This window comes from Leucoraja erinacea, chromosome 42 (genome assembly GCF_028641065.1).
Source record: "Leucoraja erinacea ecotype New England chromosome 42, Leri_hhj_1, whole genome shotgun sequence".
NCBI classification, from domain to species: Eukaryota; Metazoa; Chordata; class Chondrichthyes; order Rajiformes; family Rajidae; genus Leucoraja; species Leucoraja erinaceus.
This window is the reverse complement of record NC_073418.1, coordinates 315737-387825: the sequence shown is the minus strand read 5'-3', so window position 1 is coordinate 387825 and position 72089 is coordinate 315737. Positions and strand designations below refer to the sequence as shown.

General features: G+C 43.1%; 4 long non-coding RNA genes across 4 annotated transcripts; all 4 read left to right on the top strand.

Moving 5' to 3' along the window:
* The first annotated feature begins 26079 nt into the window (after positions 1–26079).
* On the top strand, positions 26080–27844 carry LOC129714827 (uncharacterized). The gene is made up of 3 exons (XR_008726405.1): positions 26080–26097; positions 27196–27210; positions 27821–27844. It is a non-coding gene; the product is annotated as an uncharacterized LOC129714827 (long non-coding RNA).
* Positions 27845–38613: 10769 nt separating this feature from the next.
* LOC129714852 (uncharacterized) lies at positions 38614–42563 on the top strand. Its single transcript, XR_008726423.1, has 3 exons — positions 38614–38641; positions 41067–41102; positions 42537–42563. It is a non-coding gene; the product is annotated as an uncharacterized LOC129714852 (long non-coding RNA).
* An 867-nt stretch (positions 42564–43430) lies between these two features.
* Positions 43431–47432, top strand: LOC129714849 (uncharacterized). The gene is made up of 4 exons (XR_008726420.1): positions 43431–43468; positions 43757–43774; positions 44614–44649; positions 46482–47432. It is a non-coding gene; the product is annotated as an uncharacterized LOC129714849 (long non-coding RNA).
* Positions 47433–49263: 1831 nt separating this feature from the next.
* Positions 49264–52797, top strand: LOC129714816 (uncharacterized). Its single transcript, XR_008726403.1, has 4 exons — positions 49264–49301; positions 50795–50821; positions 52433–52468; positions 52780–52797. It is a non-coding gene; the product is annotated as an uncharacterized LOC129714816 (long non-coding RNA).
* Positions 52798–72089: the final 19292 nt, after the last annotated feature.

The following is a 72089-nucleotide window of genomic DNA, read 5'->3' as shown; positions in this document are numbered from 1 at the left end:
ACATTCAGAGGAATTTAGAAGGATGAGTGGGTATCCTATATAAATATGTTAAAAATTACACCAGAGAGTGGTGGCGGTGTGGAATGAGCTCCCAGTGGAAGTGGTGGAGGCAGGTTCATTGGTATAATTTAAAAATAAATTGGATAGGCATATGGATGAGAAGGGAATGGAGGGTTATGGTACGAGTGCAGGCAGGTGGGACTAAGGGGGAAAAAATGTGTTCGGCATGGACTTGCAGGGCCGAGATGGCCTGTTTCCGTGCTGTAATTGTTATATGGTTATATGGTTAAAATCTTCAGGGATTGGACAGGCTAGATGCAGGAAAATTATTCCCGATGATGGGGGAGTCCAGAATCCTGGGGATCACAGATACGAATAAATGGCAGGCCTTTAAGGATTGAGATGTGGAAAGACTTGTAAACCCAGAGAGTTGTGAATCTGTGGAACTATCTGCACGGAAGGCAGTGGACGTCAATTCACTGGATGTTTTCAAGGGACAGTTTGATATCGCTCTCAAGACTAACGGGATCAAGGGACATGGGGAGAAAGCGGGTACTGATTTTGGATGATCAGCCATGATCATATTGAATGGCGGTGCTGTCTGGAAGGGCCGAATGGCCTACTCATGCACCTGTTTTCTACGTTTCTACCGTCTCATTGTTTCTAGGTATGCGATGTAATATGAACTTTCAATTACTTTGAATTTAAGCAAGTCTGCAGGTCGGAAGTTTGTGATTAGATAATAACCATATAACCATATAACAATTACAGCACGGAAAGGGGCCATCTCGACCCTTCTAGTCCGTGCCGAACACATAATCTCCCCTAGTCCCATATACCTGCGCTCAGACCATAACCCTCCATTCCCTTCCCATCCATATAACTATCCAATTTATTTTTAAATGATAAAAACGAACCTGCCTCCACCACCTTCACTGGAAGCTCATTCCACACAGCTACCACTCTCTGAGTAAAGAAGTTCCCCCTCATGTTACCCCTAAACTTCAGTCCCTTAATTCTCATGTCATGTCCCTTTGTTTGAATCTTCCCTACTCTCAGTGGGAAAAGCTTTTCCACGTCAACTCTGTTCAGTGGGAAACGCTTTTCCACGTCAACTCTGTTATACTAATTAATCTCATTAATACTAATGTTAATTTATACTACTGATTTGAATTATATTATCTATATTCGAACATTAGCGTTATTGAAAAGATTCTTGAGTTCCATATCAAATTTGAAGGGAAACCTGCTTTCAATCACGCTTACTGCCGGTGCATATCAATGTGATTTGGCTGGACCAGAAGGAGGAGGCCAGTGGACTGATCCACCAGACTCGGTCTAGGTGAGTGTGGCTATACAGAGTACACTCGCAGGGGATCTCTCCAGTGGCCTGGTCGCAAAGCTGATTAATATGGTTTGATGACCAAGTTATCACATCTTCTGAACATTTCTGTTATTATAATTGACTGTTTAGTTCTTGAAATTTACAATTAGGTTTGTATGTAATGATGTGCATGCACATGCTAAGCATTGTATTCTATTTATACATTTTAAAATCTTGCAGATTCTAAAGTCAAAGAGGCCCAAACGGGTAAATTGCTACATTAATTTTAATTCTGTTTAGTTTAAGCATGTTAACTCATCCCTTCCCACCAAAACCATCCCCTCCCCAGGTACCTTCCCGTGCAACCACAGAAAATACAACACCTATCGTTATACCTCCTCCCTCGACTCTGTCCAGGGACAGCAACAGACCTTTCAGGTTAGGCAGCGGTTCACTTGTGCGTCCTCTAAACTCATTTACTGTATCCGTTTTCAAGATGTGGACTCTTATACATAGCCGAGACCAAACGCAGAGTGGCCGATCATTTCGAGGAACACCTTTGCTCAGTCCACGTGAACCAACCTGATCTCCCTTGCACATTCGGCCCACCGAGTCCGCGCCGACCAGCGATCCCCGTACATTAAGAATATCCTGCACACACATTAATTTACACTTAAACCAAGCCACTAATTCGACAAACTTGTACGGCTTTGGAGTGTGAGAGAAATCCGAAGATCTCGTAGAAAACCCACGCGCTTACGGGGAGAACGTACATATTCCGTACAGTTACAGAGAGTCGATAGACATAACCCATAGATGGGACCGAACCCGGGACTTCGGGTCTAAAAGAACCGTAGGCAGCAACTCTGCTGCTGCGGCACCGTTCCGCCCGGTGAGTTTGGAGTGTAACACAGCCGCTTCCTGAAAGACGGGTGGAATTAAATCAGGTAATCGGTTTAAAACCGAGACAAGATACGTGATAAAATAGGGGGTGAAAAACATTTACCTGTTGGAAGGAGAATGCCTGAGTATACATATTTAATATCGAGAAGGTTGTTACAGCTTTTGTTTGAGGTAAGTTATGTGGCAAGACAAAAGTTGCAGGTGTTTGCCGGAGGTTGCAGGACGTTGCAGGAAATGGACGCAGGCAGGGGGACTGACAAAAACCTCCGGAAACGCACGGAAATCTTGGGGGTAGGGGGGGTCTCCCAAATCGCCTCAAGGCCAGCATATTTAGATTATCTTTCATATATAATACAAAAAGGTCAACGACTTGACTTTACGCGACTTACTACCTGTATAGTGTTGTCAAATGGCGTATTGCTATATTCAAAGTAACCTAAATGTCTCCGCTGTAATTTCTGTTCCAGAAATGGAGATATTAGAAGCAATTCTCAAAGATGTCGGTAAGGTCGATTATTGATTACGGCTTTACACATTGTGTTTAATTCCATGCGTAAATTAAAACAACGGGTGCATCCGTTTTTGACGGAGCATGTGTCAGTTAAGGCGTCTAGTCGGGTTGCACGGCGGCCCGGACGCGCTCTTAGTGTTGTTACCGGGTAGGTCACTCGCATTCAGAGCCAAGACATCACAGTGCCGCCTTGAAGAAGGCTGCAATGTGGGGTGGGGGTGTTGATCGTCGGCAGTGGTCAGAATGGTTCGGCGGCGCGTTATAGCGTGCAATCGTTCCTCTCTGTCCTCTCTCTCTCGCCCTGCCCCCTTTCTCTCTCTGCCCGATCTCTCTATATGTCCTTTATCTTTCTCTGCCCTCTCTCACTCTCTGTCCCCTCTCTATCTGCCCTCTTTCTCTCTGCCCTCTCTCTCTCTCCTCTCTGCCCTCTCTCTCTGCCCTCTCTCTCTGCCATCGCTCTCCGCCTATTCCATCTCTGCCCTCTCTCCCCTGCCACTCCCTCTCTGCCATCCGTCTCTCGCTCAACCCCTACTCACTCTGCCCCCTCTCTCTCTGTCCCCTCTCTCTCTCTCTCTCTCTCTGCCCCCTCTCTCCCTCTATCTGCCCCATCTGTCTCTATCCCACCCCTCTGCCCTCTCCCTCTCTGCCCTCGCCCTCTCTGTCCTCCCTCTCCCTTCTCCGCTCTCTCTCTCTTCCTCTTCCTCCTCTCCCTGCCCTCTCTACCTTCTATCACCCATCTCATCTCTCTTCCTCTGCCTCTCTCTCCCTCTCTGCCCTCTCGATATGCCTTCTCTTTCTCCATGCCTTGTCTCTCTCTGCCCACTCTCTCGCCTCCCTGTCCCCTTTCTCTCAGCCCTCGCTCTCTCTCTGCACCCTCTCGCTCTCTCTGGCCTCTCTGCCCTCCCTCTCTCTCCCTCCTCTCTCCATCTCCCTATCTCTCTCCCCTCTCTCTCCCTCTGCCTCTCTCTCTCTCCCTCTTTGTCTCACTCTCTGCCTCTCTCCCTCTCCCTCTCTCTCCCTCTCCCTCTCTCTCTCTCTCTCTCTCTCTCTCTCTCCCTCTCTCTCTCTCTCTCTCTCTCTCTCTCTCTCTCTCTCTCTCTCTCTCTCTCTCTCTCTCTCTCTCTCTCTCTCTCTCTCTCTCCCCCTCTCTCTCTCTCTCTCTCTCTCTCTCTCTCTCTCTCTCTCTCTCTCTCTCTCTCTCTCTCTCTCTCTCTCTCTCTCTCTCTCTCTCTCTCTCTCTCTCTCTCTCTCTCTCTCTCTCTCTCTCTCATTAAATTAACATTGTTGCATTTGTTTCCTATAGCCCGCAAAACATGTGCCAAATATATAATGTGGCCCTCGTGATGAAAAGTTTGGAGGCCCGATGATCGTTTGAATAGAAAATGTTAATCCAAAATATCTAAACTTTGCTTTCCTCGTTTGTCAATGTTCTGTTCCTCTAAAATCTCTTGGTCATTGGACCTTACTGGCTCATTTGAAAACATATAGTTTAACAAAATTTCAACAAGTTTACATTATGGTGGACTTTCGCCAAATCGTATTGTTGATGTTCGCATTTGCGCTTATCTTTCCACAGAGGCGCTTCTACGTTTGAAAAATGAAGGTTGATATAAATGATTTCTGTCGCTGGGTTTAGTTTAGTTTATTATCGTCACGTGTACCGAGACACAGTGAAAAAACATGTGTCTGCGTGCTACCCGCTCAAAGAAAGCGCGAAACATGAATTCAATCAAGCCGCCCCCAATGCACAGATAAAGGATAACGGGTCCAACAGTTAGTGTAAAAATAAAGTCCGATATTTTCAAATGGAAGCATAGATCAGGTCATGTGATAGATCTTGAATAAAAATGAATAAGGAACGTTAACGAAAATGTAATGGATACCATTGCTAATTTGGAAACATCTACTATGACCATTTCCTGGTACTTTAGCCCAATTTCGTGTGTCCCTGTCCCACTTAGGAAACCTGAACGGAAACCTCTGGAGACCTTGTGCCCCACCCAAGGTTTCTGTGCGGTTCCCGGAGGTTTTTTGTCAGTCTCCCTACCTGCTTCCACTACCTGCAACCTCCGGCAACCACCTGCAACCTCCGGGAACCGCACGGAAACCTTTGGGGGGGCGCAAAGTCTCCAGAGGTTTCCGTTCAGGTTTCCTAAGTGGGACAGGAAGCATAACTATGCTATATTTCCCAACTGACAATACGCAGGGTATTCGAGAAAAGTCCAAGACTATGACAAGCTGCTGCAGTGGAAATATAACTATATGCGAACTGTTTGCGAGTTTGGATGTAGATAGTGTGCAGTTCCTTAGCATGTCGTGCTGCAGTGTTGTTTTCAGCGTTCCAACCTGTCCTTCGCTTCTGGCTGTGCCATTATTTGCTTTCCCCCACGAGCACATGGCATTCCTCACATACCCAAAGGACGGATTGGGGAGCAGGTTAACTGGATAATCTATATAATGCTTGGTCTATACGGTACTCGGGTGGAGGTCATAAACACGAGAGAGATTAGAGTGATAAAGAGAAAAATGAGGGGTTAAAACTGAGAGGCACCAGTGGCTAGCTGGGTTCAATCGTCTCTGTGTATCTCTAAGAAACATATTAAGAGCAGTTCCCACCTTGGTTCTTGGTTTCCTGGTCCTCCAAAATCCAGAAGCCAGAAAGGGTTATTGGGAAGAAAGAGCTACTTTAAATGGAGTTGCATCTGGTTGGGTAACTATAGTTGGGTGGAGATTATTCCATGCTTTAATTGTGCGGGGGAAGAACGAATTGCTGTACACATCTGTCTTTGTAGCTGGGATCACAAATTGCATCGAATGCCCTCGTCTGCTCCTAATTGGTTTGGGTTTGATGTAGGTCTTGTAATCTATGTCGAGCAGACCATTTAACATTTTGTAAAAACAGGTTAAACGGTGAGCTTCACGTGTGTCTGTCTTGGAGAGGGTTCCTTCCACCCCAGAGAATTCCGAAGTTTGGTGACACTCGCTTCTCTCTCATAGGTGTTAGTAACACATCGAGCTGCCTGTCTTTGGACACGTTCGATGGAAGAAATGTTTTTATTTGTGTATGGGTCCCATGCTGCAACTGCGTAGTCCAAATGAGGTCGAACGAGGGTGAAGTATAACAACACCTGGTTGTTAATGCGGGGCATACAGGATACCTGAAAGAGTTTACTCGTTTTCTCCTTGAAACGTTGAGAATATTAGTTAATGTTAATTGAAGGACATGGACTCTATAAATAATGTGAAATAACGCACGCCAAATAACTGACGTTCAATTCGCCTCCGCTCTGTAATTGTACTTGTTACTGTATTTTGCTGAGAATTCCATATTCCTTATTGTCTTGTGTTTTTCATTCAGAAATGAAAACAATCACCCACAAAGATAGTAAGCGGCAAATTATAAGTACTCACTTTGTGAAAAAGCACACTTAAATATTAAGTCAGTCCACCTTACGTGTTTTTAGATGAAAATACGGAGAGACACAGGACAAGTGAAAAACATTGGACTTGAACCGTTGGATCGCAATGGCAATGGCGAGCGTATACAATGCTTACAATATAAGTAAGCCTAGTTACTCACATGACTAAGCTTATAAAAATAGCAAACTATCAACTCTTGACGGTTTGTTAATAGTATTATTGATCTGCTGTAGAACGTTTTTTTTCTTTCGTTTCATTGCCATTGAATGTTATACTCCCACATTCTCAGCTATATATTACAAATGAATTTCATGTATTATACTTGAATTTCGCCTAATGTTCTCAGCTAAATTAGGACTTTCGCAGGATAATATAACAGGTGGATGTAGATGAAGCATCATCTTCGACAGCGTCTATGTACATGTAAGCCTGACATAGAAACATAGACGGTACACCAAAATGCTGGAGAAACTCAGCGGGTGCAGCAGCATCTATGGAGCGAAGGAAATAGGCAACGTTTCGAGCCGAAACCCTTCTTCAGACTGACGAAACATAGACATGGAGTAGGCGATTCGGCCCTTCGAGCCTGCACCGCCATCCAGTATGTTCATGGCTGATAATCCAACTCAGTATCATGTACCTGCCTTCTCTCCATACCCCCTGATCCCTTTAGCCACAAGGGCCACATCTAACTCCCTCAACTACCTTCCGTGGCAGAGAATTCCAGATTCACCACTCTCTGTGTGAAAAATGTTTTTCTCATCTCGGTCCTAAAGGATTTCCCCCTTATCCTTAAAATGTGACCCCTTGTTCTGGACTTCCCCAACATCGGGAACAATCTTCCCGCATCTAGCCTGTCCAACCTCTTAAGACATTGAGTGGTGGCCTATTGCGGTTTCAGCAGAGCAGATCGATGCATGGTCTTATATTTCTGCCGAGTTTTCGCATCCCCTAAAGAAACTACTGATTTCTCTGCAGTAATTGCAAATACTGATACTGTCTATTTTATACTACAACGAAATCAGCCAGGTCGTTTTGGTAAATATAACAGAGGTTCTCCTACGAATTCCATATCTGCGTTGCGACACTTCTCGTTCAGTGGACTGTGTAGAATACGCTTCTGCTCCTGTGTTTCCTGCGTTTACCTAGTCTATTAAACCTGGGGACTTTATGGTACCCAAAGATTATAGAGCAGAGCAAGATGCGCCACTCTGCGAAAAAAGTGTAGTATGACATGGGTGATTGTTGACGCCAATTTATTCGGTTGCAATTTACACGAATATTAAGAAAAATAACAATAATATGAACTAAATATGTGAAGTGATAGATGCTGTATAAAACACTGTTCCCTACAACACTGATTACACCAAAGATGATAGAGCGGATCAATCTTTGTAACGGATTACACCAAAGATACTAGAGGAGCATTGCCCGCTGCCTCCCTCGGGAGCGCCGGCCGCGGGCAGACGCTTGAGGCTCTCCCGCCGGCAGCCTTCATCTGGTATCGGTGGGGGGGGGGGGGGGCGAGAATCAGTCCTGGATCAACTCAGTATTGGAGGAAACGTCCACATCCCCCAAAGATATTAGAGGAGTCTCTAGTATCTTTGCTCTTCCCTGCGACCTGAAGTAAGAGCAGAGTCTATAACTGTGGAGTCCGTCCCCACTACCAAAGATGTCGCGTTTGGGCATAAACAAATGGCGGGCGTGATTTTCCGTTACGTACTACACGTCAGTCCATTGGATTTCGGAGGAGTGGTCTATCTTGCTCCTCTAGTATCTTTGATGCTACCCGTGACTTCCTTTTTCAATAGTGGCGTCATTATCCCCTTGTAATGTGTCTTCCTCTTTGGGATGAATAAATCCCGCGCCTTCCAGATTAAACACAGAAACTCCTGCTGTTGATGTAACGCTGGCATGCCAGATAGTGTAACCCTTCCAATCAAATGTGGTCTGCTCCCCCCTCCTGCCTCTGTAGTTACCTCTCCTCAACAACAATACAGATACATCCGATTTCAGCTTCTCTCTCTGCAATTGCAGGTTGAATTCTGTCATATTATGATCACTCCCTCCTTTTTCAATTCAATTCAATTCAACTTTAATGTCATCGCACAAATACAAGTATCAGTACAACGAAATGCAGTTTTGCGTCAGTCCGTAGTAGTTGTACATAAAGAGAAAAAAAACAAGATAAAAATAGAAAGAGAGAAGATACAGAATAATCAGGAAATACAGAATAATTAAACAAAGGGGGACGGAGGGACCAGAGAAATCTATCGTCGGGACTCCGAGTTCAGCAGTGTGATTGTGTTGTTATAGAAGCTTTTCCTCATCCTGCTGGTACGTGACCTGAGGCTCCTGTACCGCCTCCCTGATGGGAGGAGGGCAAACAGTCCATGGTTGGGGTGTGAGGGGTCTTTGATGATCTTCCCAGCCCGTCTCAGACACCGTTTTCGGTGGAGGGCATCCATGGCAGGGAGCGGGGCACCGATGATGTGCTGCGCGGTTTTCACCAACCGTTGTAGTGCTTTCCTGTCCGCAGCAGTGCAGCTGCTGTACCATACCGTGAAGCAGGTGGTCAGGATACTCTCTCTATGGTACAGCGGTAAAAGTTGGTCAGGATCTGGGGGGACAGGTGGGCTTAACCTTAAACTCCCTAATCGTTTGGGACAGCAGCTTAATACCACAAATCATACTGTCTAGAAACTATTGTCAAATATTCTCCCTCCTTCACTAATTCACTATAATTCACAGTAATAGACATAAAGCATGTAAACGGGATCTTCGGACAGCATTTCTGCGCCATCTTTACTTTTTACCTGCCTGCATTTGGCACATATCCCTCTGAGTCCACTCAATCCAGGTACCTGTCTAAATGTTTCTTCAATATTGTGATAGTACCTGCCTCAACGACCTCATCCGGCAGCTTGTTCCATAATCGAAACTCTTTTGCCTTTTCAATCTCCCCATTCCCCCCTCGACGTGAACGTATGTCCTCCGGTTGTCGATTCCTCTAATCTTCGCAACAGTCTCTGTGTTCACACGACCTATTCATATCACGATATTGTACACCTCTATACGTTGTTCTTTACCGCTATGACTGTATGGCAATCTGAATTTTACTGTACCTTAATCAGTACATGTGACAATAAACTAACATTGAAACCTTGAAACTTTGAATACACTATGTGTGGACTCATTAAGGGGGAAAAAAATTGTTCGGCATGGACTTGTAGGGCCGAGATGGCCTGTTTCCGTGCTGTAATTGTTATATGGTTATATGGTTAATAATGTCCAGCACAACGCATTTTACAGATCACTGGAAATCGATCGCCTAAAATTGTATTTAATACTGCTGGGAAAGTCAATGATTAAAAACTAATTCACATTTTCTATCGGCAATCCTGCTCTGCCAAAATGTTACATCCACCGCCGACTCGATGCACTCTGGTAAAACGTGGTCTGGTACCTCATTGAAACGTACAAAATGGTGAAAGGCTTGGATAGAGTGGATGTAGAGAGGACTTTTCCTCTAATGGGAGAATCTTGGGGTAGAGGTCATAGCGTTAGATTTAAAGGATATTCTTTTAGGAAGGAGATGAGATGGAATCCAATTCACTGTGGAGGCCAGGTCAGTGGATATTCTATATGACGAGATGGAGAGACTCTTGATTAGTACGAGTGTCAAAGATGGTGGGCAAAATTCTGATCAGGCAGTAGAAACTACATACCTATACTTTGTGCTGCGAGATCAGCGAGCAGATAGAAAGACCAATGCTATAATGTTGAATACCACGTTTTCATGAGAACATAAGATCGATCAGGTCATTCGGCCCATCGGGTCTACTCCGCCATTCAATCATGGCTGACCAAAAACTCTCCCTCTATAGACCGTTCTCCTGCCTTCGCTCCATAACCTCTGACACACGTACTAATCAATAATCTGTGGATCTCTGCATTTAAAATATCCACATGGTGTATTTTTTATTTGTCTTGTAAAATCAGTCCATTCCGTAGAAATTAGATACCTCTACTTTCTGCGAGATTGAGTCATTTCACAATGCAAATAGAAAACACACCAAATCATTTTATCTGACGCTTATAACTATTATTGCGCCAATATATATCTTTATTTTAGGAGCAGAAGTAATGTTTAAGAGGGCGAAGGGGGCGTTTGATGTAGTACACGTAGGCGACTGACCGAACTCTGGCTAAATCTGGCAATAATCCACATTGTGTTCGAATTTGTTGTCTATTTTTTCTCAACATAAGTGACTTACTTTATTTGCACGTCAGATGATAGGAATCGATTCGGTGATTATTATGTCTAGATAATTAAAACAGTAACCATTCCAACGTGTTTGCAACTATTTCACAGCTGGCATGGCTGCAATTAGAAGAGACAAAAGTAAGTGGGTTTTTTTTTAATTGATGGCCGCAATATAGTTCACCTGTAGCTGGTGCGCGTTGTAACAAACAAAGATCCAGTGTAGACGTGCACTATATGGCAGAATAGAAACATAGAAAATAGGTGCAGGAGGAGGCTATTCGGCCCTTCGAGCCAGCACCGCCATTCATTGTGATCATAGCTGATCGTCCCCAATCAATAACCCGTGCATGCCTTCTCCCCATATCCCTTGATTCCATTCCCCCCAAAGCTCTATCTAACTCTCTCTTAAATCCACCCAGTGATTTGGCCTCCACTGCCATCTGTGGCAGGGAATTCCACAGATTCACAACTCTCTGGGTGAAAAAGTAAACTAAACCATGGGTCATATCTCTTTTGATGGGCACACGGTTTCAGCGTAAAGACGCAACTAGTACTGTTTATCTTTCAACTTTAAGCGATGAATATTAATACGTATCATTAGTGCAAAGTTCAATGCAGTTTTAGGTGATTTGCAAATAAGTTGTAAGATGATTAAAGTGTTCTACATTTTATTGACCATCAGAAGCTTTCAGAAAGTACAACCTGCTTGAAATCTCGTTCAGACCGTTAGGTCTGAATGACAATAAAGGAAATTATATTCTTCTATTCTTGGTGGACGTTACTGATGTTTGTGGGGACACCTTGATTATCGCCACCTTGCAGTTCGGCCCATGCCCCCCAATAAACCAAAATCATGTCAGGGATATTATTCATTTCAAGAGAGCTAAATTACAAAAACAGGGATGTAATCCAGAGGCTCTTTAAGGCGCTGGTTGTGCCGCATTTGGACAATTGTGGGCATTTCTGGGCACCGTATGTGACCATGCTCGCCCAGGAGAGGACCCAGTGGAGTTTTACAAGAATGATCAATGTGCCTGTATTCGCTGGAATTTAGAAAAATTGGGGGGGAGTCTCGGATTAGAGGGTTTATCCTCAGAATTAAAGGACTTCCTTTAGGAAAAAGTTAAGGGGGGATTTATTTAGTCAGAGAGTGGTTAAGCTGTGGAATTATTTACCATAGAAGACTGTGGCTGCAAGTCAATTGATATGTTTTTAAGGCAGAGATGGTTAGGTTCATGATTAGTACGGGTGTCAGGGGCAGTGGGGAAAAGGCAGGAGGATAGGGTTACAAACGGTGAGCGATATCAGCCACGATTAGATGGCACAGTAGACCTGATGGGCCGAATAGCTTATTTCTGATCCTCTCACTTATGACCTCGTGAGATCGGGTTAGATCCTCAGATAGGCACCTGGTGAGTAATGTTTTCACACAACGGGTGGTGGAGATATGGAAAGAGCTGTCGCATAGCGTTGTTGTAGCAGGTACTATCGCAACGTTTAAGAAACAATTAGACAGGACGGGCTTGCAGGGATTTGGGCTAAACGCAGGCAGGTGGGACTAGTGTCGATGGTCAGTGTGGACACCGAGGATTTGGGCGCAAGGGCGAGTCTTCAATTGTATTAAGAAGTTGCTGATTCAGGCTGATTACCGGCGCTAGATTCTGCACACGACGCCTGGTCAGCTTCATCCCACTATCTTTGTCCTGGAGAAATCCTGACAAGGACTGTCAATGTTAGCTTTCCCCGGCAGTGTAGTTCCATGGTCAAGATATACCCAATCCAAACTCTAGTACGTGGCATCCATATCTGATCGGCAAATGTCCGGTATCTTCCGTCCCGCTGTCATGCATTTTCATTTCTTAATAATCTTTTTATTAGAGGGAGGTACATGTCATATTAAAAAAATTGCATGTATATCATTCCTACATTACTAATTTTATCAATTGATATTAACTCTGTTTCTAGTATTTTTTTTATATAGATAGAAAATAAGAAAGTGAAATAAAAAAATAAAAAAGTATGATAATGAAGAATGGAATAATTTACTAAAAATACAACTTTGGAGATAAATTCGTAGATTATAAAGTTTAACTTTTCATCTAATCCTTAATTCGAGGCTTAGTCAGGTTCACGTGCCGAGCCAGTCTGCCCCATCAAATAGCCCATGAATGGAGACCATATTCTGATTTTTTTTAAGTTATTGGTTGTCCATTAAGCCAAGTCTGATTCTTTCCAAACTGTCATGAATTTTAATTCATCTCAATTTTATTTGTCTAGTTGCTCTCAAATTGGATCCAACCACAGCAGACCCACGATATGTATTGGCAAGCGATCATCGTATTGCCCGGTGGGTTGATCCTCCAAGGGAAATCAGTGAAGATCGAAAGAAATATGGCGGAACGTACCTTATGTGGGGAACAGATGGATTGTCGTCCGGAAAACATTATTGGGAGATAATGGTGAGCGAAGGATCAGTCTGGTCTGTTGGGGTGGCGTCGCAGAAAACGACGGGCAAAAAATGGATTCGAGCTTCCAAGGAAGAAGATTACTGGACCGTACTCCTCTGGAACATAGGGAAGAATGAATTAGAAACAAGGACAATGGGTCACTTCGTCACCATCGTTCAGCTTCGCAAGATTGGAATTTACCTAAGCTACGAAGAAAGAAAAGTGACATTTTACAATATCGATACAGAAAAACCTATTCACCAATTTATCGGGCGTTTTAACGACGTCGTTTATCCTGTGTTCAGGTTTTTCTATGGTACAACCAAAGTTAAATCGTTGAACGTTCTTTAGTTGGACGCACGCACTGAAGGGAATGTCAACAACTTCTGCTCTTAGCTCCGGTCGTGTTGACTGATGAAGTCGACACGCAGAGATGAGAAAATTGAGTTCATGTGTAAATTTCGCCTGACTGTGCATATTTATGTGTTTCGATGTCGGTCGTTCTGTTCGTCATTTCCACTTCCCCCTACCCCCGCCTCCGTCCGTTTATCCCTCCGTCTTTAGAAACATAGAAACATAGAAAATAAGTGCAGGAGTAGGCCATTCGGCCCTTCGAGCCTGCACCGCCATTCAATATGATCATGGCTGATCGTCCAACTCAGTATCCTGAGTTGAATGAGCCTTTTCTCCATAGCCCCTGATCCCTTTAGCCACAAGGGCCACATCTAACTCCCGCTTAAATATAGCCAATGCACTGTGGCCTCAACTACCTTCTGTGGCAGAGAATTCCACAGATTCACCACTCTCTGTGTAAAACATGTATTTCTCATCTCAGTGCTAAAAGATTTTCCCTTTATCCTTAAACTGTGACCCCTTGTTCTGGACTTCCCCAACATCGGGAACAATCTTCCTGCATCTAGCCTGTCCAACCCATTAAGAATTTTATACGTTTCTATAAGATCCCCCCTCAATCTTCTAAATTCTGTCCGTCTGTATTTTTGTTTGTCTGCCTGTGTACGTCTGTCTATCTGTTTGTCTCTCTGTTCGTCCGCCCATCTCTCTGTCTATCTAGTTCAATATATGTATGTCCCTCCGTGTTCCTATCCGTTCACCTCAGTTCTAACAGAGAGAAATATAAAATTTTCAAGGAGAACAGATGTTAGTCGAAGAAGGGTATCGATCATAAACGATGCCGATGCATTCCCTCCCTAGATGTTGACTGATCCGCTGAATTCCTCAAGCATTTTATTCTTTACTCATGACTCCTGCAGCTGCAGACCCCTGTGCCTGCGAAACTGAGATGTTTCTTTATGTTTGTTAGTTGAGAATATCAAGGATATGGGACACCAAAGGGGTTATTTTTGTGAGGTCCATAACCAGCCACAATTGAAATCAACCTCCGAGAGATCATTTCACCTTATTTACAGTGTTTTTTATCTATTTCTATACGTTAACGTGCACGTCTTTTGATAGCCTACGCAAATAGTGCGCGCTTCCGGGCATTGACGCTAAAAAGGTGCCTTTCTGATACTCGTACTTCTGCTGTTTGTAAGAGAAGTTAAAGCAGTTCAAATTAATAGACCAGCGATAGAAGCTAATGGACACATTTAAGTGAATTATAGATATATATTTTAATTTGATATTCACGAATTTATTTCTGTATGTTCTCCGTTAAACATTCATTTGCTTCACCTGTTCTTAATATACCTTGGTTTAACTTGACTTTGCCAAAACGTCCGGTTGTAATTATGCCAACCCCAACATATAACCATATAACCATATAACCATATGACAATTACAGCACGGAAACAGGCCATCTCGGCCCTAAAAGTCCGTGCCGAACAACTTTTTTCCCTTAGTCCCACCTGCCTGCACTCATACCATAACTCTCCATTCCCTTCTCATCCATATGCCTATCCAATTTAGTTTTAAATTATACCAACGAACCTGCCTCCAACACTTCCACTGGAAGTTCATTCCACACCGCTACCACTCTCTGAGTAAAGAAGTTCCCCCTCATGTTACCCCTAAACTTCTGTCCCTTAATTCTGAAGTCATGCCCTCTTGTTTGAATCTTCCCTATTCTCAAAGGGAAAAGCTGGTCCACATCAACTCTGTCTATCCCTCTCATCATTTTAAAGACCTCTATCAGGTCCCCCCTTAACCTTCTGCGCTCCAGAGAATAAAGACCTAACTTATTCAACCTTTCTCTGTAACTTAGTTGTTGAAACCCACGCAACAGTCTAGTAAATCTCCTCTGTACTTTCTCTATTTTGTTGACATCCTTCCTATAATTGGGCGACCAAAATTGTACACCATACTCCAGATTTGGTCTCACCAATGCCTTGTACAATTTTAACATTACATCCCAGCTTCTATACTCAATGCTCTGATTTATAAAGGCTAGCATACCAAAAGCTTCCTTTCCCACCCTATCTATATGAGATTCCACCTTCAAGGAACTATGCACGGTTATTCTCAGATCCCTCTGTTCATCTGTATTCTTCAATTCCCTACCATTTACAATATACGTCCTATTTTGATTTGTCCTGCCAAGGTGTAGCACCCATATTTATCAGCATTAAACTCCATCTGCCATCTTTCAGCCCATTCTTCCAAATGGCCTAAATCACTCTGTAGACTTTGGAAATCCTCTTCATTATCCCTTATCCCTATTTGTAATACCCCTATCTTGGTATAAGCTGCATACTTACTAATCCAATTTACCGCACCTTCATCCCGATCATTGATGTACATGACAAACAACAAATGACCCAACACAGATCCCTAGGCACCCCACTAGTCACCTGCCTCCAACCTGACAAACAACCATCCACCATTACCTTCTGGCTTCTCCCATTCAGCCACTGTTGAATCCATCTTGCTACTCCTGCATTGTGCAACAAAACTTTACATATTGATCTGTAGTTTATGAAATTCGCAATGATTGCATTAACTTCAGTGCTTCATTTTGAACCATATATCTTCGCATTCATTCACACGATAGTGTTTGGTGCAAACACTGGCATCGGTTCAGTGGACAAAATATTTATCTCCATTTCATAGTAACATAGAAACATAGAAAATAGGTGCAGGAGGAGGCCATTCGGCCCTTCGAGCCTCCACCGCCATTCAATATGATCATGGCTGATCATCCAACTCAGTATCCCATCCCTGCCTTCTCTCCATACCCCCTGATCCCATTAACCACAAGGGCCACATCCAACTCCCTCTTAAAGATAGCCAATGAACTGGCCTCAACTACCATCTGTGGCAGAGAATTCTGTGTGAAAAATGTTTTTCTCATCTCGGGAACAATCTTCCTGCGTCTAGCCTGTCCAACCCCTTAAGAATGTTGTAAGTTTCTATAAGATCCCCCCTCAATCTTCTAAATTCTAGCGAGTACAAGCCGAGTCTCTCCAGTCTTTCTTCATATGAAAGTCCTGACATGCCAGGAATCAGTCTGGTGAACCTTCTCTGTACTCCCTCTATGGCAAGAATGTCTTTCCACAGATTAGGAGATTCGTGCTGGTGTTGATACATTGAAAAATGTTACTGCGTTTATTTATCGAACTATCTCTTACCAATTGTTGTGCAGGAAGGAACTGTAGATGCTGGTTGCAACCGAACATAGCCACAGAATGCTGCATTAACTCAGCACGACATGAAACATCCCTGAAGGGACGGAATGGGTGACGTTTCGGTTCTGATGAATGGTCTCGAACCGAAACGTCACCCTGCAGAAATGCGGCCTGTGACACTGAGTTACTCCAGCTTTTTGATTCTATCTTACTGATTGATATCCCATGTCGATAGACGCCGAGCTGTTAATGAAACCGCACTTTCCGTTTGTTACCTTATGTCTGGTTAGTTGACCGATATGAAATGCATAAACTATATGTGTATTGTATATTCGTCGTTGGGCTGTTTATCCAGTGTTATTATTGTTTTAAATTTACCCTTTGTAATAACGAAATATTGGTGCAAAAATACTCTTCTCGTTCTTTGCATGGGTACGAACACGGACAGAACAATGGGCTGATCCGTTATAATAGTCGCTTCAGGCTTACGTTTGTGTAATATAATACCCGTAAAGATCATCGGATACGGTCGCGAAGTTCGTCAAATCAGCGCGGTTTGCCGGTTTTAAAAAATGGCCGAATGCTGGATGAAATTTTCTTGCACCACTGACGGCCTGATCTCTACAATCAAACGTTACAGAAAGAACTGCAGATTCTGGACATAATCGAAGGTAGACAAGCATGCTGGTGAAACTCAGCGGGTGAGGCAACATCTGTGGGGCGAAGGAATACGAGAACCTTCAGACTGATGTGGGATGTGGGAAGAGGGCGGGGAAAAAAGAAGGAGTGGCGGAGAAAGTAGGCTGTGGGAGAGCTGGGAAGGGAAGGGTAAGGAGGGAGAAGGACTACCTGAAATTAGAGAAGTCCATTTTCATACCGCTGGAGTGTAAACTACCCAAGTGAAATACGAGATGCTGCTCCTCCAATTTACGATGGGACTCACTCTGGCCATGGAGAAGGCCCAGGACAGAAAGGTCGGATGCGGAAAGGAAGGGGGGGTTGAAGTGCTGAGCCACAGGGAGATCAGGTTGGTTATTGCGAACTGAGCGGAGGTGATGGGCGATAAGTTCGCCAAGCCTGCGCTTGTTCTCATCGATGTAAATAATTTGACACCGACAGCAGCGGATGCAATAGATGAGGTTGGAAGAGATGCAGGTGAACCCCTGACTCACCTGGAAAGACTGTTTGGGGCCCACGCGCGTGCCCAGAGCTATGTCTTGGATTTGGAGGAAATGGGAGGAGTCAAATGAAAAGTTCTTGAGGGCAACGATCAGCTCCGCTAGCCGGAAGAGTGTATTTGGAGACGGGGTTTGTTGGTTCAGCGGTCAAGGAAGAAATGGAGGAGACCCAGGACAGAGAGGTCGGATTGGGACTGGGAGGGGGAGTTGAAGTGCTGAGTCACCGGGAGTTCAGGTAGGTTCTTGCGGATTGAGCGGAGGTGTTCGGCGAAACGATCGCCCAACCTCCGCTTAGTCTCACCGATGTAAATCAGCTGGGTTCCAGGTGCGACAAAGGTTCGCCTGTATCTCCTCCAACCTCATCTACTGCATCCACTGCTCTAGATGCCAGCTGATTTACATCCACACATCTTTGCTCCGTTATGGGATTCTTGTTGCGGAGACGGAAGCTGGTTATGGAAATGGCGCCGACAATTACCCATGAAACTGCCCATGACGGTAGTACGTTTTTTTTCGTCGTGTGATCAATCCTGCTTGCTATAGGATCTTTGCTTTGAAGCTTCGCAGTCAGCGGCACTTCCGCAATCAGCGTGACCACTGCACTTACCGGAAATTACGCAATCAGCGCGAGCTCTGCACTCACCGGAAATTACGCAATCAGCGCGACCTGTCCACTAAGCGGAAGTTACGAAATGAGCGGGACTGTTGAACCAAACACAGTCGGACCTAATAAAGCATTTATTCCTTCCAAGCACAGACTGACCTAACAAAGCATTGCCGTTTCAAGCACAGGCAGGTCAGCAGGCCAAACAACTCATGGCATTATGGTATTGTCATTAAGGGATAACCATTAAGGTTTATGGTTTTTCCCTCGCGATCTTGCAGAGTGACTAAGTCACGTCCAGGCATCAGGGGTTTTATATCCCTGCCTCCCCGGAAGGGGCGTTCCCTTCATTCACAGGCGCGAGTGTGTTAAACGCTTATTACTTTTTTTAAATTTTCATCGATGGGAAAGAAAATCCTCGTGCCATGGGCAGCGGAGGAGGCCTGTGAGTAAGATCATTAAAATCATAGCGATATATGGGAGCGTTTTTTTTTCTAAAATCAATATACAGAGCAGACAGGAAGTGGTCAAAGTGACACTTTTAAACATATACATGTTCAATGTTTCATGTATCATTTTTAACTGTCACTGTATGTCATGTTGTCACTTGTAGGCGGAGCACCAAGGCAAATTTCTTGTATGTGAATACTTGGTCAATAAACATTCATTCATTCATTCATACATACAAGAGGAAGATTCAAACGAAGCAGATCTGGCGAAGGCTGAACATTGAAAGAGTGTAGAAACCTGCTACCCTGCAGCAATTTCAGGCTGCTCTTGGGGAAGCCTCTAACAGGAATATCCTGATGACATTGAAGGGTGGAACGTGCTCAAACCCACCATCATGTGTCCCTGTAAATAATCACCATCGTTGGGTTCAAGTCCAGAAAACACCACGACTAGTTTGATACATTGATAGCTGCGTTACATTGACGAATCCTATGCAGAAAAGTTTCTTAACCTTGTAAAAACTATTGCCTAGCAACGACACACAAACAGGAGGGATAGATGTGGAATAGCGACAGAGTTGCTGTCGTACAGCGACAGACATCCGGTTTCGATCTTGACTACGGGTGCTGTCTGTACGGAGTTTGTGTGCTCTCTCCCTGTGTCCGAGTGGGTTTTCGCCGGGTGCTCCAGCTTCAATCCACATTCAATAGGCGTGCAGGTTTATAGATTAATTGGATTATTTAAATTGTTCCTAGTGTGTAGAATATAACGAGTGTGCGGGTGATCGGTGGTCGGCGGAGAGCAGGTGTGTCGAAGCACATTTTTCCACGTAGTGTCTCTAAACTAAAGTCAAAGACATACAGATTCTCGCTCGGGATAACAATCATAATCATAATCATACTGTATTAGCCAAGTATGTTTTGCAACATACGAGGAAATTGAAACATACGAGGAAAATGGGCCAGTTCCATTGGGAATTACCATTTAACAGACAGTGGTAGTAAATTTAAAACCACTGGAAGATTGTGTCGATTGCTATCGTGTGCTACCAGAGGCTTTGGTTCACAGTAGGTGAGGAAATACTTGACGTGGAATTTCAACCGTGGAATTTGCAGGAACACCACCCGCTAGCGAAATAGCGGTGGACAGGATTCCTAAGAGTTCATCTAAATGTTTATTTTGTAATGTAGGAGCACGGAACTGCAGATATTGGTTTATAAATAAAAAATACCTTCAAACATGTCGGAAACCTTACATCTTGAAGAAATGCGATTCCTCCTAACGATTTGGTCTCCATTTGTCGATTTCTTGGACGCATATGGTGCAACACAAACGTAGAAATTATCTGTTTCAGGATTGGGTGAATGGTGGTCAAAAATAATCAATAACTATCTCTCCTTTATTCTTCTGCTTTCTACCTCTTCTTCTTTTCTCTCTTTTTTCTTTCTTTTCTCTTTTTCTTTTTCTCACTTTCCGATATCACACACCTCTCTATTTATTTTCTATTCTCTTTCTGTCTCCTTTTTACTGTTAACATTAATTAAAAAAAATAAGAGGCTGTACATGAAATGTAACATGCCAATATATACTCGGTATCTACGGTAGCATATTATTGCACTTACTTCTAATAAAATAACAATAACAATAAAATAAATTAAAAAAAATAAAAATACGCGAAGTGCGGGAAGAAATTAGCGGTCAGGCAGTTTCTCTGGAGAATATAGAGAGGTGACGTTTCGCGTTGGACCCCGTTAGGTTGGTAATTCAAACAGAATACCGTCAGAGGTGGCGAATCGACCTGAAATGTCAGCATTCCCTTTTCTCCGTATATCCTGCCCGACCCACTGAGTTACGCTTGCACTTTGTGACTTTCTCTTATTTTGGAATGCCTGCTTGCTAGTCAGTTGCCATTTCAATCGGCTGGGCATATTAATAAAACGCGTTGCCTAAGCATCAGGCATCTGAGTAATTGTTTTTTGGACGTCGCCGTTGAGCGGACCCAAACTTCATCTCAGAAGATCACATTGCTTCGTTTTCTTGTGGCGGCGAAGCATAAAGTCCGACTCTGCCTTCTCCGCTGACAGTGTCGCTAAATATCTTCTCGATTGTTATTCTTAAAAGTGCTTATCTTTTGGCTGAGCGCCAAAGAACGCAGACGCTGATCCAATGCCAAGTTCCTCGCATTGTTAGTTTGATTTGCAATGTCAGCGATAAAAAATGCTAGATCAGAATTAAATTATTTTCACGTTTGCAATCTGTGTACTGAGAGCAAGTCAGTTATAAAAAAGATTTTACCCAGAGGTGAGTCGATATTTTCTTCGATATATTGTGAGATTACAAATACATTATAATGGAGTAAAAGCGTCCCCTATGCACCAGCCCGACGCCTTTTTACCAAATTGAAATGAGATGATAAATTTGGACACAGCTGGTGCTCGGGAATTCATTTGGGTTCAATTGTAGATCAAATTATTTTTTTCATAGAGAAAGTTTTCAATAGCGATTAAATGGCTGATCGCCCACAATTAAATGGCTCATCGCCCCGTTCCTGCCTTCTCCACATTTCCCCTGACTCCGCTATCTGTAAGCCCTATCTAGCTCTCTCTTGAAAGTATCCAGAGAACCGGCCTCTTCCGCCCTATGAGGCAGAGAATTCCACATACTCACAACTCTAACTAACTAACACTAGGATCCCTGGAGCTGTGAGGCAGCAGCTGTGTAATTCTGCCGCAAGGACACGAGGGCCTGAGCTATAGAGAGAGGTTGAGCAGGCTGGGAATTTATTCCCAGCAGCGCAAGAGGATGAGGGGTGATCTTATAGAGGAATCCAAAATCGTGAGGTTAATTCCCGGGATGGCGGGACTGTAATAGGCTGAGAGAATGGAGCGGCTGGGGTTGTATACTCTGGAGTTTAGAAGGATGAGAGGCATCTTATTGAAACATATAAGATTATTAAGGCGTTGGACACGCTAGAGGCAGGAAACATGATCCCGATGTTGGGGGAGTCCAGAACCAGGGGCCATAGTTTAAGAATAAGGGGTAAGCCATTTAGTACGGAGACGAGGAAACACTTTTTCTCACTCACAGCTCCAGGGACCCTAGTGTTAGTTAGTTCAACTTACGACTCCGACATATGTTGATGGTCTCTGTATGTATTCTAATTAAAGTAATTATTATGGTACTTGGCACATAGTGGCAGAAGTGAGATTTTCGTTCCACTTTGGCTGTTATTTCCAAAGTTTTTCATAGTCTCAGGCATGGCTGAAGCTTTTCAAAAACCTGACCCACTTGTTTTCGATAGTCAAATTGGGAGCGGTGGCGTAGCTTTGAACGACAATATGACTTGTTCATTGCTGTAACTTCTCGTGATAAGCCGGCAATTGTCCGTGCAAGCACGCTCCTTCTCCTCACTGAAGATTAGGCTTACGAACGAACGAGCAAAGCAGTTTGTGAATGCTGAGGCAATAACTGATCAACCTGCCGATGGTGAAGAGCCAATCGTGACCCCGGCTGAGTCGGCAGATGACCCGGAGTGTCTGAAGAGGAAGTTTCGACAATTGTATGACCCTCAAGTTGATCCACTCATCGAACGCGTGAAATATTTCTCAATATACCAGAATGAGGGTGACACTATTTGTGTTTGCTATAAAAGAAAGGTGCAGGATCTTGCAGATTTGGCGATCTCAAAGACGTGTTCATTAGAGGACGGTCTGTGTGTGGTTTTCTAATGGCAAGCTGTGAAGAAAGCTCGACCGCGACCCTGCAATAACTCTGGATAGAGCTATATCGGTCTGTGAGAATTACAAGCTGTCGACTCGCAATCCTCAAACGCTCAATCAATCATATATAACTGGCTGACACCTTATCCCCTGCTCCCAGGAGGTCGAGCCCCAAGCACACATCAGAAATAGACACTTTTGACATTATGGCAATTGATTTAACTCGTCCTTCAAATCTCTATACTTTGGTGGTTCGTACGCCAGAAGATACCATACAATAGATGCTCGCCTCAGTCATCAGTCGCGGATGGCCTGGCAAGCAGCTCGCTGTTCGGCCTTAATTTTCTGTCCGAGACGAACTGGCCATTGAAGGTGGGATTGTAAATAAGGGCCACAAGGGAGTGATCCCGGCTTTACTCCAACAGAAGTACTTTGACGCCGGACACAGAAGTCATCCTCGCTCTGAAGCTACAGTGCAACGAGCAAAAAGCATGTATTTCTGGCCTGCAATGTCAGATTATATACGCCAGAGGGTGCAGTGCTGTGCTGTGTGCAACACCATGGCTCCTTATCAACAGAAAGACCACCTTTGCAGCACCCGTTTCTTGACCTGCCGTGGTCTATGACGGTGACTGTCATCTTCGATTGGCGTCGCAATCAATCCTTGGTCCTGGTTGAATATTGCTCTGGGTAGCTTGAGAGCGATCTGATCCCCGCCCCATTGCTTTACTGTAGATGATAGTTAATTTTATAGCTTTATATACATATTACTTCTGCAAGCTTTAAGTTTGCCCTCTGGTCAAAAGCCCAAGAAATTGAATATAGATCAAACAGTATTGCTGATTGGATCCGTCTGATTTTGCTGCTGACCTAATCGATAATCCATGTCAGGCTTCCACAATACCACCTCGTGGCATCCGGGCAGCCATGTTAGTTAGTTCAACTTACGACTCCGAGCCTACAGTACACATTTCCATGGTCTCTGTATGTATTCTAATTAAAGAACTTATTATGATATATAATGACTGTATCAATAGTACTATGCACAGATATCCTGAGTTAGTTTAGTGGAATTGTAAATCTGTGTAATTCCCCATAGTTTGACGTAATATGCTAGGCAGTTCAGGATCAAAATCATAGATATTTATACGTAATAAAATTAGTCATATATTTTCATTAAATGAGGAAATTATACATCACCCCCGGCGACACGCATGGCCAAGATTTTGTGAGTGCTTTACTTTGATTGACAATTGTTGTGCTACCAAAATTGGCCAAAGTACTAATTTTGGTTTAAAAAGTTAAAATGTATCCAGTTTATAGATGAGAACGTTGATGACACACAAGTTCTGGCCATGAGTGTTATCTTCATTTCTGTAAAAAAAAAAAAAAAAACTTCCTGTGGAAAAAAATCTATTTACAGCTGGAAAAACACAAGTTCTCTTAAACTATTGATGACACAGTTTATTACATTGGCATTCACTGAGGTTTTTATCCCCTCACAATTAAAGCAATCCGTATTCATATGCGTCCATGAGATCTTGGGTCTATGAGCAAGAAGAACATTGCGTGCATTTTCGAAATTGGCTCTGCACTCTCTATTATCGCAGGCTGTTCATTCTGGCGGCTCTGATCCAACCCCGTTGACGAGCAGATAATAAAAGGATGAAAAGGAAATTTCAACAATAGTGGGCTTTTAGACTTTAAGAGTAACATTATTGAACGAGATTTCTAAAACTCAAATAAATGTATTTAACTGACCGTAACTTCCCTGTTTAGAAAATAAGATATTACGTAACATCTCTAGATAATTATTGCGTGCCTGGACATTATATTAATGCTAAAAAATTCTAGTCATAACGATATTACACTGTTTAACGTGAGTAACAAAAGCTGCACATTCGATAGATACATTTTCGATAAATTGTGAAGAGACAGGAAATGGATAAATGTACAAGGTTTGTTTTCCATTGAAAATTCATCCCGATTCACTATTTTCTGTCATGGGTGTTGATTTGGACGGAATTCATGGTATTTGCCCATCTGTCTACTGCCAGTGGAGGGATCAGCGTTACTGAACTGGTTCAGAGATGTTGCCTCTTAAAATACTCACGGTCTGTGCAGAAATATCATCTTAATTCTGAAACATTCACCCATGTTTTATGCGGGACAAACTTGAACCAATCACATTGCAGAAGTTGGAAGGTTTAGCATTGAGAACGCTATTAGTGGCTAAAATGTAAATGAACATTTCTGGAAATCAATATCGGGATCGGTAATTTGTTTTAATTTTGTACATCGTACAAATTGAGGAAATCTTCGAATATTCAATCTATTCCACGAGAGAATGGTTACTTCTTCACCAGGACCTGTATTGACCATGTTTCATTAAACCCAAATGACCGAAATTGAATATTTACTTATAGGGTCATTGTTAATGGTCCACGGGATCATGAACACGACAGATAAGATGAACAATAATATGCTTATCAGTGAGGGTTTGTTTGTTAGTTCTCCATATGTGGCCGATGGGTAACTTAAATCACCACTGGGTTTGTGGCGATGGGTAAAACCAAGTGTTCATGGGTCGAGGATGAGCGTGAGGAGAAAGGGAGCAGGAACAAAGTCGGAGTGGAGTAGTAGACAAAAAGGACGTTTGATTGTACACAAGCCGAAAATTAACGATACAACCCCAGCCGCTCCATTCTCTCAGCATATGACAGTCCCACCATACCGGGAATTAACCTCGTAAACCTACGACGCGCTCCCTCAATGGCAAGAATGTCCTTACACAAATTAGGGGACCAAAACTGCACACAATACTCCAGATGTGGTCTCACTAGGGCTCTGTACAACTGCAGAAGGTCATATTTGCGCCTATATTCGATTCCTCTTGTTATAAAGGCAGATTTCTTCACTGCCTGCTGCACCTGCATGCTTACTTTCATAGACTGATGTACAAGGACACCCAACTTTTCCCAACTTGACGTCATTTAGATAGTAATCTGCCTACCTGTTTTTGCTACCAAACCTCACGTTTATCCGCATTAAACTTCATCTGCCATGCACCCGCCCACTCCCCCAACCTGTCCAAGTCACCCTGCTTTCACGTAGCATCCTCCTCACAGTTCACACTGCCACCCAGCTTTGTGTCATCTGCAAATTTGCTAATGTTACTTTGAATCACTTCTTCCAAATAATTGAGGTATATATAGCTGCGGTCCCAGCACTGAACCTTGCGGTACCCCACTAATCACTGCCTGCCATTCTGAAGGGGACCCGTTAATCCCTACTCCTTGTTTCCTGTCTTCCAAGCACTTCACTATCCATGCCGGCACTCTACCCCAATACCATGTGCCCTAATATTGCCCACTAATCTCCGATGTGGGACCTTATCAAATGCCTTATCGGTCAACAAAAAATGAGTAAGGCAATGCTTGTAGGAACTTCATGCTTCTGTCTAATCAAGTGCGTGTGATAATTAGAAAAATATCAATAATCTGCCTAGCTCAATACGCGTTATAACACGACATGAGTATGTTGAACATAACCATATCATATTTGTCTGAATTACAAGATGTCTCATGGATGAGGATATAGACTGTGGACCAGCCCCTGGCCCAAGTACTAAATCAAGTCAAGTTGAAGATTGGAAATGGGAAGAGAATACCGTCGGTGAAATCAGCAATCGAGGTAAAAACGTACAACGTGTGTCACAATGTTCTTAGAAAAGAAAATATTGTGTGCATTGAAGTTACGATACGCCGCAAAGGGGAGCTGTAAGGCCTGTAAAGAATCACGAGGGTTTCAGCGTAATCCCTAAATTTCAGGAACAGAACATGATGAAGTCTGCAAGTATTGCTTCATCATGTTTTAAAATGCATTTGAACACGTACACGGATAGGATATGTTTACAAGTATATGGGCCATCGCAAGCATGTGGGATTCATAATGTCATTTTAGATCACCGGAGAGATACCACCAACCTTGATTCTATAACAGCCTAAAGCCGTTGAAATATAAGGGAACAAACGTACGCGGTTTTTCCGGTTAAACTGAGGACCCAATGCCATACAATCGGTTCTCAGGGGTGGTAGGTAGCTCTATTAGGGTGAAACCTCAATTTATTTGAGCAAATAATTTATCTGGGCTATTAATGCGCTGACGTAAAACGGCGCAACATGTGTATGTCATATTGGACCAAGTGCATTTTGATACATCTGCAATAAATGCAGTAAAGTTAAATGTTGCTCAATGTAGGATGGAGCTGCAAATGATGGTTTAAACCGAAGATCGACACATACATCTGGAGCAACTCAGCGGGACAGGCAGCGTCTATGGAGAGAAGGAATGGGAGATGTTTGAGGTCGAGACCCTTCTTCTGACTGTTGTTCATTTATGTCACTTTGTCAGCAGCGGTGACTCGTGCCTATTTATTTGGTAGTCATCGCCTTTATCTTTTAACCGGTATTCATTAATAACATTACCAACATTAAGCACATTTTGCATCCATATTATATCAAAGATCTTACTAGGAGCTTCCTCGTTTGTTTTTAGTTTTCCCCTGTGGGGGGTGAGCTTGAGATTTATATGGGGGCACATTCAACTGCTGTTAAGTCTGGCATCTGAAAATGACACCCAAATGAAAATTGAATTATTCGCATCAGCTGAAAATATATTTAAATTATTGTTCTTCCAACATCTATAAAACTGTGTGAACTTCGGGCGTCAGTACTGTAACACACGTGTACGATTATTCATCGTTGCGCTTATTTTGTCTTTACTTTGCAGCATCTGCGGAAGAAGGTACGTATGCCGTCGTCTTTCCAAAGGTGGAAACTCACCGTCGTCTTTTCAGCTCTGTTCCCGTTATATATTTTTGTCTACACTGGCAATGTCTGGCCAGTGAGATTCTCGAAGTTCCCCAGACACGCGTGAGTATGGTCCGAGTTGCAGCAAGCTGAATAACATTATGCCCTGTCCCACTTAGGAAACCTGTACGGAAACCTCTGGAGACTTTGCGCCCCACCCAAGGTTTCCGTGCGGTTCCCGGAGGTTGCAGGCGGTTGCCGGAGGTAGGGAGACTACCAAAAACCTCCGGGAAACGTCTCCAGAGGTTTCCTTTCAGGTTTCCTAAGTGGGACAGGGGCATTACTTAACTGTCATAAACACATCGACTTTGATGTTAGGGCGTTATGAAATTTGACGGTGTAGGTTGATTACCGACCACATCACATTGAAACGCCGCGGGCACCAACAGCTCTCCACATTATCATTACCACATCTTTCGTTTTTGTACCTGCTTACTACTAGCCTTTGATCCCATACCCTCCTCTGCGCATTATCTCACCCTTCCGAATATTTTTCTATTCATCGTCTACGTTTAGGAATTAATTATTAACTTATCCATTTACAGAAGTGGAAACAATTTTACGACACTCAGGTAAGAAGCTGCATTGTCTCATATATCGTCTGAATATTAACCAGAAGACGTCCAGCGACGGCTGCAATATTGCTTTCACTTGAACAGCGAATATCGGGCAGAACTTTAGTCGAGTAACTTTAGCCAGAGTAACTTTCACCGATTTACTTTGATTGACGTTTATTTAATTTAAACATTGCAATTGCATTTTCATCTAAGTAAGGTGCATTATCTTCAAGGGATTCCCGGAACTACATAAAAAAATATTATACGGACGAATGAGAACAGAGATTGCCTCTAAATCGGCCAGAAACACCTTTAAAGATATATAGATTGTAACATATTGTATAATTTATCGAGGTTCCGAAGATAATGCGACAAAACATGAACTAATCTAATAAGCAGGAAGGAACTGCATATGCTGGTTGAAACTGAAGATAAGATACAAAATGTTGAAGAAGGGTCTCGACCCGAAACGTCACCCATTCCTTCTCTCAAGAGATGCCACCTGTCCCGCTGAGTTTCTCCAGCATTTTGTGTCTATCTTTAACTTAATATAGTATATATCATAAACCAATTAAACGTACAGTAACTTCGTTGGTAATATCTTCATTTTCACCTGAATTGAGACATTAATAAATGTATCCACACTAACAAGAACGATGGGAAATTAACGCGTGGACAAATACATTGGTATGGTAGAATTAGAGGGATTTGGATCACACGCAGACAGGTGGGACGTATAGTTGGAGCATGTTGGTCGGCATGTGCAAGTTGGGCCGAAGGCCCCTATTTCCGCTCTTTAATTCGAACCCATGGCTCACAATATTATCATTGTTTTGAATTCTTCAGAAACATTTCCTTTAAAAGCGAAATTATCGCTTTTCCTTGTAGAATCGGAATGGGCGACCATTAGCACGGGTGAGCAGTTTACAAATACTAAATTAGAAACTATTTTAGAAACTTTTTGAGGTATAAACAATGTATTTGTTCACGAGGACGCAATTCTTTGGAAAACGTCTGAAAATCGAACTAGCCCTTGCTGTCTCCTCCCCTTCCTTAACCCTCGAACTGTCTCCCTCCCGCATTGTTGTGTACCTTCTGAAAATCGAATTCCCTTGATGTTGTTTCTGGCATTGCAGTGGAACAGACAGTGCAAAGACTGCATGCTTTTTCAATAATCTCCGTGGTATCTGGGGACTAACTTAGAAATGGTCGTGGTTTCTGTTTTTCTCAATTACATTTTCCGTTTTTTTTAATGGATTAACTCGCTACCTGATATATTATATGCATAGATTAGTAAAATCTATGTTATTTAAACTCACCTAAGGTATAAGCAAGAATAGTTTATGTCCAAAAATAAACTTGCGTCAATATTAGACAACAAAAAACGAATTCACCTTACAATGCAAAAGCTAATACTGAATGTTTTCACCTTGAATCTAGTGCATGGATAGATATGATAGTAATCGTGTGACTCATCTCAAGGCATTGCAAATGGTTGGATGGTCTTAGGCTATATCCAGAGGTCACCTTTTATGTTCTGCACCATTTGGGCATATACTGTCAAATGATAGGAAACATTACATTATTATAATGCAAAATAATTTTCAATCATGCATCTTAAACATCGTCGCTTATTTTTCTCCCCAAGTGGATTACTTCACAAATCTCCTCTTCCTGCCCTCATAGACCCTCGGTCTCACAAGGCTTGCCGGTACAGGGGGCATGCAATAGTCTTTAAAGGAAGCGCAATTCAGTCAATATCTCATCTACCTTTCTTTATCCTTTACCTCCGCCCATTTGTAAAATACTATGCGATTATTGGGTGAAAAGTAGACAAAGATGTATTTTGTCGACGTTGCTCCAAAAACATCTCATACGAAAATATCGAAATATAGAGCTAAATGCAAGTGATTTTGCATTACAATATGGGTATTCGATAGAAAATGCGTCATTTAATGTTGTGATATATTACACACTTTAACTTATAGACGACAAGTTGCGAAGAGCAGAAAATGGTAAACGATGGTTTGATTTATTGACGAAGTTATTGTCACATGTGGCAAGTCACAGTGAAATGATTGGCTTGCCGCGGCATAATAGTTGCGACATAAAGGGCGCTGGCAAAGTTACAAAGTATCCCGCGCCAAGTCCAGCTCACTATGTTAAAGCCCCCGGCGGGCGATGGTAAGCCCCGTGGCCGTTTTAGCCGCGCCAGGCGATGTTAGGCCCCGCTCTGAGTCCTTTAAACCCCGCGATTCCAGAGGGGGGAGTTGCTGTTGTGCGAGCTCCGAAAAGTGGTCTCCCACCAGGGACCTACGGCCGGAGCCTCCGAAGCTCTGAATCGGGTGACCTCGGGTTCTGGACTCCAACAACATGGGTAACATTTTTCTTGCATTTAGCCTGTCCAATCCCTTAATAAATTTATGTTTCTATGAGATTCTGTCTCATTCTTCTAAATTCCAGTGAATGCAAGCCCAGCCGATCCAATTTTTAATCATATGTCAATCCCAGCATCCCGGGGATTAACGTGGTGAACTAATATACTTAGGTAATATAATCGGTGTGGTGTGGCGGCCGATAGGCGCCGCCACACCATACTAATGATATCACCTAAGTATATTACCTGAACAAAAAGCATTATGAAACGAATGTCACAAACATTAAAATGATTTTGAGACAAGATTACAAAAACATGAAGCCATTTAACCCCTATACCAGAGGATAACCAGATTCCTCAAGGAAAAATAAACTGCACGGCTCTATCGTATCACGATCGTTCAAACCTATTATAACCTTTCTCACCACTACCGAGAAAGAACTAGGCCAACCACACGTTGCAGTTGATTAAATTATACATGTGTTCAATGATACCCTTTCTTGCAGCCTTTCCACCGCTCTTGTCCCGAAAGCCTGACGTGTGAATGAGTATTACCATGTCCTTGAAAGACTGCAACTCTGCCAACACCCACAAAAATCAAAGCACGCAGGCCATGGCATCCCACATTAATGGCATTCCACCTGCTCCACATCACATACATTTTTACCGTCACATCATCCTCTCGCAACTTGTATGGTATACAGCACTTTGAATGATCCGGGTGCTCCCATAACACCTTATAAATGTGAGTTATGGCAGAGCATGGACGGGAGCATGACATCTGTATCATCGGTGGCGATGCCAACTAAACTGTGCCGATCGTACTCGTCTTTTTTTTCCAGCACTGCAAACACTGCTGGATGTGTATATCGAAACAGGTATTATGTTGCTCCTCGGAGTTACTCCAAAACATTTTGGATTATTTATCCTTACTTTCAGAATTTACTTAAGGCCAAACATCGCCAGGAGGCCAATCATGCAAAGTTGATCTGTTATAGTACCAAAAGTTACATTTCACAAAGATGTGAATTTTGAGATTCCCAATTCTGACATTAGGAAATCTTAATACAACAAGGATACACGTTGCACTTGTGTACGTTTTGGACAATACTTTGCAGAATGGATCCTTTTTATCTATATGGCTATATATATTTGGCTTCTGTGGTTGATCAGCCAAAATTGTGTTATTTGCTCCATGATGCAAAATATTTGACTGCGCTCCCATATTACAGCAATTAATCTATCTATCTATCTATCTATCTATCTATCTATCTATCTATCTATCTATCTATCTATCTATCTATCTATCTATCTATCTATCTATCTATCTATCTTCTATCTATCTATCTATCTTCTATTTATAATATAAACGTCTGTGGCTGCCGGTTGGCTGTGTGTGTTTCTGCCTGACTTGTGGCTGCCAGCCTTTGAATCGTTGCCACGACAACACCCGGCCCACAAACGCCCTGATCTTTTCCATTTCGGTAGAGATTTCACTTTTCATTCCAAGTATCCATCATTAAATTTCGTCGTGTTTATGTACACATTTTTAATCAAATCCCCCCACCCCCCATCCCCCACTACCACTCACTCATTGTGTCGCCTCGTGCTGGCCAGCGACCATAACGGCTGCTGGCGCCCGCATCTCGCCTCAAAGACGCCTATTAAAAACAGCTGCACTGCTGATTGCTGAGCCACTTGAGTTGGAGGACCACGTCTCCCGTGGGGGCTACGGGTAGGGAACGGCTGAGTTTGGGGAGCAGACCCAACGGGTCTGCACTTGGTCTGGTATATTACTAAAAGTCTGATCATGACCACTTCCTGTTCTGCTCCGGACGGACGGACGGACGGACAGACAGACAGACAGCCAGACAGACAGACAGACAGACAGACAGACAGACAGATGGACAGACATACAGACAGACAGACAGACAGACAGACAGACACACAGACAGACAGACAGACAGACAGACAAACAGACAGACAAACAGACAGACAAACAGAGAGACAGATATACAGCATTGCCAAGATCATTCATGTTGTGCCTTCTATTTCCTTTCCTTATTCCTTACCATCCCCTATCTCCATTTCATCAAAAGCTCAATAGAAGTTAGTATGATGCTGCACAATATTATGACATATTTTCAATGCCACTCGAAACCTCTTAGATTATATGCTCTTGTAAGGGTGACTGTTAATTCCTCTGGATTTTATTTCGTGCAGTGAGAGGTGATTTAAATTGGGTGATTTTGAAAGTCAGATATTCAGAAAGACGTTACAGCTAAAATATCTAACAACAAGTAAAATCGAACAACTGAATGATCGCGTTTCAGTTATGGATATCAAATGAAAATATCAAGACAAATAAAAGCTGCGCAAATATTTAAACATGTAGACGAATGAGGTTGTGCGAAAACGGCTGTGTGGTTGGACTTAGACGCCAGTTCTCATAGAACTGACGTGTTAATTTACACATCGTGTTTCGTTCACAAGAAGTTTAATGAGACATTTGTAATGCCGTTTTTATTTTATGTTTTGCTTTGCAGAGGATGAGGTGGAAAACTTACAAAAGGGTAGGCAGGGGTAGTGGCGGAGCCTAACGGCAGCGGCTCGACTACAGTCGTCTGTCTTTTTTTAAATTTTTGTCTTGTTAAATGTATGTCTTGAGTTAGTTTTTATTATTTTTTTTTAGCTGTGTATATGTGGGGGGTGGTGGGGGGGCTGTGGGGGAAACCGTTTTAAATCTCTTCCCTGTGCGGGGACCCGACTATTACCTGTCCGTTCTCGGATGTCGTTGGGCCTAACATCGTGGAGCCGGCGGCGACCTCCGGCCGGGACTAACCTGGGGGCTCCAGTTGCAGAGTCTGCGGAACTGAGATCGCGGAGCTGGCCAACTTCGGAGCGGGAAGAGCTGTGGTGGCGCGCGGTTGCGACACGACTTTTGGAGTTCGGAGGCATCGGCCGCAGACCCGGTGGACGGGAACATCGGGAGCTCCAAGTCCCTGGTGGGAGACCGCTTTTCCGAGCTCCGCAACGGCGACTTCTCCCGCTGGAATCGCGTGTTAAAGGACATGGAGCCGGGGCCTAACATCGCGCGGCGTGGCTTAAACGGCCTCAGGACTTACCATCGCCCGCCGGGGGCTTTAACATCGGAGCCCCAGTTCGCCTCGACACTGCAGTTGGACTGCTGGACCGCGGGAGAAGGAACAAACGGTAGAGATAAAGACTTTGCCTTCCATCACAGTGAGGAGATGTTGGAGACTCACTGTGATGGATGTTTATGTAAACTGTGCTAAGTGTGGGTCTTGGATTGTTTTGTAATGTAAAAAACTGTAGAAATTATATTTCGTTCAAACCTAGGTTTGAATGACAATAAATGCATTATATTCTATTCAGTGTTTTTTGAAGCCTCTCGCAAATTACCAGTTTGAAATACCTTTCTCTCCATTTTATGTTTGTGTTAGACTGCTAAAGATTTAGACTTAGACTTAGACCCTTTATTTGTCATTGCCTGCAATGTCGTTGCCTGCAGCCAGACACGTAATAATAAACAACAAAACACACAATAAACACAAATTAGCATCAACCACAGTGAGTTCACCAGGCACCTCCTCATTGTGATGGAGGCAAAAATCTCTTCCCTCCTCTTCTCCCTCTGCGCTGAGGCGATACCCCACCGGGCGATGGTAAGTCAGTCCCGCTGCTCACCGAGCTCCGCGACCGGGCCGGTTCAAGCTCCGCGGCCCGGAGTGGCCGTAGCTGCCGCCCTCCAGCCCAGCGGACCGATTCAGATTCAGATTCAGATTCAGTCTAAAGGACGAAGCTGTTGCCGTGGGAGCTCCGGAAAACAGGCACTCTGCGAGCTCCCGACGATGTCGTCCACTGGCCCGCGGCCGAGCCCCGGATTCAGGTCTCCGCAGCCAGAACGCCACCTCAGCAACCGGAGCACCGTCCCAGCCCCGCGCCGGGCCGCCCTCACCGGAACACCGTCCCAGCCATAAAGTGTCATTTCCTTGCCCTACGTGTAACCAAGCACGAGTCACTGTTTAGTACTCATTGTGGTAGACAAAGTGACCAGTCCCGCGAATAGGTGACCATCTAAATAGTCACAAAAATAATTCAAATCACCCCAAGTAAAATATACAGAGAACTAAAAGGACATGATTGATGAATCAGTAGGTACGACGCAATTGGACGAATAAATGCTCACCCTGTCGCTGTCTTGCCAGTATGTCCGCCTATGGAAGTAGCGGAGTCGACGGAGACCGGTGCGCAAATAGACTAATTGAGTTTTCACTTGGCAGTCACATAAATTCCCTCTGCTATCCCACGACGATCCACATGTCGCCTACAGAGTGTTAATGGCACCCAAAGTAAATGTAATGCCCATGTCCCACTTAGGACACCTGAACGGAAACCTCTGGAGACTTTGCGCCCCACCCAATGTGTCCGTGCGGTTCCCGGAGGTTCCCGGAGGTTTTTGTCAGTCTGCCTACCTGCTTCCACTACCTGCAAACTCCGGCAACCACCGGCAACCTCCGGGAACCGCACGGAAACCTTAGGTGGGGCGCAAAGTCACCAGATGTTTCCGTTCAGGTTTCCTAAGTGGGACAGGGGCATAATAAGGAACAACACCCATTTCTCGCCCGTGGGCGTCAGCAAATGCTATAGGCCACCCTCCTTCCCTGTTTTTTTAAAATCTGAAATGGCCTGTTTCGCTGTGAAGTTAGTCATCTGAAATATTAATTCGGTTTTTACTTTCCCCTGAAACATTACTGGACATTTCCAGTTTGTCCTTTTGCCTTTTCTTTCCTGAGCTCTTATGAGCAATTCACACTTTTAAGACGAACCTTTCATTATTGTATCACCAGCTACACCCATTAATGGAGACTAGTCCGTAAATAATGGGATAACTCAGTTTGTTCTATCCATTCCACGCCAACCCATTCATTAACGTAAAACTAAATTGCTTTCTGAATTTTAACTTGCGATGAAGGAATTTCATTCTAAAGTGATCTGAAGCGTTGATTGTTAGAGATGCGGAATGTTGAATGTCCCAAAGTTGTTTGTTTTAAGTCCGATTTCCCAGCATTTGAAGTTCCGTTGTAACGCTCAACTCGCACTTGATCCCAGAATTAATAGCCCTGGCCAATATAACGGATAAAACATAGGTGTAAGAAATATTTTAAGATATTTTACCATATTCCATTTTCAGAACTGGCCATATGTAAAGATGACCTCAAAGCATCAGGTAATAACTTTACAATATTTACAATGTGAATGTATTCAAATCATGTATCTGACGGCATATTCATATTTAATCTTATCGGTTAAACATTCGCGCGGTAAAATGTCAGAATTTCATTTCTGTGTTGTGCATATTTACATTGTTTTAGTTAACATAAGACAAATAAAATAGGTGCAGGATGAGGCCACGAGGCCCTTCGAGCCAGCACCGCCATTCATTGTGATCATGCCTGATCATCCCCTATCAATAACCCGTGCCTGCCTTCTCCCCATATCCCTCGACCACAATAGCCCCCAGAGCTCTATCTGACTCTCTCTTAAATCCACCCAGTGACTTGGCCTCCACTGCCCTCTGTGGCAGGGAATTCCATAAATTCACAACTCTCTCGGTGAAAAAGGTTCGAGCATAGATACGTGAAACGCTGGTTCCGTCTGGAACATCATGCCAAGTTAAACCAATCTACTCTGAGTGCACGTTGATCAATATCCCTCGATTCCCTGTATGTCCATGTACATTTCTTAAAGATTCGTAAGCGTACTATCGCATCAGCCTCCAATACTATACCACTTGGCAGCACATTCCAGCCACCCGCCGTTTAATAACCGTGTGTCACCCACTTCGTGCCGATAGTGCAAGACCGAAAATGGAACGGGGGGGGGGGGGGGGGGGGGGGGGGTGGTGGGGGGGGGGGGGGGGGTTTTTTGTGGTATACATGCGTGACAGAAATTGTTACAGGAAAATGAGTGGACGTTGGATTGCCTTTGAGCTATCAATGAATCGGTGGGCTGAATTACCTAATGTGAAATTAAAAACGATGTTGTTGATTGATTTAACACATTGCAGCATTGTTAGGGTGTTAATATTTCAGACAATGGGGTTTTGCACAGAAGGTGAAAATCCACTATACCTGTTCCGAGAAGGAGGTATAAAATGCTTATAATTCCTGTCAATATATTCAGTAAGATCGCCAGCAGTTAGTGAACTGCAAGCTCATCTGCATGATCCAGATTTTGTTGAAAGACCAATGTTTATCGTCAAAATCAGGAAAAATGATTAGTCGAGGCGCTAGATAATGGGCTTCGTGTACTTTTGAGCCATGGGAATTTTGAAAAATATGAATAATATCAGACGTGGTGTAAAGGCTTTTCAGTTGGAAAGGACGCACCATTTGACGTATATTTCGACAAGCGTATTGACAGGGAAACGTAACTTAAAATACCTTTACCACCCTCCTTAAAAATGCAAAAGGAAAGTGTAGCGCGACTTTTTAATTTATTATTCGTATTCTATGTCTGAACAGAAACATCCCTCAGGGAAAAGGAATCCGGTAAGTTGAGACTGAGGAAGGGTTACGACCTGAGATATCGCTTGTCCATTCCTTCCAAAATGCGCAGAAAGTGCCTTGCCCACTGACTTCTTCCAGCACTTTGTGTTTTGTTTAAATCGTGTAGAATATGTGTTTAAGGTAATCACGCTATCAACGTGATTCTTTATTTGCCATTTTTTAATTCAGTTGGCTTACAGGTTATCATCATAATGCGATCACTTGTGGGGCAATCACTTCTGAGGAAAAATATAGCTAATCGGATATTCATAGATATATGCTAACACTGAAATATTTAGATATCAATAGCTGTCCCGGCTACATTTGCTGATTTGATATTGAATGCCACTCGGGCAGGTCCATTTCCCACACAACATTCCAAACCAAACACTATTCGTCTTCGTTTTCCACAGCATTCCCTCCATTCTCTTTGACAAAGCAGGCTTGCCCTTAAGTTGATGGAGTACTGATGGAGCCACAGGAATTCAACAGCGGTATGGACATAGACAGGAGGGCTGGATGCGTAACGGACCACATCAACTTCTGCAGGGAAGTTGTTGTGCCAGTAAGAACTGTTTGTTGTTTTCCCAACAACAAACGCCGGATTACAAGCAACTTCAAGAGCCTCCTCAACGAGAAAAAGGGAGGCTTTCAAGATTGGTGACCGGGAAAAGATCAAGGGGGTACAGCACCACCTGAAAAGGACATCTGAATTGCCCTGAGGGGATCAGTAAAGTTGTTGTTGTTATTATTATTATTATTATTATTATTATTATTATTATTATTATTATTATTATTATTATTATTATTATTATTATTATTATTATTATTATTATTATTATTATTATTATTAAGTTCTCAATTTCATTTTTTTATAGGGGCAGGTCTTTGCCGGTAGAACGATAGAGAGGGGGTGGGTCATTATTCCGTGCCCATCAGTCTTATTTGGAAGCCACCCACGTTTTCAGACGCAGATGAGAACTCACAGCTGTTTCCTGGCACTGTGTTCGCTCTAAGTGCGATCCTACGTGAAGTCGAACAATCCTCCGTTGTCGGGGATTCCCTCTACGGCCGTAACGTCGGAAGATGGTCCCTGCGCTGATCCATTTAAATACACAGACAGCTTGTCAGTTACTGCACTGATTTCGGCTGCTGTTTTTTTTAATCGAAATAGGCCAGAATAGGTTGGTTGCCAAACACTTTAATTTCCCTTCCCATTCTCACACTGACCTTTCTATTCTAGGCCTCCGTTGTCAGACTGAGGCTAAACGCAAAATGAAGGAAGAGCACCGCATATTTCGCTAAGGCAGCTTACAACCTAGATATATGAATTTTGATTTCTCTAACCTCAGGTAACCCCTGCATTTTCTCTCTCTCCACCACCCTAACAAAGTTGTCCCGCTCACCCGTCGCACCAGCTTTCCATTCTCAGCTAGCAAACAGCTAACCTGTTTCCTTTATCATGGTTAATTTTTTTGCATATCTTTCATTTATTTCTTCTAGATATCTCTACATCCCCGTCAATATCTCTCGTTTCCCTTTCCCCAACCTCTCAATCTGAAGAAGAGTCTCGACCCGAAACGTCACTCATTCCGTCTCACCAGAGGTGATGCCTGTCCCGTTGAGGTACTGCAGCATGTTGTGCCTATCTTAGGCTTGAACTATTATATTTGAACTTTCACTGTTGTGCTTTTTGACAATATGTCGCTGCAGAGTTTTTAACGGCAGGAAGCTGGATTATCATGTAATACAAGGAGATACCGATCATTTTAAACGCATGCCGAACCGCGGTAAGAACTTGAACAATAATTCCTTACAAGACTGATTTTATTTCAGAAATCAGATACCTCAAACGTTTAGGTGAGTGAGAAAATAATTTAATGCCATGTAATAAAATATACCATGTAGCGCAACGAACGCATTTAAAAAATAGATATTAGCGGAACACGTCTCTGAACAACATTATGAACTAAGTTCGCACAAAACGTTTAGCGTTCCCTGTGTTGTTATTCCTTATTTAATGACGTGTTGCGTTTTTTAATACTTCAAAAAATGAACTATTATTCTGTTGTGATATCTGTCACGATATTTTAATTGTAAAGTTCGAAATTATGGTTAATTTGCTGGTTATGGTGCGTGTCGTGGTATCGCGGTACGTGTCCCGTTAGTCAGCAACGGTGCTAATCCCCCCCTGGTAAATTAAAATGATCCATTGATTCGGCTCAATGCACAAAATCATATGGGGATTCAACAGTTTTGATACTTGTTGGCATTAACAATCCAGACATCGCTACCAAACTGGGCATTTCTGAGCCAGGGGTGATTTAAATTGAAGCCCCGAGGTGCGTGATAAAACAATATTAAATACGAATTAAACATAATGACGGTAAGGCATTGCACGTCGAATTTAAATTGAAGCCCCGAGGTGCGTGATAAAACGATATTAAATACGAATTAAACATAATGATGGGAAGGCATTGCACATCGCAGTTAGGGAGAATAATGCTTTGCAGTAGCACTAAACCAATTGTCCTGCAGTGTCGCCCAGAGGTATTGCCGCCAGCGTGTTAGCCAGATTCCGGAAAAAAAATGTCGGAATCCATGCATCTTCTCAAATGCCATGGTTGCGTGGATGTTACAGCGTGAATAGTTCGAGAAGTTGGCAGCGTACACATCCAGATCAACTCGTTCGCGAGAACTCCGTGGTAGAGGTACATTGGAAGAGAGATAAGGATTACTACATTGTGGATACTAGACTTTCAATATTCAGAATACATGTTACATGGAAGGCGATTATGCCACAGCTATATACATGAAGCATATGGATATAAATTCACTCCCCTTCTCGTCCATGTTTTGTCCTGGATTTTGAAAGTAACTAAATATATATATGTGGTTAGCCTTCTCTCCCACGTCATCTATGCCAAGGCTATAGGACTGTCTACCTTTCAATCGAAAGAAGATGACTGCATTTGAAATCCCTGCAGAAGTGAGTTTGATCCGTGGGCAGTTGAGGGAAAGACAGGTAGAAGTGCCCTCAGGGAATTTCGCATCATCCTCATTGGAGACAATTGGTCTACCTTCAATCGGACTTGATCGGAATCCAATGTTATATCTTTGCACATACGTTGTTCTATTTCCCCTTTATCTGCTTCATTTGTATTCATGTATAGTCTTTTATTTTACAATGAAGCACATAAAAAAATGTGTTTCACTGTACTTGGCAGACGGACAATAACACACCAGAAGAAACTAATCAACTGAAACATGCGGAGCTCAAAAGGATAGTAATATAGAGGCCCAGTTCAGAAAAAAATGTATCCACAATATGTATATATCTGCTGCAAATCACATTGGTCTGAAGCCATTTTTCAGTGTTACACGAACGTATACATATTTCAGTATTATACGAACACAAAGTAAAGGGGAAATTTTCCATCCCCATTCTCAAAATATATTTTATTCGCACAAAGTGCTGGAGTAATTCGGAGGGTCATGTGGCATCTGTGGAGAATTTGAGGTGCTACCTAACCCGCTCATTTTCTCCATCATTATGTTTCCTTTTTGTAAACCAGCATATGAACTTCCTTGTTTCTCTATGGTTTGGTTGAAATAAAGAATTGCGGAATCTGGTTTATCCCAAAGATAAACTCAAAGTGCTGGAGTAACTCAACGGATCAGGCAGCATCCCCGGAGAAAAAAAGAATGGGTGGTGTTTCGGACCTGGGCTATTCTTCGGGGTCTTCTATGAAGAAGGGTTCCGACCCGAAACGCCACCCATTCTTTTTCTCCAGAGATGCTGCTTGACTCACCCATTAACTCCAACACTTTGTGTCTATATTTTATTTGATTTTTGTTGAAGAATTTCGTTAATGTCCACATGACTGATGACTGCCTATTTTCAACCGAATGGACAGCATTATGGACATGATAGACAAAAATAGCGGTATTCTGTTATGCAGCAGGGAATTGTGAGGTTTTCCATTTACCTCTCGATATTTCGCTGGCTGTAAGGTAACATATCCTACTTAACTTAACGACCCATTTCAAGTAATAATCGTCACACAATCTTGATGAACAATACTTATCGTGGCAGATACTGGCTCCAGATAATAATTTCATTTACAAGACTGTCCTGCTTCATCATGTTTTGGTCTCCAGCTTTGTAAATTCAAATACATATACAACAAACGATACGCCATTGATGTATTTACATTATCGCAACGCCTGGTTTCCTATATATCCAACTGCACGAAGTTATTAAAGTATGTAATTTCGTTTCAAGACGCCGGCAAACTGAAGGTTAAAGCAGACGAATTAGGTGAGAAGGAAAAATAGTTTCAAGCCATTCTAAAATTGCAATTACCTGTTGCTATTCACTTGCATCAACCGTGACAAAGAAACATAGAAACATAGAAAATAGGTGCAGGAGTAGGCCATTCGGCCCTTCGAGCCTGCACCGCCAATCAATATGATCATGGCAGATCATCCAACTCAGTATCCTGTACCTGCCTTCTCTCCATACCCCCTGATACTTATAGCGACAAGGGCCATATCTAACTCCCTCTTAAATTTAGACAATGAACTGGCCTCAACTACCTTCTGTGGCAGAGAATTCCACAGATTCACCACTCTAAACGATTCCCCCCTTATCCTTAAACTGTGACCCCTTATTCAGGACTTCCCCAACATCGGGAACAATCTTCCTGCATCTAGCCTGTCCAACCCCTTAAGAATTTTGTACGTTTAAGAGATAATAAGGGACAATAAGAGATAAGAGCCACTCATAGAGGGGTCACGGTGGCGCATGGATAGAGTGTCTGCCTTGCAGCGCAGGAGGCCGGGCTCGATCCTGCCCTCGGGTGCTGTCTGTACGGAGTTTTTGCGCTCTGCCCGTGAGCGCGTGAGGTTTCTCCGGGTGTTCCCATTGTAGTGACCATTTGGCTTTATTGTGTATGTCATAAATGATGGCGTTTGCCTTTAAATTTAGTCTGCCTGTGGGTGGGATTTATTGCGTAGTTGGGGGCGTGTTTGCTGCTGAGATTCTTGCGCAGAAGCTGTTACTTTTAAGTTTAGTTTTGGAGCTCAACAAGGCAAGAAGGAATATCCTTCGACCATGTGGAGCGTTGTTGAGACATGAGGAGTTTTCTAACGTTGAAAAGCGATATGCTGGAGTTTGACGAAGATTAAATAGTCAGAGAAGAAAGTTGGGTGAATATCTTACTGTTTTTCTTCAATAATTAAGAAACCATTAATCACAAGATTGTATTATGAAGATTTATCGTTCGAGAAGCTCTGAAATTCTCCTGGAAAGCTCACACGCGTAATACTACATTCCCATAACCCCATGTTGTCTCTTCAGTGGCTAGAGGGAGCAATCTATTGAACGATATTAGTTTCCTCCCAAATTCCAAGACGTACAGGTTTGGCAGCGTTCGCTACAGCTTCGGTGAACATTGTTAATTGTCCCTAATATCTGCTGTACGGGGGACGCTGACCGGCGCGGACTGGATGGGCCGAAGGGCCTGTTTTCGCGTTGTATCGTTAAAGTAAACGAAATCAAACTTAAATTAAAATGTGCTTCAGAGCGATTGATGTCCAACTTCGAAAATATGTGCTAACTTTTGCAAATTTGAAAAACTGGGGAGCGGAAATTGGAAATTGCACTTTTTAAAACGACGTGTCGCTATTTTGGACTATGTTCTTCAACGCCTTTGCAAACAAGTGTATGTTTTTGTATTTTCCATTTCAACAGAAAAAGAAATTGAGGAAAAAGAAAAAGGTAATGAATAGACTGGTCATACTGCTGGTCATACGGGTGGTTGTGTTCACCCCTCAGGGTAACCTCGGAGGAAAAGTGCCCGCAACATACTTCGTCCTCCCTTTCATGGTGGCTTTGCCAGATTGGCACCGACAATCAGAATTCGCTCTGAAATTGCAAATGGCTTTTTTCCCGATAAACACAGCTATTCAAAGAAACATACATTTACGTTATTGGAAATATAACATCGCTTTCGTTGCAGCTGTTGTGAATTGAAGGAACCATACCACTGCATTCCGTATGGAACCAACATCGCTTACAATGCAGTGTTATCGGCTGTCAGTTCAGGGCTTATACAAAGCAACACAAGGAAGTTCAATAAAGCACAGGCGCGCATGTGGACAATCTGTCCATTTACTCTGAATGATCTTGAAGATGCAAAAGACGTTAAAGGGCCTGCCCCACGAGCATGCGACCTGCATGCGGCGAGCGCGACAAAACCGGAAGCGGGGGTCAACCGAAGGTCGAGTGAGTGGCGTGAAGTTCGAGCGAAGTCCGCGGGAATTTCGCGCGTGACGTACGGCGTCAAGACACTGCGTACGGCGTCGAGACGCTGCGTACGGCGTCGAGACGCTGCGTACGGCGTCGAGGAGGGTGCGAGCCGGCAGGCCGTTGCCGCGCGGAATTATTGAACACGGTCAGTTTTTCGGAGCCCCGCGCGATGTCGGGACCAGCTCCGCACAACTCCATACGGCTCCGGCAATCCAAGTGGGACCTGCCCCGTTAGGTCGCGCTTGCCGCATGGAGTCGCATGCTCGTGGGACAGGCCCTAAAATGTCGTCGTTGCAGACAGATATTAAAGTGGATGAAAACATTGATTTTATTTGCAGAAATAAAAAAAAATAAAGTCGATTGTGCGTTGGAAGGTGAGCGGAACACTGGCATCCACGCCTTTACTACAAGTATCAACATGCATAACACCTTACATCCTCGTCGCATTGCAAATTAAATATTGAAGTGAACCTTTCGCAAAGTTTTACATCCTTATTTATAACATATATCTGTCAGATACTAAGTATGTTAACATGCATGTCAAATTGAAATCTAACACAGTGCCTTGCGAATATTCTCGTACATTAAAACTTGATACCAGAAGAACATCCCAGAGAGACTTCTGTAATATGAATGTTGTTGTTTTTACACGAACTAAACAGGGGAAACGAAGGATAAAGGTTAGAGTTTCGTTTTGGAAATAATAATGTATCTGAATGTATGCAGATATTTGAAATATACCTAAGCTCACACCTAAGGTAAAACGGGGAATTACAGACCAGTTAGCCTGACTTCGGTGGTGGGAAAGATGCTGGAGTCAATTATTAGAGAGGTAATAATGGGGCATTTGGATAATGGTAAAAGGATTAATCCAATTCACCATGGATTTATGAAAGGGAAATCATGCTTGACTAATCTTCTGGAATCTTTTGAGGATGTGACAAGTTGAATGGATGAATCGGTGCCAGTGAATGTAATGTATCTAGACTTTCAGAAAGCTTTTGATAAGGTCCCTCACGGAGATTGGTGACTAAAAGTAGAGCACATGCTATTGGGGGTAGGGTGTTGACATGAATAGAAAATTGGTTGACAGATAGGAAGCAAAGAGTAGGAGTGAACGGGTCATTTTCAGAATGACAGGCTGGGACGAGTGGAGTGCCACAAGGCTCGGTGTTCGGGCTGCAACTGTTTACCATATATATTAATGATTTGGAAGAGGGAATTAGAATTAGAAGCAACACTAGCACGTTTGCGCGCATAGATGACACAAAGCTGGGTGGCTAAATTAATGCTATCAGCATAAGCGTCTAAATTACGATTGCCTGGTCCCTCATTGCTGATTTCTGCCATCGACAGGTTCAACATGGAGTACGATGTTTGAGCGGATATCGACATAATCGCGGCACTCCAATGATTGCGCCTGCATGACGTCTATTGAGACCTTGACGGGAAAACATTGTAATAAAAGAAACTAAAATATATAAAAGAAACTAAAATATATAACTTATATAATTCCCAGAAATCAAAAAACTGAAGAGGGACTTGGCATCAACAAGTAGGAAAAAGACAATTATCTTTAATTTCATGCAACATGTAAAAATAACAGAATCAGTATCTTGCAATCGATCATTACGCGTCTAGGTGGTTATAATTTGGTAAACAATGAGATGGATCTCGCTCGATCTGAATTGCAATATGTCTGCCTTCGCTTGATGACTGTTTACAATCTTAAGCTCTGTTTAATGAATTGCTCTTAACAGCCCAAACACGTGTTCTCTCTTATTTTTCCCGCTATTTGAAGGCCGAAAGATTTGACAAACTTGTTTTCCTTTCTTATTTTTTGGGGCTACGCTGTCCAATGTTTTAGTGACACAGCACGGAACCCCACGCGGAAACGGGGAGAACGTACAGACCCTGTACAGTCAGCAGCTGTAGCCAAGATCGAACCTGCGTCGCTGGCGCTAAAAGTTAGCAACTCTACCGCTGCGCCACAAAGCCGACTTCAAATCTTATTATGACTTCTTACACGTCATGATACAATGTCCTTAACATTACATTTTCTCATCTTCCTATTATTGAAGTCGGATTAACTTGTGTGCAGGTTAACAGCCTTCGTTGCTGTTCTCTCATTCTTCCTTTCTTAAATAGTATCTCACCCATTCTGGCAATGGCTACATAATATTACGTGCGTAAGAAAATGTTCACAGTGCACTTACTATCTTGATTAATTTTTATAAGACTATTTACTTAATATATATAAGAAACTAATCTAAGTAATTAAAATAAGGATTAAAATATGCCTTGAATATCTTATATTGTGACTGGGGTCGAGCGGGTATGTCTCCCTGTGAGTCCAGGCCTTGCATGTAGTACTTCATCAATCACAGCTCGATGTGTTTGCATGTGTGATATTAGGAATTCCGATTTGCAGTATCCGACCCCCAGCATTCTGCACATCTGTGCAGCACATGCGCAATTGAGTCATAGAAACATAGAAACATAGAAACATAGACAATAGGTGCAGGAGGAGGCCATTCGGCACTTCGAGCCTGCGCCGCCATTCATTGTGATCTATCAATAACCCGTGCCTGCTTTCTCCCCATATCCCTTGACTCCACTATCCCCTAGAGCTCTATCTATCTCTCTCTTAAATGCATCCAGTGATTTGACCTCCACTGCCCTCTGTGGCAGGGAATTCCATAAATTCACAACTCTCTGGATGAAAACGTTTTTTTCTCACCTCAGTCTTAAATGGCCTCCCCTTTATTCGAAGACTAAACCCTTGGTTCTGGACTCGCCCAACATTGGGAACATTTTTCCTGCATCTAGCTTGTCCAGTCCTTTTATAATTTTATATATTTCTATAAGATCCCCCTCATCCTTCTAAACTCCAGCGAATACAAGCCTAGTCTTTTCAATCTTTCCTCATATGACAGTCCCGCCATCCCAGTGATCAATCTCGTGAACATAGGAGATGTTACAAATTAGGAGATCAAATGGTGTGTGTGTGCTATTGCATTTCTAATATAGTTAATTAAATATTATTCTGCGAGATGTTTGGGCTGCGTGTTAATGGCATTATGTTCAAGTTCTCAAAGAACGCTACTCGTAATTGAGAGTGGATTGTTTGTAATATCCGCCGTTCAGCCTTTGCTGCAATTATGTTGCTGCAGCCATTGCCTTCAGAGTCCAGCGAGACGGGCGTTGAAGGACGTAGAGAAAATATTTGTCACATCAAAAATTGTGCTTTTACCAGCTTTCGAGAAAGGCCAGACTCGTGTTTATCGTACTGCACTTGTTTTTTTGTTTTAAATGAGCAACGTCGATATTAGATATCAATATATTCATGGCTCAGCTTCAAATTTTTATTTTGTAATTTTACAACAGCCGAACGATTTGATGAACAAACAAAAAGTAAATGATAAGTAAATACATTATTTTAATTGTTGCTGTCATGCGGGAGGCTGGATTTGTACAGCTTGGGATAATAAAAAGCAATATAGCACCAATGGCGAATCTATTGTCTGATCTCTAATTGCGTGATATATAAAAAAACACGTTGACGTTTAGTCCCCCTGAATATCATTCTCCTGGCATAGAATGTGAAGCAAAGTGCCAAAACAGCACTTGCATCCTGTTGGTGTTCTGGGCAATAAAAAAGTAGGATTACAGGCATATTTGAATAAACCCGATGCAAAATAGAACAACTCAACTGAATATATATGGACTGTTTCTGTTTGGAAATGTATTTTTGCCTTTTTTAGAGCATAAAAATGCAACTGGTCTTTGATGAAACAAGTCGCATTATCAACAAGTCAATTATCTGGTGTGATAAATGTCCATCAATCATGCGATTCTATTCTTCAATTCTCAATGGAGTTTACCTGATGCAGTTTTAGTTTCGGTGTGAAAGCGGTGCACCTAATATTGCTCAGTTGTCAACCTACAAATATAGATAATAAGTGCAGGAGTAATTTGGTAAATAGTCCTGGCTTGGACAGGCCAAATTATCAACCGATGAATGTGCCTCACTTCCCCATCGGCAGCAATTACCTACTTTTCTCACCCCATCGCGACAGACCATTGTCAAAATACGATTCTGAACTAAAACAGAGATGGTTGGAACAGTTGGGGCGAAGAGAGAAAACAAAAATAACATTCCACGTTGACTAAGTTTAATTACAACTGCAATTATTGGGAACAAATCCTTTACACTGAAGAATATGAGATGCTATACATTAAGAGTACTTGCAATCGTTAATTCTTAAAGATACAATATTCCGCTGGTTTCAGACCTACAGAAAGTCAACGCTGATTGCTCCGACGAATGTGAGAAAAAAATATCAGAATCAGATAATCAAGAATATATGGCGTTGGAAATGTAATCTATAAAGGAATGAATAAGAAATAATGAGCTCCGCTGGCCAATACAATTGATGAGTAAACTGTATCCATGAAAGGTTACGCTTTTTGCCATCAACATTTTTAAAAGTATCATGTTTCGAAGAAATTGCACGATATTCCTTGAAACACAATGACAGCTAATTGAATGTTGCAAATGGCCTGATGGATAGTAAACATATTTTCAGTGTCTTGAACTAAATCTGGTTGCCTGTTAATTTGTGATTTTTTTTGTTGCATGGAATAAACAGTAGTTGAAAAGGGCCGAGGTAAATGATTACATTAATGAAAATGCGAATGTAATACTTTTAAATGAAAGGAAACATTGATATGGCCCCAATGCGCAATAACATGTGAACTTGCACACGTGAAAAATAATAATAAGGCCCTGAAACAACAATTTTCAATAAATGCCAATGTTTATTATTCTAACAATCACGTAGGGAGCACAGTTACATTTATCAATTTGTACAATTACCTACCTCCCTCCCCGCCCCCTTCCGCGATAAAATTATCTTTAATATCTAAATATCTTAATTGAATATTTGGCTGTGCAACTTTCTCGTGCACAAACATCCAGCTGTCAATCACACAGATGCTCTCTCGAAATATTTGTGCAAATTTCTAAATTCTTGTGCCTTTGCTTTTCTACCAATTTGTTTCTAACTCCATACCCATCCATCTAGTTCGCAGTCGATGCATGGAGTTGAAGCTACAGTTATAATGCGAACGGCGAAGCAGCCGTCCCTTGTTGGATCTCCCTTGTCATCTGCCACCGTTGGAACGAAATATCTGCAGATGCAAGGTTTCGGATCAATAAATGTAGAAGGCGCATGGTGAAGAGGTCAAATAACTATTTATTAAATCAAAATACAAGTGACGCACAAAAGAAATATCAACTGTCAATAAAGCAAAATATACCTGGGCATCCTCCATGGCCAGAATGAGCACCACCGGAAATTGGAGGGACAGCACCTGATATTCTGCTTGGGCAGTCTGCACCCTAGTGGTATACACATTGAATTCTCCCAATTCCATTGGTGTCTCCTCTCTCCTCCCCTTCTTAGCCCTCCCTCAGCCCTCGGGCTCCTCCTCTTCCTTTTTGCTTTCTGAAGAAGGGTTTCCGCCCGAAACTTTGCCTATTTCCTTCGCTCCATAGATGCTGCTGCACCCGCTGAGGTTCTCCAACACTTTTGTCTACCTGCCATTGTAGACTTGCCAACTGCAATGTCATGACATTACAGAGAAGAACATATATCATTGTCACGGCTATGCTTATGGTTACAAATGACCAGGTCAGTTTCCTGTCACAGGTACAAATTAAGATACAGTGAAATTCTACTTACGATGCAGCCATACTAAATAAAGCAACAAGACACACAACTACATAAAGGTCAACATATACATACAGTGCATTTATGGTGATGTTCAAGTTCACATAGTGAGGATTTGAAATCTCAGGGTGAGATCTTTCATATCTGTATTTTTTAAAGCAGAATTGTGACGTTTTCTCTGCAATATGAAAATGCAATTTTCAATGATGAAAAAAATAGAATATTTTCGTGTGTTTTTGCTGCTTTTCAGTCTTTTCGACATATTGAATACTTAATAAGTAATCACAAATGCTTCCCTGTGTGCACTGATTCCAACTCTATTTGTCAGAGCGTCCATCGTTTATTTGTCTCGGCGACCAACTTTGTTAGTTACGATTTGGAACTTCGATATCAAATAGATTGCATTTAACATTGAACTATGTGACATTTCTTGCAGAAATAGAGAAATTGAAACGAGCCCAGCTATATGCAGGTGTGCAATAATGAATTCCCATTTTGCATTCACGACTCTTGACAATAGAATATGTTCTCACGTTCCTATGATGCATTTGATATTTTCCTTAATATTCATATGTCCCGCTTTCATGAAATAGCCATTGGTCGTAACGATCGAATTCTAGGTATCTTAAGGAAAGACAATACGGCCATAAGAGCGGAAGATATTGCAGCAGAACGAGGCCATTCAGCCCATCGAGTCTTCTCCGCCATTCAGTCATGGGTTATCTATTTTTTTGTCTATACCCAATGTTCTTGCTTCTTCCCGTAACATTTGATGCTCTTACTAATGAAAAAATATCAATCTCCGCCTGAAAAATTACCCGATAACGTCTATAACCATATAACCATATAACCATATAACCATATAACAATTACAGCACGGAAACAGGCCATCTCGACCCTTCTAGTCCGTGCCGAACACATAATCTCCCCTAGTCCCATATACCTGCGCTCAGACCATAACCCTCCATTCCCTTCCCATCCATATAACTATCCAATTTATTTTTAAATGATAAAAACGAACCTGCTTCCACCACCTTCACTGGAAGCTCATTCCACACAGCTACCACTCTCTGAGTAAAGAAATGCCAACGAATTCCACATATTCACATATTGGCCTCTTTACAAATAAATTTCGCATCATCTCCATTCTAAATGTACGTCCGTTTATTCTCAAGCTACGACCCCGGGACATAGACTCACCCACGAATTGAAATACCCTCTCCACATCGACTTTTGTAGGCCTCTGATGAGTCGGTGGGTTTCATTGAGATCCTCTGGAATATCACGGAGGAAATGCGTCAACGTCCACTCTGGCAGAGCGTTCCGGATTCCAATCGTGATAGAACGTGTGATAGAAACATAGAAACATAGAAAATAGGTGCAGGATTAGGCCATTCGGTCCTTCGAGCCCGTACCGCCATTCAATATGACCTTGGCTGATCATCCAACTCAGTATCCTGTACCTGCCTTCTCTCCATACTCCCTGATCCCTTTAGCCACAAGGACCACATCTAACTCCCTCTTAAATATAGCCAATGAACTGTGGCCTCAACTACCTTCTGTGGCACCTTCCTCAGTTACCTTCTGCGATCAAATTGTTTCTCTGATCTCTTCTATATCTCCCTCCCCCGTACTTTGAGTCGGTAACCACTGGTTGAAGACACCTCTGCTACCAAGATCGTTTATGTTAACTCATTCTCATTATTACCATGTGCCCCACTTCTATGTATACATTGCGTTCACGTCTGTGTTCACTGATAGATATTCTGAGGTGAATAGATACGGTATCTTGTTCTGTTCCAAAATAAAATAACGTCAGCATTTCAAATGTTTATTAAGCAATGTTAACTGCCAATAAAGCTCAGAATTATGATATGATATTTGGTTTGTTACTTGTTTTGAATTCGTGCATTATGATGTTGTTGCTAGCGGATTTTCAATCGTCTCTTTTTTTTTAATTCCCAGAGCATCTCGCCACTTTAAATGCAGAAGGTAAATAAACACCGTATTTATTAACAGGCATTGCTCGTCTAAGGCCCCTGTCCCACCTGCAACCTCCAGGAGCCGCACAGAAACCTTGGGTGGGGCGCAAAGTCTCCAGGGGTTTCCGTTCAGGTTTCCTAAGTGGGATTAAGACTTCCTGTGGGCCAATTAAAAACGTTGAAGCTTATTAAACGTTGAAGCGTGTTGATGGTGAGTTTAGATATTTTTGTTAGTGATTTGTGAAGTTTGGTTTGTGTTTTATTCATTTACAGCAAAGATAGAGGGCATTTGGCTCATTGTGCATGGTATCTCATATTTATTTGTTTGTCCTGTTTATTTAATTGCAACCGATTTTCTCTCACACCCCCATGAGAGGCCGTTCAGTTCCCCAACAAATCTTCAAATAATTTCCAGTCTCCAATAAAACTACGGATCAGAAAGGATTCGGGACGAAATCTTAGCCATCATCACGAAACCGACGTGGATTGGAATGGTCAATGGGTGGTGAACCTGGGGAATTATTTGCCACAGAAGGCTGTAGAGGTCAAGTCAGTAGATATTTTAAGGCAGAGAGAGATAGACTCTTGATTAGTACTGGCGTCAGATGTTATGGGGCGAAGGCAGAAAAAGGTGGTTAGGAGGGAGAGATAGATCAGCCATGATTGAATGGCGGAGTAGACTTGATTAGCCGAATGGCCTAATTCCACTCCTATTCCTTATGATCTTATGGCCTTTTGACTGTGCGGTGGAGCTGGGGGGAATGTTTTGAACGTGCGATGAGGTAGCGATCAAATGACCAAGGTTTCAAATTTTTTTATGTTTCTGGATAGTCAGAATATTTTCCCCAGGGGGAAATGCCCAACATTAGAGGACATTGATAAACCATGGTGGAAGTTTAACGGAGATGTGTGTGGGAAGTTTTGTTGTACACAGTGTGGCGGGGGACGTGGAACGCACTGCCAAGGGTATGGTGGAGGGAGTTACAACAGTCGCGTTTTGGAGAACGTTATGTAGGCACGTGGACGTGCATTGAGATAGAGGGATATGGGCTATGTACCGTCATATAAGAATAGTTTAACTTGGCTTAATTTTCTTCACAGACATTGTGGGTCAAATAGTTCCTTGCTGTGCTGTACTGTGTAGGTTCACCAAACGTAGTGAACTAATGGGTGACTTTATCCAGAACAAGGGGGTCACAATTTAAGGATAAGGGGGAAGTCTTTTAGGACCGAAATGAGAAAAACATTTTTCTCATAGAGAGTAGCGAATCTCTGGAATTCTCTGCCACAGAAGGTAGCTGAGGCCAGTCCATTGGCTATTTTTAAGAGGGAGTTAGATGTGGCCCTTGTGGCTAAAGGGATCAGGGGTATGGAGAGAAGGCAGGTACAGGATACTGAGTTGGATGATCAGCCATGATCATATTGAATGGCGGTGCAGGCTCGAAGGGCCGAATGGCCTACTCCTGCATCTAATTTATATGTTTCTATGTTTCTATGAATGGTGATAGTTTTATTTGACGACGTTTGCCTGAAAACAATCATTTATGGCTCGGAATGTTACTTCAAACTTACGCAGTTGCAGATATTTAGAATAAGAGATTAAATCTCGATTTGTTTCCAGAAATCGCGAAATTGAAAGCTGACAAAACAACATTGGGTGAGGGAATTATTTAGATATTTCTGCTGTGTCCACATTTCTGATTAAATTGGTTAATTACCGCAGAATTAATAAGTGAATTGTCTTTTCGTAATTCCAAATTCGCGATATCATGCTAACGTAGTTAATTTTACGAACAAACCGAGTGAACTAATGCATCATTTAAAATGGCTACAGACAGAAAATAAGAATTCAAATAAATATTTCACATGCTCTACTGCACCAAATATATATATATAACGATGGAATATATGCAGTTCCGATAATGTGTTAAATAATACAATCATTATTTCTGTATTCTTCGCAAACAGAGACGGATATGGACGCCGGTATGAACTTAAGCAACTTAAAGTCGTTCACATAAGGCTGGGTGTCTTTCTATTCATCTGCCTACCTGCTTATCCGCCTATCCGTCTGTCTGCCTATGCAGGCAGACACTCCAGTTTTGCACTCGTTAATCTTTGAAATATGCTTTAAATATATTTGAAGTATAAGCTTCCAATTTGTGTTCTCGATTCTCCTCATATTAAACTATATTTGCAGTTTCTCTTTAATTACACAAGCTTTTGTGGGATTATTTTAGCCTCGTGAATATACGTAACGCGCTGGCGCTCTGTAAGCTCTCAGCTCTCTTAGACAATATCTTTTTACATAATTTTGCTGCCAAAATGGACAATTTCATTTTCTGCAGAATTATGCTAAATTCTCATGATCTTGGCACGTACATTTGAACAAGCTCTATCCTGCTCCAGGTTCGCTATTTCCTCTTCATTGCGTAATTTATTTTATCCAGTTTTGTGTTGTTATTAAATTTAAAGACTATAGCTCATTATATGTCTTCACTCGATCTATACAAATTATGAACGAACTCCATCGTCACTGCCTGCAGCTCAATACTCATAACATCTTGCCTATCAGGTATTTTCGATGCCAACTCTCCGATTCCTGTTAACGAGCCATGATTCTAATCATACCGTCATGTTACATATTCATCCACACCTCTTGCACTATGAGTTTTATATTCAGTACTGTCTTCCAGCGTGGCATCGTATTTGTTCCACTTTAGTATTTGTTCCATCGTATTTGCGTCGCATAGCATCGTATTAGTTCCACTCAGCATAGGAGCACCGCAAGGCTGCGTATTAACCATACAACCATATAACCATATAACGATTACAGCACGGAAACAGGCCATCTTGGCCCTACAAGTCCGTGCCGAGCAACTTTTTTTCCCTTAGTCCCACCTGCCTGCACTCATACCATAACCCTCCATTCCCTTCTCATCCATATGCTTATCCAATTTATTTTTAAATGATACAAATGAACCTGCCTCCACAACTTCCACTGGGAGCTCATTCCACACCGCTACCACTCTCTGAGTAAAGACGTTCCCCCTCATATTACCCCTAAACTTATGTCCCTTAATTCTGAAGTCATGTCCTCTTGTTTGAATCTTCCCTATTCTCAAAGGGAAAAGCTTGTCCACATCAACTCTGTCTATCCCTCTCATCATTTTAAAGACCTCTATCAAGTCCCCCCTTAATCTTCTGCGCTCCAGAGAGTAAAGACCTAACTTATTCAACCTATCTCTGTAACTTAGTTGTTGAAACCCAGGCAACATTCTAGTAAATCTCCTCTGTACTCTCTCTATTTTGTTGACATCCTTCCTATAATTGGGCGACCAAAATTGTACACCATACTCCAGATTTGGTCTCACCAATGCCTTGTACATATTTAACATTACATCCCAGCTTCTATACTCAATACTCTGATTTATAAAGTCTAGCATACCAAAAGCTTCCTTTACCACCCTATCTATATGAGATTCCACCTTCAAGGAACTATGCACGGTTATACCCAGATCCCTCTGTTCAACTGTATTCTTCAATTCCCTACCATTTACCATGTACGTCCTATTTTGATTTGTCCTGCCAAGGTGTAGCACCTCACATTTATCAGCATTAAACTCCATCTGCCATCTTTCAGCCCATTTTTCCAAATGGCCTAAATCACTCTGTAGACTTTGGAAATCCTCTTCATTATCCACAACACCCCCTATCTTGGTATCGTCTGCATACTTACTAATCCAATTTACCACACCTTCATCCAGATCATTGATGTACATGACCACTCTTTTTTCACACAGAGAGTGGTGAATCTCTGGAACTCTCTGCCACAGAGGGTAGTTGAGGCCAGTTCATTGGCTATATTTACGAGGGAGTTAGATGTGGCCCTTGTGGCTAAGGGGATCAGGGGGTATGGAGAGAAGGCAGGTACGGGATACTGAGTTGGATGATCAGCCATGATCATATTGAATGGCGGTGCAGGCTCGAAGGGCCGAATGGCCTACTCCTGCACTTAATTTCTATGTTTCTATGTTTCTATGACAAACAACAAAGGACCCAACACAGATCCCTGAGGCACCCCACTAGTCACCTGCCTCCAACCCGATAAACAGCCATCCACCATTACCCTCTGGCTTCTCCCATTCAGCCACTGTTGAATCCCTTGCTATTCCTGCATTTATACCCAACAGTTGAACAACCAACCTTCCATGAGGAACCTTGTCAAAGGCCTTACTAAAGTCCATATAGACAACATCCACTGCTTTACCCTCGTCAATTTCCCTAGTAACCTCTTCAAAAAATTCAAGAAGATTAGTCAAACATGACCTTCCAGGCACAAATCCATGTTGACTGTTCCTAATCAGACCCTGTTTATATAGATGCTTATATATACTATCTCTAAGTATCTTTTCCATTAATTTTCCCACCACTGAAGTCAAACTAACAGGTCTATAATTGCTAGGTTTACTCTTAGAACCCTTTTTAAACAATGGAACAACATGCGCAGTACGCCAATCCGCGGGGACTATTCCCGTTTCTAATGACATTTGAAATATTTCTGTCATAGCCCCGGCTATTTCTACACTAACTTCCCTCAATGTCCTAGGGAATATCCTGTCAGGACCTGGAGACTTATCCACTTTTATATTTTTCAAAAGTGTCAGGACTTCTTTTACTTTGAACCTCATAGTATCCATAGCTACTCTACTAGTTTCCCTTACCTCACATAATTCAATATCCTTCTCCTTGGTGAATACCGAAGAAAAATAAATGTTCAATATCTCCCCCATCTCTTTTGGCTCTGCAGATAGCTGTCCACTCTGTCTCTCCAATGAACCAATTTTATCCCTCGTTATCCTTTTGCTATTAATATAGCTGTAGAAACCCTTTGGATTTACTTTCACTTTACTTGCCAAAGCAACCTCATATCTTCTTTTAGCTTTGCTAATTTATTTCTTAAGATTCTTTTTACATTCCTTATACTCCTCAAGCACCTCATTTACTCCATGCTGCCTATAATTATTGTAGATCTCCCTCTTTTTCCGAACAAGATGTCCAATTTCCCTTGAAAACCAGGGCTCTTTCCTATTTTTACTGTTTCCTTTCAACCGAACAGGAACATAAAGATTCTGTACTCTTAAAATGTCTCCTTTAAATGTCCTCCATTTCTCTTCTACATCTTTCCCATAAAACAAAATGTCCCAGTTCACTCCTTTTAAATCATCTCGCATCGCATCAAAGTTAGCCTTTCTCCAATCAAAAATCTCAACCCTAGGTCCAGTTCTGACCCTCTCCATAATTATATTGAAACTAATGGTATTGTGATCACTGGACCCGAAGTGCTCCCCAACGCATACCTCTGCCACCTGTCCCGTCTCATTTCCTAACAGGAGGTCCAGCACTGCCCCTCCTCTAGGTAGGTACCTCTATGTATTGCTGCAAAAAACAATCCTGCACACATTTTACAAACTCCAACCCATCCAGCCCATTTACAGAATGTGTTTCCCAGTCTATGTGTGGAAAGTTGAAATCTCCCACAATCACTACCTTGTGCTTACTACTAATATCTGCTATCTCCTTACATATTTGCTCTTCCAATTCTCGTTCCCCGTTTGGCGGTCTATAATACACCCCTATAAGTGTTGCTACACCTTTCCCATTTCTCAATTCCACCCAAATAGCCTCCCCAGATGAGCCCTCCAATCTATCCTGCCAAAACACTGCTGTAATATCTTCCCTGATCTTCCAGTATTCTCTCGTCAAGTCAAGTCAAGTTTATTAGTCACGTACACATACGAGATGTGCAATGAAATGAAAAGTGGCCAATGCTCGCGGACTTTGTGCAAAAAGACAAACAAACAAACAAACAACTACAAACAGAATGCAACAGAATCACATATTCTTTTTCATAATAAATATTGTGGGCGGAAGGAAAAGGGGAAAAAAAACAGCAATTCTTTAAAAAAAAAAGCAGTAGAGAGGTACAGTAAAGTTAGTCCCTGGTGAGATAGGAGTTTACAGTCTTAATGGCCTCTGGGAAGAAGCTTCTTCTCAACCTCTCCGTTCTCAGAACATGGCAACGGGGGCGTTTGCCTGACCGTAGCAGCCGCAACAGTCCGTTGCTGGCGTGGAAGGGGTCTCCCATGATTTTATTGGGTCTGGAGTTGCACCTCCTGATGTATAGTTCCTGCAGGGGGGCAAGTGAAGTTCCCATAGTGCATTCGGCCGAACGCACTAGTCTTTGCAGAGCCTTCTTGTCCTGGGCAGAGCAATTCCCAAACCAGATTGTAATATTTCCGGACAAGATGCTTTCCACCGCCGCTGAGTAGAAGCACTCCTCTCCTCTCTCTACACCAATGACTGCGCCTCCACAGACACCTCTGCGGTTTCCAGTCTTTACAAACTCATGTTGCCATTTTTCGAGCTCTATTCCGAAGATGAACTAGACTCGGTTATCGGTTCGGTGTGGTATTTAATTACCAAAAGCGTTTCTCTTTCGATGATTGAGCTTTATCGGTGAGGTAGATCTCTAACTGAACTCAAACTGACGTGCGAATGAATTTGAGCGGTGTAAACGTTGTTGACTTTGAAGATGAATGTTGGTAGGATAATCTTTGGTGAATATACCATGTACCTTATTGACATTATGCCTGCTTTCTCAGAAATTAAACAACAGAAGGACCTTGTAGCAGAAAACGGTGAGAAACACGTATGACGCAGTGGCTTTTCAATTACGAGAAAAACGGAATATATAACCTGAATGAAACTAGGCGTTCAAATGCAACTTTAAGATTGTTGGCTTGTTCTTGGTTTCTTGGTCCTCCAAAATATTCCAAATGGAATTTAAACTGGAGATGTCGAATGGTAGAATCCACCTATTGCTTTATTTAGTTGGTATTCGGCCAACCTCTGCATAGAACAAAAAAGTCCCACGCACAATTTCGTCATGGTTATGCGTGTATTTTTTTCCGATCAGATATATCATAACTTTAGGAAAGATATTTTGATGAATTTTCATGTATTTAATTTGAATTTAAAAAACACGAGACATTTGGCACAATGGAACGTAGGATCTTTCGGCTAACAACCCGTATTTTCAAATGAACAAAATAAATGGGAATATGTGTCATTAGGATCACCATTCGAAATTTATTGGCGTCATGCAGAATTCGAACCATTTCCCTTGATATTGTAACATGTTCTATTACTCAACAGAGGAGCTGCTGGAGAAGAAAGATGCAGGTAAGTTACATATTTCATTTTACAACTCGTTGGGTGGAGCATATTGAACAGTTATGAAGTTTGCAATGGACGCGATTCATATTATTGATCGTGTATAACGTGTTTGTTACAGTAGTGCCTTGTACATATTTGGCACCATAGAATTTTTGAAGCGATGTGGAAGTTCCATTCCTGTTGCAAAACGCGTTCAGAAAATTGGCGTCCAGATTTACTTTTAACTAATTCAGCCGTTGAACTTAAATCAATCCGAGGAACTGAGGGCAGTGAGTACAACGTGGTGACTAATAATCTTGTGGCTGTTCGGCACTCACTAGCCTCCCCAACATATTTCACTGTCGTTCACGGCCTATGATACTCCTGAGGGTGAACTGTAGGTTTGGTGAGCAATCGGTTTAAAAAACAGCTAGAAAATCCGAGTTGATGATTCTGATTACATTGAAAAAGATGACTGCTTCCGCATGATTTTTGAGAACCAATGCCATCTGTTATTTACGCCCTCTGTTTGCATGAAAATGTCTAATTTATAGGAGGAAATGTTCATTATAATAAATGTAGAACATTTCTGCCACATATCCTGGGAAATATGCTTGGATGATTATCCCACGCTGGATTGAACGACAGATCTGTCATTTATTTATCTGGAAGGGTATTTCAAGTGTTGGGGACATGAGTTCAATGTTCAATGATTTCTATTTTGTTTCACTTTTATGCATACTTTTGTTTAAGGAATTCTCAGGCATTCAACCATTAGTATAGGTGGTACAACTAAACCTCCACATACATCAAATACATCGTTTAATTCAAGGAAATACTTAGAATATAAAACGTGTCAATAATTGAGAGCTCAACCTTTTAAAAAATTATCTACGTAAATAACGGATTAAAATCAAATTGATCGTGAAATGTAAAAAAAAAATATTTTTACTTTAGAAATATATAAACTGAAAGCTGATTGTGAAACTTCTGGTAAGTTTCGTCTGAAGTGTGAAAGCTGCAGGTGAGAACAAATTAAATTAAATTGGTAGATTTAATTCGAATTAGATGACATATGGATATGACATATATGGCCTATATATGACCTATATATGACCTATATATGACATAGATATGTCATAGAAATATAGATGACAGATGCAATTCTATGGAAGAATTGCTTACTATGTGTTTGGAACCGATGCATATGTATATGGTTCTGTAGAGAACCAGTATCGAGGTTTATAATATAGAGGAAAGTAATTTCCTACAATCGCGTCCATGTTGGATGACAAATTAACCGCATTCCAAGTCAAGTCAAGTGAGTTTATTGTCATGTGTCCCTGATAGGACAATGACATTCTTGCTTTGCTTCAGCACACATAATATAGTAGGTATTTACCACAAAACAGATCAGTGTGTCCATATACCATTATATCCACACTAATAATCCTCGTGTTCCCATGAACGTTGATCATTTCCTCAATTGACGCCACATGAAAGGAAATTAACAGCAGATAATTATCCTATTAACCCGCCGTCCAGGTGTTTGGGAGGAACATGGAGTAGCTGGGGAAACTCGCGTGGGCCTAGTTTACATGCGGACACGGCACAAAGACAATTCCAAAGTAACGATTTGAATCTGTATAACTACACATGTGTGAATGCACGTCGAATAGCCAAGTCACTGTCTGTTCCGCCCTCGTGTTATTATGTACCATTATGCCTAGTATTGTAGCTGGGACTACAACTTAGAGCAATCCTGATTTCCCTTCTGGATATAGCCAGTCTAAATATCATTGTCCAATTTATCTGTTGTTATCATAAACTTTTGTGTGTGGCTCAAACTGCACGTGTTATGTTACGCGTTAATCGAGTTAGATCTGAAAATTATGTTATGATCAAAGCTACAATATTTTAAAATATTTAAATGTTTTTTCTACAACTCTCTCTCTAAAAAGGGCATTGACAGCTCGCATATAGGCTATAATAGAAACAGAAACATAGAAAATAGGTGCAGGAGTAGGCCATTCGGCCCTTCGAGCCTGCACCGCCATTCAATATGATCATGGCTGATCATCCAACTCAGTATCCTGTACCTGCCTTCTCTCCATACCCCCTGATCCCTTTAGCCACAAGGGCCACATCTAACTCCCTCTTAAATATAGCCAAAGAACTGACCTCAGCTACATTATGTGGCAGAGAATTCCAGAGATTCACCACAATCTGTGTAAAAAATGTTTTTCTCATCTCAGCCCTAAAATATTTCCCCTTTATCCTTAAACTGTCACCCCTTGGTCTGAACTTCCCCCAACATCGGGAACAATCTTCCTGCATCTAGCCTGTCCAACCCCTTAAGAAGTCTGTAAGTTCCTATAAGATCCCCCCAAATAATGTTGTCGCAGAAGCATGAGCGCTCTACCGCTCAATCAACGCTCTTGGAGCGAAACCTCCATATTTCCAGGGTCAGTGCCAGAGTAAAACACTCTATGTCACCTCAGCTTCTGGTTTCCACGAGGCCTAAACAGGAAAATAAGGATGAGCACATATTGTTGGTGGACAGTTGAAACTAAATTTGCTTCAATGATCGTACACACAGCCTATTCAATACATATCTTTGTCCGTCTAAACTAGACTTAAGTCTAAACTAGACAAAGACTATCGTAACTGTGGTAAAACTCTTACAAGGAATCGTCTGTTATGTAGATTAATATAGCCATTATTCTTTTCATATTCCTATAAACAGAGGCAGCAAGGAATGCAGGTAAATGATAATGGAACATATTTGGTTATCATAAGCGTGTGGTAAATCAAAATTCATCTTCAAATGACTGTGGTGTTTAAATTTGGTTTGTCCACCTGATCCTAAAAGGAAACTGCGACTTCTTATTTTTATTTTTTGTGCCACTGGTGCTTTAAAAATACGTACTACAGTTCACAGCTTTCAATATTAATCATTTATGAACTGTTTTCATTTTAATCGTCTTTTTTCACAGATATTTACAGCCTTTTCAACATATAAAAATATATATGATGATAGAATCCACTTGCAAATCAAAAATGCACCCAGTCCACCTGGGATTGGAATTCCTAATTGTCGCCCTTGGATTCGGCGATGGTGATCCAATCGCACACTAATCTGCTTGCCTATAAGAAGGGCTGAGTGAGGTAGAGATTGCCCGGATTGCCCGGATTGCCCGGAGTGGATCAGAGCGAGCTTGATTTTGCCCTTTTTTTAAATGAATAGTCTGCCGGTAAATTATATTTCAATTTTACGTACTATTCAATATCGAGAGTACGGTTGATTTATCATTGTATGAGCCTCCTACCGTTACAGCTCATGCCGTTCGGCATCTATTGGCTTATTTTAGAAACATAGAAAATATGTGCAGGAGGAATCCATTCGGCCCTTCGAGCCTGCACCGCCATTCAATATGGTCATGGCTAATCATCCAACTCAGTATCCTGTTAGTTTGAACATTTTGAACAGAAAATCGACACAAAATGCTGGATGGAGTAACTCAGGCAGCATGTCTGGATAAAAGGAATGGGTGACATTCTCGACCCGAAACGTCACCCATTATTTCTATGCAGAGATGCTGCGTGTCCCGCTGAGTTATTCCAGCATTTAGATAATAATGTATTCCCCCACATATGCTGCCGGACATCACTTTTCACCTTCTCCCTCGAATATCACATTTCCAATATAACCATATAACCATATAACAATTACAGCACGGAAAACAGGCCATCTCGGCCCTTCAAGTCCGTGCCGAACACTTATTCTACCCTAGTCCCATCTACCTGCACTCAGACCATAACCGTCCATTCCTTTCCCATCCATATACTTATCCAATGTATTTTTAAATGATAAAATCGAACCTGCCTCCACAACTTCCAATGGAAACTCATTCCACACAGCTACCACTCTCTGAGTAAAGAAGTCCGCCCTCATGTTACCCCTAAATTTATGTCCCTTAATTCTCAAGTCATGTCCTCTTGGTTGAATCTACCCTACTCTCAATGGGAAAAGCTTATCCACGTCAACTCTGTCTATGCCTCTCATCATTTTAAAGACCTCTAACAAGTCCCCCCTTAACCTTCTGCGCTCCAAAGAATAAAGACCTAACTGGTAACTAATTTCTGTGTAGTTCGCCTTTAAGCAATTGTTTGTGTGATGGTGTAACGTTGGAAAATGTCCGATTGTCGCGGTATAAGCGTAACATTTAACATGTTCACAAAAATGTGTCGTCCCTAAATGCGGTATGGCGATGACTAATCATATTAATTGTTCTCATTTCGTCACATTACACAGATATTAAAAAAATGAAGAGACATTTAAAAGATGCTGGTATGAAATGATATAAACATATTCTTCTTCCGTTTAATGGCAGCAACTAATGTTTCATTGCTCAATAGCTTCCCCCCTCCTGAATTTATTCATGGGCTATCATCGCTTGCAGCAACATTTTTGCCGTAATTTTATTGAAATACAGTTGGTACGTTAGGCATAGTTAGATAGCCATATACGCATCTGTGAATCTATCAAGAACATTCATAGATTCAATATAAAATGCTCGAAGACAGTCGGCTATCTTAAATTTACGTAGATGTTAAAAGAAAAATGTTTATTGTGTGGGGTTCTGGCCGCCCGATTAAAGGATCTATCTGGAGGCTCTGGGACGCTGTCTGGATTAGTGGCCCTTATGCCCCTGTCCCACTTAGGAAACCTGAACGCAAACCTCTGGAGACTCTGTGCCCCACCCAAGGTTTCCGTGCGGTTCCCAGAAGTTGCAGGTGGTTGCCGGAGGTTGCAGGTAGGGGAATCAGATAGGGAGACTGACAAAAACCTCCGGGAACCGCACCGCACCGCACCGTCAGTGGGTTCAAGAATGCGCGGCCTTGTCCAGTCGCCGGCGTGGTAGCTCCGCGGACACTGGGCATTTTAAGCATTCATGTTCTTTTTTAACGTATGTTTAAGTTCTAGCTCCCCAGTGCTAACAAAGTCTGGCAGGGAAACCCTCTTAAATCTAAACCCTAGCGTAAACGGAGACTTTTTAAACGCTGTACTTACATAGACACATCGAAAATAGGTGCAGGAGTAGGCCATTCGGCCCTTCGAGCCTGCACCGCCATTCAATATGATCATGACTGATCATCCAACTAAGTATCCCATCCCTGCCTTCTCTCCATACTCCCTGATCCCTTTAGCCACAAGGGCCTCATCTAAAGACTTCCCTCTTATCCTTAAACTGCGACCCCTAGTTCTGGACTTCCCCAAAATCGGGAATAATCTTCCTGCATCTACCCTGTCCAACCCCTTAAGAATTTTGTAAGTTTCTATAAGATCCCCCCTCAATTTTCCAAACTCTAGCGTGTACTTGCCGATCCAGCGTGGCCAGCTGAGATCAACAGAGAGCGCCGCGGCAACAACAATGGGAGCACGGCTCCAAGGAAGAGCCGGAGAAAACACCGTGGTAAGCGGTGTGGGGGGGGGGGGGGGGGGGGGGGGGGGGATTCTGAATAGGCTGAGAGCCCAAGCCTTTCGTCCTCCTCTGCCCAGCAACGGACTGTTCCAGCTGCTACGGTCAGGCAAACGCCTCCGTTGCCATGCTGTGAAAACGGAGAGGATGAGAAGGATTTTCTTCCCAGACGCCAACAGGACAGAAAACTCCTATCGCTCCAGACCCTGGAGTCCAATGACTAACTTTACTGTCCCTTATTACAGTTGTGTATTTTTTAAATTGCTGTATTTTTTCTTTTTTTCCCTCCCACAAATATGCAATATGTGAATATGTGTTTCTGTTCCATTCTGTTTTATAATTTTATTGTAATCCGCGAGCATTGCCACTTTTCATTTCACTGCATTATGGGTACGTGACGAATAAATTTGACTTTGACTTTGAAACCCTTTTTTCCCCAAGGTGGAAAATGCAAAGCTTTGTTGCTTAAAGGGGAGAGGGGTAACATTTAAATGGGATGTGTCGGCCAAACGTTTTTACACTTAGAATGCATTATGCCTGGAACGAGCTTCCAGGATAGTGGAGTAGCGTGATAAGATAGTGGGATTGAAGAGTATTTTAGATATCGATGTGCATGGATGTCCAGGGATCACATACAGGCCGAGGAGAATAATTTAACGGCGTCATGATCAGCACGTCCACCGAGCGTCAAAGGACCTGTTCATGTGCTGTGCCGTTCTATGTTTCATGCGAATATATTCTGGATTGTGTTTCTTCACTTCAATTATCTGAGTTCCCAGTCGCACGCACTGGGAGAAAGTTGTATGTTGCTGGAGACATTTTAAATCGGAGTCACGTTCTTACTTCGAGCGGGGTAAGTAAAGCGATTTTTGGGCATAGTACTGCTGATTCATTTTGCTGAATAAACTGTGCTTTTTCATTAAATAGACGACGAGGTCGCGGCAAAAGAGGAAGGTAAATGATTACTGCGTGTTTCCGTATTCCGACTGCTCTGGTGATATTTCTTTTCAACGAGCGAAACATCAGACCAGGAGCCTATGAAGGTGTTTTGCGTGGATGTGTAGTAATAGTGGCTTAGAAACGTTTATTTGACGAGGATAATGAGGGTGATATGTTTGAAACTTACAAAATTATTAAGGGGTTGGACAGGCTAGATGCAGGAAGATTGTTCCCGATGTTGGGGATGTCCAGAACAAGGGATCACAGTTTAAGGATAAGGGGGAAATCTTTTAGGACCGAGATGAGAAAATCATTTTTCACACAGAGAGTGGTGAATCTGTGGAATTCTCTGCCACAGAAGGTAGTTGAGGCCAGTTCATTGGCTATATTTAAGAGGGAGTTAGGTGTGGCCCTGTGGCTAAAGGGATCAGGGGGTATGGAGAGAAGGCAGGTACGGGATACTGAGTTGGATGATCAGCAATGATCATATTGAATGGCGATGCAGGCTCGAAGGGCCAAATGGCCTACTCCTGCACCTATTTTTTATGTTTCTATGAAGATTTGGACTGAGATGATAGAAAACAGACATCACCTCACCATGGATGCGGAGTGCTCTACGAATATACAAGTATTCTTTGTATTCAAGAGGCATCTTTCCACATTCGGTTCATCATGCCGTGGGCGAAACGGAGATTACCGATAAAATAGGTCAAAGATAATTAAAAATGATAAATTATAGAATGGTGAGTCACGATGCCTTTGATCTTCCACCAACGTTATTTATATCAACCATCACGAACTCATCCCCAACTTCGCTCGTGGCAGCATTTAGCCATAACCTTCGAAGTCTTGATGACTGAATTTCTCGTCCATTTCATTTGAATTGTTCCAAGAGTAAGTAAGTAAGTAAGGAAGTTTTATTTATATAGCACGTTTTAAGTCAACTCGCATTGACACCAAAGTGCTTTACATAAATTAAATAATAATTTTCCATACAAACCATAGAAAAAGGTTAAAAAAATGAATAAAATGGACACATTATAGAGTTCAACACAAACGTCCACCCACAGCAGAATCAAAAATTTCCACTTTGGGGAAAGGCACCAGAAAGTTAAGTCCTCTTCCTCTGTGAAACACCCGAGGTCGGGGCCCATGTGTGGCCTTGCAGCCAGTCCGATAATTTTCAGGGCCCTCTTGCCGTAAAGATGGAACTTCGGCGTCGAATGAAACATTCCTAAGCGGCTTGGACAAGTCTGGAGCGGCTGCCTCCTCCCCGAGACCGGGGCCCTCGTAGCCCTCAGAACGCGCCGGTTGGAGCTCCGACCCCAGCGAACTCGATCCCTGGCTCTGCGGCGCTCCAAATCCAGCGCCGCCCGTGGCCGGACGCCCGCAGCCCCAGCTCCGCGATGTTGGGATCGACGGCCACAGCACTCCGGACCTTACCGCACGGCGACCCGGCAAGGCATCGCCCGCTCCCTGTTAGTATCCCCAGTGCTGCACCGCCGCCGCCGAAGCTGTAGTCCCGGCCAGTCCCGACAGGAAACGCCACTCCATTCTCGATGGTGGGCCGCGAGGACGGGGCGAAGAAGCAGCTTGGGGGGATGCTGCCTCTCTGACCAGGTAGGGGACTAAGAAATAAAGTTTCCCCCTTCCCCACCCCCACCCCCCACATAGAAGACCTCCACTAACATTTTTTTAACAGGACAAATTGAAAATAAGATTAAAGAAAAGGATGTAGAGACGGACTGCGGGCAGGCTGCCATACACAGACGGCGTCCACTCCCGCACATCCGCCATCTTGACTTGTGTGTATGTTCTCCCCGTGACCTGCGTTGGGGTTTCACTGAGATCTTTGGTTTCCTCCCACACTCCAAGCACGTACAGGTTTGTAGGTGAAATCGCTTGGTGTATATTCAAATTGTCCCTTGTGTGAAGGATAGTGTTAATATGTGGTGCGCTCGCTGGTTGGTGCGGGCTCGGGGGGCCGAAACGCCTGTTGACACGCTGTATCTTTAAAGTAACCTAAAATAAAGTAAATCTTACATTTAAATTAATTATCTCTGCTGCAGAGATTAGTTTCGTACTTTCTTGATTCTGTCATTTGACTGCAATGTCGAAAGTTAGACTGGCATATTAATGGCCATACATCAATGTGCATTAAAGCTTTGAATTTTGCGCGAGATGCTGAAATGAAACGAAATGGCTCCATGAGCAGCAACATAATGAATTATGGACATTATATATATTTAAAAACACGGCAAATCCGTCTGCAGTTGAAGTACAGTTTCTAATTTCTTTCAACTCGACGATGCAGTGTCTATGCAGGTGATTATCGTTAATATTAGAAGCAGCAATTGTGATTATTTGCACACTCTGGATCGTCGCTAGGATTTTCAAAATATTTCAACTACCATTTGAATCTGCCTTCACATTCAGAATTGAAAAGAGCTAAAAAGACGAATGAGGATACTGGTAAGGGAGGAATATATCATTTCGCATGGTGTTTATATGCAAAAAAATTGAAATAGAAATACAGTCGTTTAAGAATTCTAATGTTCACGAATAAATGTATCCTTTTAAAACACATCACGGTTTAGCATGTTAGCGAAAACCACCTTTCTCTCTGTTTAGTTTGTAATCGCTCTAGATGGTGTGTTAAAATGTGCGAAGCGGTCTGATAGTCCAGACGTACACCTGCCATAGATTGACAGAGATATGTTATATAACTTCTCGGTTCACTTGGCAATTTTGTGTAATAATATAATTATTATTTATACCCATTAAAACAGCAAAGATGAAGGACGACGGTGAGTGCATGTGGAATTACGTTCTAGGCGCATGCAAACATTTATATCGATGGAAGAACGTCAATGGTAGTGATGGCGTTAAGTACTGTAATCAATAATGTTGACCTTGTGTAATCTGCATCCAGTTCCAGCACATGGGCTACCGTGACACATCTCTCTCTCTCTCTCCCTTCTCTTTTATCTTTTCTTTTTTTTGTTCCCAAGACTTTATTCAACACATCAAATAATACAACAGATCAAGTCAGACACAAAACGAACTTACATTATATCCAGAGTCATTATAGTACAACATTACAAGCATTATTCACAATACTCTCAACCCCCCGCGGTAACCAAAGCCTACCAAAGAATCCAAAGCCCCGTGAACACTTCCAGGGACACACGTTCAGCCGTGAAACCCAGCTGAGGGGCAGGCAACGGACTCTAGTGACCCATCCATCTGTACTGTCTGGACCCGCGTTGGCCATCCTTCCTATAATTAGGCGACCAACAGGTAGATACACCCCACTCCAGAATTGGCTCTCACCACACCCTGCCTTGTGTCCAATTTTGTAACATTACATCCCAGGACTAAATCTATAACTCAGAACTTTAGGAACAACCCTATAACCATATAACAATTACAGCACGGAAACAGGCCATCTCGGCTTTACAAGTCCATGCCGAACTACATTTTTTTTCCCTTTTCAGGGAACCTGCCTGCACTCGTACCATTCCCCTCCATCCCTCTGTTCACCTACATTCTTATTCCCTAAATGATACATGAACCTACCATGTACGTCCTATTTTGCCACCACTGTCCTGTCAAGATGTAGCACCTCACACTTATCAGCATTAAACTCAATCTGCCATCTTTCAGCCCACTCTTCTGAAGTGGCATGCCCTCTCTGTTTGAATCTGAAACTCTACTTCATCAAAGGGAAAAGCTTGTCCACCTCAATATCATCCCTGCATATTTAAAGACCTCTCTGTTTAGTTTGTAAACGCTCTAGATCCAGAGAATAAATGTGCTAACGGTCTTCAAGTCCATACTGTACACCTAGCCATAGAAACCAGAACATATAGTAAATCTCTTCTCGGTTCACTCTCAATTTTGTGTAATAATACAATTATTATTTAGGCGACCAAAATAAAACAGCAAAGATTTGAAAGACCAATGCCTGAGTGCATTTTAAATTACATTCCAGGCGCATGCAAACATTGCTATCGATGGATAAACGTAGCATGGTAGTGATTTCGTTACCACTGTAATCAATAATGAGATTCCACCTTCAAGGAACTCTGCATCCAGTTATACCCACATGGGCTCTGTGACAATCTCTCTCTCTCTCTCCCTTCTCTTTTATCTTTTCTTTTTTTTGTTCCCAAGACTTTATTCAACACATCAAATAATACAACAGATCAAGTCAGACACAAAACGAACTTACATTATATCCAGAGTCATTATAGTACAACATTACAAGCATTATTCACAATACTCTCAACCCCACGCGGTGACCAACGCCTACGGAATAAATCCAAAGTCCCCGTGAACACCACATGTTCCCTCTCCAGGGACACACGTGCACGGACATAGGCCCGAAAGAGGGGCAAGCAGCCAACTCTTGCCTGACCAGCCATTACCCTCTGGCTCTCCCATTCAGCGCTGTATGGCCATCTTGCTATTCCCAGCAGTAGTAGACCCACAGTTGAACCCACCCTCCCACTTGGCTCTGAGGAACACCCTGCCTTACTAAAGTCCAAATACAAGACATCGTAGGCTTTAAAATGTAACCAAACTTTAGGAACAAGTCCTTCAGATATTGATACAGGGGCAGTAGCCTCTCACACTCCATATAAATGTGGAACACGGTCTCTTCCTCGCCACAGAAAATACAGGCAGCGGACGAGTCCGTGAACCGACTCAAAAGTTTGTTACACGCCACCGCTCTGTGCAGCACTCTCCACCCCAGGTCCCCCACGTAAAGGGGGACAACTCCCTTGTAGAGGGACCCCCACTGGGGACCTTCCCCGCCTTCAGGTGGTAACACCGTCCGCCATGGTGTGTCGGGACGGGAGACGAAGGCAAGGAGGTGCAGAATGTGCAGGAACATTCTATACAGTGAGCGTCTCTTCGCGTCACGAAACGGCACGCTAATCATCTCCGAAAGGCGGCTCAGGTTGTGTGGAACCGGTGCCCGAGATATATCCCGGAACCGAGGCCCAATGAGCAGATCTGACGGAGCGGGTAAGAGCTCATTTAAAACCACTCTGGGCGCACGCCTCTCCTCGACACCCGCCATGATTTGTTGAGGACCGGCCACTCCCGCAGCCGCAACATCCCCCTCCCCTCGTGGAGCAACGCGCTGGCTGAAAACAACCAGATTCCTCACTCTTAACACATCCCGGTAGAAAACAGGCAAGCCCCTTAGGGCGGGTCGACTGATGCCCGCCACCGGGAGCCGCGAGACCCCCCTTAGACAACGACCCCGTCGGAAAAAATACGTGGCCAAAACGTGCCATCTGGGGGGGTTCTCTATATACATATACCTCCTCAGAGTCCTGAGGCGGAGAGCCGCCACCTGGGTACGCACGCATACCAAGGACTGGCCGCCCTCCTCTAACGGGAGACTCAGGACAGCTGCGGAAACCCAGTGCTTCCTATTTCCCCAAAAGAAGTCCACCAGCTTCTTCTGTAAAGCATTTACAAAAATGGAAGGCGGGACAAGAGTAGCCAGCCGGTACCATAACATGGAGGCCACCAGCTGGTTTATACCAACACCCTCCCCTGAAAAGAAAGAACTCCAAGCAGGCCTGACCAGCGCCCCAGCCTGGCAACCACTTTCGTCTCCAACTCCTGCCAATTTGCCGGCCAAGCATCCTCAGTGGGACTCAGGTACACCCCCAGATAGAGGAGGTGCGTGGTGCTCCACGCAAACATTGCCATCTCCTCTGGCAGGGAGTCCACCTGCCACTGACCCACTAAAGGTCCAGAGCACTTGCTCGAATTAATCCTGGCAGAAGATGCAGCCGAGAAAATCTTCTGGCAATCACGCATCCTCCGCAGGTCACCAGGATCGGTGAACATAAGGAGTACATCATCGGCATAGGCCGAAAGAACCAACTCCACCCCTGGGCCCGGTAGGGCCAGGCCTGTCAACCTCCTCCGAAGAAGACAGAGGAATGGCTCCACACAGACCGAGTACAACTGACCTGACATGGGGCACCCCTGATGGACCCCCTTCCCAAAATGAAAGGGAGCCAACAACGCACCATTAACCTTCACAAGGCACTCCGCTGCAGCATACAAGAGGCGGACCCGGGACACAAAATGCGGTCCAAATCCAAACGCTTGCAACGTTCTGAAAAGGTATTCATGCTCTACCCTATCAAAAGCCTTCTCCTGATCAAGAGACAGAAAAGCAGCTGACTGACCAGTTCCCTGTGCTAGATGAATCAGGTCCCTAACCAGGTGGATGTTATCCTGAATGGACCGACCAGGCACTGGGTAGGACTGGTCATGGTGAATCAGCTGAGACAGCACGGAGCCCAGGCGATTTCCCATCGCCCATGCAAAAACGTTATACTATGTGCATAGGAGAGAGACTGGGCGCCAGTTTTTCAACAGGCGGAGTTCCCCCTTCTTGGGCAGCAGGACAACAACTGCTCTACGCCACGAGAGGGGCATCTCTCCGGTCGCCAGGCTCTCCCCCAGAACCAACATGTAATCACCCCCCAGGAAACCCCAGAAGGCTCTTACAAACTCTACCGTCAGCCCATCCAGCCCGGGGGACTAACCCCTCCTAAGCTGATGCAATGCACGAGTCAACTCCTCCAAAGATAAAGGGCCATCAAGAAGATCGGCCACCTCCCTATCTATAATCGGTAGACTCTCCCACAGGTCCTGCTGAGCTTCCCCGCTGACTCCACCTGCGGAGAACAGGGATCCATAAAAGGACCTGACCAAGGCACTAATCCTCTCTGGATCCGTGACAGAGGAGCCATCATCTGCGAGCAGCTCCACGAGCTGTTTGCGGGCTCCCCGCCCTTTCTCCAGAGAGAAAAAGAAAGGCGAAGCTCGATCCAGATCGTGCAGCATCTGGACCCGCGCCCTCACGTAAGCGCCTCGGGACCGCTCAAGTTGCAGGTTCCTCAAGGCTTCCTTCTTCTCACGAAACACCACCCATTCGCATGAGTCACCTCCAACCTGACCCAGGCTAGACTCTGCGTCCATCAGCTCCCTCTCAAGCTTCTCAACCTCTGAGTCCCGCCGCCCGGTCGACCCCCACGTGTATTCCTTACACAAAATACGGATGTGAGCTTTCCCCACATCCCACCACTGCCTTGGGGAAGAGAAGCACCTCTGCCTCTCTCTCCACCTCACCCAAAACCGACTGAATGACTCCCGGAAACACCGATCCTCCAGCAGCCAGCCGGTTATTAAAGTGCCAATACGCAGACCCGGCCCGAGCGTGCGCTGGATTGAAATCCACACGCACCAGACAGTGGTCGGAGCATGGCACCAGCTGCATTGAGGCCGCTGAGACACGGGAAACAAACGCTCGGGAGATATATATTCGACCAATGCGGGAACCACCGCCCTCAGACCTCCGCGAAAAAGCAGTGGAGTCTGGGTTAAGGTCCCGCCACGCATCAATCAACTCAAAAGAATCAATCAGCCCTCTCAACTTCTTCGCTACAGCAGGGGCACACTGAGTACCAGAACGATCTCGCACCTCAAGTGTGCAGTTAAAGTCCCCCCCAAGGAAGACACACTCTCCCCGATCAATAGTGCTCAACAGAGCACTCACCTCCTGAAGTAGGCCGGCCTGCATCGTGCCAGAGCTGGGGG